The following is a 72089-nucleotide window of genomic DNA, read 5'->3' as shown; positions in this document are numbered from 1 at the left end:
GTCAGGCTAGTTGTTTGACAGTAGGTGAAACGTTTAAGAGTAGTCATTCTAGAGTTCTAGCAGGACAGTTTCAGTGATTTATTTGAAATGAAAAAATGAAACAAATATGTTATTTACACGTAGAAGTCATGATTGAAAACTTGATTTGAAACCTGTTGCATGAATACATAGTAGCAGAGTGTTAGTACTCACTGAATCAGAAACAGAATCTCATAAACTACATTTAGATGAGTGTCTGGCTTATGGGTTTATCAAGCTCTCACATTCACCTGTCTCCTCCTCATTCTTTTTTCCTTGCAAAGTAATGAGACAAGTTATAAAAAAAGTATGGAGTATAAAGGTTTCAACAGAATCATGGTAATAAGCCCTGCCCACAGATATTACTATCTAGTCTATTAAAATAAAACAGAAATGTGAAAAGTATTCAGTAAATGAAATCTTAAAGGAGCTTACAATTTAGTCAGCGACGAAGAGGGTGGTAAAGTGGAAACTGTGTTTTGCACTAGGTTTGGGTTGTTTCACAATCAGGTCATACATTCTGAACTCTGCAAAGCTACTGAGGCAGGGCTCTTGTTTAAGCCCAACGCTTTTCAACATCTACGTGGCTCCCCTGGCAAGAGTGATGCGTAAATTTGGCTTCATCCCCGTGTCATATGCTGACGACACGCAGCTCCTCTTCCCTTTTAAGACTCTTACCTCGGAATTGAGGAGATCTTTCTCTGCAGGCATGGAAGCTGTAGCAAGTTGGATGTCCACCAACTACTTACAGTGTAACGTTAGTAAAACGGAGGTCATGCTGTTCGGTGAAGCGAAAATACTCTGGACTCCAGACTGGTGGCCTCCTGGTCTAGGCGTAGCTCCTGAGCCCAAACAGATAGTTAAAAACTTGGGGATTCGCCTTGACCAGGATTTGTCACTAAAACAACATACGAATTATGTCGCAGGCGTATGTTTCCATACTATTAGCCTGCTACGTAAAGTCTTTCCATTGCTGCCTGACCAATTCAGGAAGACACTGGTGCAAGCCCTTGTTATGAGTCGGATCGACTACTGCAATGGTCTCCTGCTCTCGGCAAATGAGGGAGTATTGAATAGACTTCAGGTAATACAAAATACTGCGGCTCGCCTTGTTCTCAATGCTCCTCCTAGAACAGCATCAAAGCCACTTTTAGAAGAACTGCACTGGCTCTCTATCCGTCAAAGGATACAATTTAAAACTTGCTGCCTAATACACAAGAGCCTAAATAGACAAGGTCCACTATATCTGGAAAATAAATTTATTCCATATATTCCAGCCAGAATGCTCAGATCCAGTAATGGGCACTTACTGGTAGTGCCGCGTGCCAAGAAGGCTAGGCACGGAAGTAAAGCACTATCAGTGTTGGGACCTAAATTGTGGAACTGTCTCCCTGTAGCTATTCGTTCCTGCTCCGAACACCTGATGTTTAGGAAACAACTTAAAACCTTGTTGTTCACAAATGCTATCTAGTGACTTCTGCATCTTCCACTCTTGATAAAGGACTATCCCGTCAGCAGCGCAGAGATACTCCAGCTGGAGTCGATTCTAGCGCTATAAAAACCTGCAAATAAATAAATAAATAAATAAATAAATAAATAGTTAATTTACAAAGTGATGAGAGAATGTATGGATGTTTTCTATATAGTTAATTTGGAGCATTTTTTGAGTTATTGGTAATCTGTATGCACACATGCAATACTTAAAGGTAGTTTTACAAAGGCTGATATATCATCATTTTTTTGTTAAAATGTTTAATTGGGTTAATTCTGCTGTAGAATTTTTGGATTTCATAATTACTGACAGGGTAGTCAGATGAATAAATATAATATTTAAGTAGCCCACGCCAATTACAGTTAGTGCTACAGTGTATGAAATTTCTAGTCTTTTTTAATGAAATGATATCGAAGTTTTTAAACATTTATATGTATCAAACAGACTTATATTGTGGCAGGTGATCGGGCACATACATGGACTAGAGAGCACTCAATCATTGCAGCAAGTTAGTGACGGAAGTTACACATCTCCATTGACAGCAATTATGAGAACATAGAAATACACAGTGTAACATCAGCATAGTTTGTTATGCGTATACGGCTTTCAAGGGGATCTATTATCTGGAGGGTGGATCAGGGTGTGTGACAGCGCTTTCCACAGGTCAAGGTTCTTGCAGTTTGCTGTTGGTTTTAGTGAGCTCGATTTTTATTTCTTCTGCTGGCATCCATTCCACCACATCGTGAATCCATTGTTGAATCTCTGGTGAGCTTGTGCTCAGAGATCACATGACTACTCATCTTTTCGCCAGCAAGAGAGCAAGCTGTACACAATTTCTCTTAATTTTGTGCTTTGTTGTTATGACATCAATACCTTTTAAACAAGTTTGCGGAGTCAATTGCACCTTGAGTGACATATATGTTGAGTATTGGCCCACCACCTCCCTCCCGTATGCTGCTACTCTAGGGCAGACCCATATCAGGTGATAGTATGTGACCTCCAGATCTCTTAATTTGGGGAAATGCCTCAGGTTATGTTTATGTAGTGCAACATTGCGGGTGTCATATATGTCCTGTGGACATAATAAAGTGTAGCAGTCTGAATCTGGTATTACTATTGACTTATTTAATTAACAATAGTGTTTGTTTCCATGGTTTATCTGTAAAACTCTATGATTACACTCAGTCTCCCGTTTTTTAAGGGTGTGCAGTTGAGATTTGCATGTGTCATCCATAATAGCAACATATAGCCTAGTTATCCTGTCCCAGCCACTGACTGCTTGCAGTAGCAGTTAGAGCATTGTGGATCTCTTGGGTGGGTGCCCGCATCTTACCCCACAATTTGCACATCACCTCTTTTATGGTGCAGTAATGTAAATACTATCCTGCATCAATGCCATACTGAATTTGTGTCGCCTTGAAGGAGGACGTCACACCCGTCTCCCATTTGTCAGATAGTGTGTTGCAGTCCCTCTTTGGCAGCCTGTAATGTTCATGCTGCGCTCCAGGTGGGCAAACTGCGGTAGGTACCAGAACTGCAAGGCCGCAGCATATGGGGTCTGTTTACCCCTTTGTCTATACTATCGACTTAAGAGCCGTGCTATGTCCTGCAGAATGTGTGGACTACCAGCCATGGGTTGTGGCACCTCGAATAGTTTTATGGGTATGTGTACATCCTCCAAGTGCCCCTTTAATAACAACGTGTCTATATTAGAATCTGTGTCAAAACAGATGGCCACAAATTGCAATTGCATTGCTAGATAGAAGGCCTCCATGTCTGGGACCCTTAGACAGCCCTCTTTTTATGTGCAGGTGAGGGTGTCCTTCTTTACACTATCTCTCTTCTCTTTTACCAGTGAATTTACCAGAGATGTAGTTGTTAATTGTATTTCGGGGGATCTTTGTATAGGCTACATTGAAAGAGGTACAAAGACATATGCAGTCTCAGTGTTTCCTAATTAATCACACTCTATCCAAGCTGGCTCCACTATCGCTGGGCATCTCCCAAGGGTCTATCCTCTCCCCATCATTATTCAACCTCTACTTGGAGCCCCTAACCGATATCCTTAAAGGCTCCCACATCTCCGAACATAGGTTAGCAGACAACACCCAACTGTACATGAGAATAACCTCCTCATGGGAAATGTATACCCTAAATTGCAACCCAGCAATAACACAATAGTGGCTAACTTTCAACCACCTCAAACTCAATGCCCTTAAAACTGAATTCTTACTGATTGCTCCACCAACTACCACCTCTAATGCAAAATAATGGCTCCCCCTTCTATCTGCCCTGAACTGCACCCCACACATTGTTGACTCTGCTAAATCCTTGGTATTACTCTACACAAAGACCTCTCCATGCAAAAACACAGCATCACCATCACTAGAGGAGCTAACCATCAGCTGCACATACTTAGGAAACTAAAACCTTAGCTCCCCACAGCTGACCTTATAGCTGAGCTGCGACTCTTGCACCTGTGCTTTCGAGACTAGACTATGGTAGCACTACCGTAGTGGGCCTCCGGCAAACCTCATTTGCTCATCTTAAGGCTACACTTAATACAGCAGCCAGGCTCATCATGGGTTCTAAAAAATGTGATCACATCATCCCTGATATTCGAAATTTGTAATGGCTACCATTCAAAGCCAGGATGCATTTGAAAATTGCTTGCATGACCCATAAAGTGCTACACCACAGCACCCCTTACTACCTACCCAAGAAACTGACCCTTTTGGGTGGAACCAGATCCTTCAGAAGTACAAGAAATGTACTACTCAAGCGAGAAAAATTAAAGAATGCTAGTTTGGTAGCTTTGAAGAACCAGAACCTTTTGGGCCTGGCGGCGCAGGGTACTCCTTAATCTCCTGGATTCTCCTGCTCAGCTACACAGAGACACGGGACACTCTGTTAGGCGTTAGAAGATCAGATTTATTAGCTGCAGCTAGTACAGTTATCCCAGAAGTACACAAGATAGGTACTCAGGAGACTGCCACTTCACTCTGTGGCGCACAATCTTATATAGCATATAGGTAACATATACATTAACCAAATATACACCCAGAACATACAAGAAAGAGCCAATAAGGAAAGTTGGAAAACAGGACAGAACCAATAGGAGAGATTTGAAAACAAAAGTGTCAGATGACTCGAAGAAACCTCTCCTCCAACTATGTTTGTCACCCCTCCCTCAAACTAATTCATTAACGGATTCGTAACTAACTTGCAGGTGGCCAGATACGTTTGTGTGTGCTGGAGGACAGTTGTGAAATGAGAGAATGTTAGTAGAAGACAGTGAAGGCCAGATGATAATATAAAGTCAGAGAAGAATAGGCTGAACTAACAGATAGTTGAGACGGGGATTAGGAAAACCAGACAGGGATTAGTGTACTCGGCTAAATCTAACACCAGCTTTGCAAATAGAGGCAGAAGGCTAATTGTTGACACGAAGCTGCAGAAAAAGCAGAATAGACTTTGTTCGCCGTGCTGCCGGAGTGATGGCAACACAAAATGGCGGCGGAGCACAAAATGGCGGGTCGATTCGATCACGATCGGAAATCGAAGTTCCTCAGACCCTCCTTTTGCCAGAACTCAGGCAAGATAGACTCATGTTAATCTGAGTCAATGTTGATAGCCATGAGGTCATCGAGCTGTTGCTGTAACATCATTCTTATGTTTTCTGTTCTTGGTGATTTGGGTTTAGGGATGCACATAGTAGCACATAGGTCACAGATGGCGGGACGACAGTGCATACAAAGGCAACAGGAGAAAATAATGGTCAAAATTATTCCAAGAAATGTCAACGCTTTCCAACCCCATTTGCACAGTAGTCCCCAAAACCACTCCGTAAATGACCAATCTCCTTCGTCCTGATGAATCGACTCAGAGATTATATGCAACTTGGAGATAGCTTGGTATACTGTTGGAGCGTCATTAGGTATGAAAATACAGCAACTTGACCCAATCAATTTGCACACTCCACCACGATCTGCAAGAACAAAATCTAAGGCAACTCGATTTTGTAAGGTCATAAGACGGTCCGCCTGTAGTTCTGCCGTGATATTACTTAAGGCTCCTACAGTGATGTCTATTGTGGTCTCTACGACACGGACCAGTTGCCTTATATTTCTGCTATTGGCCATTGGACCCCAAAAAGGAAGAAATCCTTTAAGGAAATCTCCTCCCTCTTGTCCTGCTATGTCTTTCGAATCAATAATCCCTCTGCCATATCTGTTTCGATGATAGTTTGCAGATGCGGTGTATGTAGGGGGAAGAAGGAAAGCTATATAGCAGGTACCAGAAAAACCTGTTTGCAACCACGTGTACGCCCTGTTGTGGCAGATAAAATACGTGCCTTGAGATGGTACTAGAGGAGGCGAGTTCTGAGAAGAATAAACTTATGTGTGGGAACAGTTATTTCTTTGTATGGTGTCAGAAGAGCGATCATTAATTTGCAGACAGAAATTTCCCTGATGAGGAATCATCCAAATTGGTGGAGATTTTGTTTGTTTGACCTTATCACTAAGGCTAGTGGCATAATGGGTGACGTTCCAGTTTGTATACGCTTTCCTTTCATCAAAGGAATTCTTACTATTTTCCATGATTTTAGCCATAACTACCATTCCCTTAATTAATGAGCTATGACTAAAATCTGGACCACCAATATATGAATTAATGGATCGTTTGAACTTGCTTTGGTAGGCATTGGAGAAAATGACAATATAAGCCCAAGCAGAACCCTCATAAGAAAACGGGAGAACTAAATATGGCATTCCTTTTTCTGCGGTATGTGGCATAAGTCCACACACCCAACAATCAGTTGTGTTGACCACTAACTGGTGTTGATGTAATAACTGGACAAAGGAATTGTTATAATATTCAGTTCTTCTAATGAGTTCATGTTGAGGAAGGGTATGAAAGAGATGTGGAGAAACAGTAGAAGAAGACGAAGAGGAAGAAGGAGAGACAACTTTTTGCTGCAGAGCATAAATAATCCAACCTATAAACGCCAAAAGGATACACAATAATATAATGATACATAAAGTTATATTAAAACGACTGTACATTAATTTACAGGATTCTTTCTTCATGGCATCCTTCCTCTCTCTTTTGCCTAGTGTAGTTTCCATCTTTCTAATGGATGCTCACGGCAATCTTCCTCGATCACTTAATCACGATTGTCTGCCGTCCTATGACACTGCAAGTCCTGCAGGCCTATTGCCACTACTCAGGTCGCAATTAAGACTCCTAAAGTGACCTTGCAACCGGGACAGAATACTACATAGAAGAGAGAAATCTTAAGAGTTCTTTAGTCTAGGTCTCAAATGATAATGTTCTTTTCCAGGTGTGGTTTGATCTTGGAACAATGTTCGTGGATTGGTCGTATTCAAGCGACGATGTGATGGTATTGCTTCTTGAAGAATGTCGTCGTCCTCTTTCTCAGACAATGTCCCATTTAGGCGTGCATCACTAAAAGGCACGAATCGTGGAACCTTCTCACTCTCAGAGTCACCAATGCCCCTGCGTACCCATTGATCGTAGGGTAAAGTCAAAGGCACCTTCTTACAATGCACGCCGTGAATCCAATTTTTCTTTCCTTCGACTTTGACTGCTGTTCTTGTGGTCAATAGTATCAACCGAGGCTCCCTCCACCTGGGCTCCAAATTTCTTGTCCTTTGGAAATTCTTGGTGCAGACCCAGTCACCTGGTCGGATGGAATGACCTGGGTCTGTGGAAGCCTCCGGTAAAGCACTCTGAACCTTTTGATGGAGAATACGTAATTTAGTCGTAAGATCATGCAAGTAGTCAATTAACATTGGATATGGCAAGTCTGAGTATTTCGTAGGGTGAGGGACTCCCCATACATTAGCCGGGCGTCCAAAAACCACTTTGTAAGGGCTAAGTCCCAAACGAGAGTGTACTGCAGTTCTGGTGGACAGCAAAGCCAATGGTAAAGCATCGGGCCAATTGAGTCCTGTACTAGCCTGAACTTTTGCTAGTTTTAACTTTAATGTACCGTTGTAGCATTCTACTAAACCCACTGACTGTGGATGATTTGCCGCATGGAACTTTTGCTTGATACCAAGACCCGCACACATTTTTTGCATGACTTGGCCAACAAATTCGCTCCCATTGTCACTCCAGACAATGCGCGGCAAACCAAACCTGGGGAAGAATTCTTTTCGTAAAGCTTTAGCGGTGGATAAGGCTGTATTGTCTTTTAGAGGGTATGCTTTTATCCATCTTGAAAAGGCGCATACTACCACCAGAATGTATTTGAGGTTGTTACATCGCTCCATATGAATATAATCGATCTGCAACATCTCAAATGGATATGTTGGAGGAGCAAAGTGACCTGTTGGAGTTGGGGTTCCATTTCCCGGGTTATACATTAAACAAACAATACAATGTTTCACTATATTGTCTGCACATTTTGGGATTTGTTCATTCTGCCATACTGGAGCCAGAAGTTTGCATATACCTTTTGCACTTAAGTGGGCTGGACCATGCGCCATAGTAACCACTGGGAGTACATAGGCATCCGGTAACAGCCAACGTTGGTGTTCAGATAATTCCACCCAACAACCCATCTCATCCAACATTCCTGTACTTTCTATCCACTTGCTCAACTCTTTCTCTGAAGCCTCCTTCTGAATCGCTCTTATACTTTCCACTGTATCCTCATACATTCCTCTCTCTCTGACCCAATTCGCAGGACCCGCCACATACATTCGACTTGTAACATCTCTCGCTGTCTTTTTCGCTATTTCATCTGCAAATGCATTTCCTCGGCCAACATCATCTGTAATCTTTTTGTGTGCACTACACTTCACAATCGCTATTTGGGTGGGTAAGGCAAGTGATTCAAGAAGATCAGTCACTAACTGACCATGTTGTATTTTGGTGCCATGTGAAGTAAAGAAACCCCTTTCCTTCCAAAGACGCCCAAAATTAAACGCTACACCAAAGGCACACTGACTGTCGGTATATACGTTCACTCTTTTTCCTTTTGACAATACACATGCTCTTGCTAAAGCTATCAATTCTGCTGCTTGGGCTGAATTATGTCTGATACGTGCAGTTTCCACAATTGTACGCAAAGTAGTTACAGCATAGGCTGAAACTGTATCTCCATTAGGCATTTTAAAACAAGAACCATCTACCCATAGAATTCCATCCGGATTCTTTAGCGGTGTGTCTTTCAAGTCAATTCTTCCTTTTGTCTCTTCCTCAGTACGAAAGAAACAATCATGTTGCTCCTCAACACTTTTCTCATCTGGAAGAGGCAACAGAGTGGCTGGATTTAGGGTATTACATCGTTTGATGTGTACATGACTAGACAAAAGCGTCAGCTCGTATCCAGTTAGACGAGCAATCGTAAGATGCTGCGTTTTCGTTCTGTTTAGTAAGGTATCTACTGCATGTGGTACCATGACAATGAGAGTGTTATCCAACACTATTCCAGCAGACTGTCGAATAGAAATTGCTGCTGCTGTCGCTTTGAGACAACTAGGCAACGCTTTAGCTACAGGATCTAATGTAGCCGAAAATTATGCACATTGTTGCTGTTTGTCTCCAAATCGCTGTGTTAAAACTGACAACGCACAACCTTCTCTCTCGTGAACATAGAGCGTAAAAGGCTTACTGTAATCAGGAGTACCCAGTACAGGAGCAGAACACAGAGCGGTACGTAAGTCAGTAAAACTCTTTTGGCACTCATCAATCCAGGGAAGGGGCTGAGGCGTATCTTTTAAAGTGAGTGCCAACAAAGGCTTGGCCATCAGAGAGAAGTTAGGGATCCACTGCCTACAGTAGGAAGTAATACCCAGAAAGGCACATACCTCCCTTTGTGTGGATGGCACAGACATTTGCATAATCGTCTGAATTCGTTCTGGTGTTAATCGTCGTCCCTCCTTTGATAGGAGATGACCCAAATAGGTAACCTCTCGACGGACATATTGTAATTTGGAGTGTGAAACCTTATGATTCAGATTAAACAAATGGCATAGCAATTCAACAGTGACATTTTTGCAAATATCTTCTAAATCAGCAGCGACTAACAAGTCGTCCATGTACTGGATAAGAGCAGCACCAGACGACAAATGAAAAGTATCAAGATCACATTTTAAAGCTTGGCTGTAAATAGAGGGACTTTCACAATAGCCCTAAGGTGCGCGCTTAAACCGGAAGCTTCGGCCTCCAAGAGAGAAGCCAAAAATGTCCCTACTCTCTTCGGCAATGGGAATACTAAAGAAGGCATTCTTTAGATCGATAACAGAAAACTAAGTTGCTGTGGAAGGTATCATTGTCAACAGAGCAGTGATATCTGGAACAACAGGAAATTGTGGTACAACTATTTTGTTTACCTCCCGCAGATCAATTACGAAACGATATACAAGTGGCTGAGAAGGATCAGTGCGTTTAAGAACAGGAAGAATAGGACTATTGCATATGTTTCCTCTTGTTTCTTCAACCACCCCCTTCTGAATCAAATCATGAAGGATTTCCAAAAGCGCTTTTTCACCTTCAGTAGAAATTCTATACTGCGGGATGCGCGGTAATTCAACATTGGGCTTAAGAGTAACAACATAAGCTGGAATCTCAAGACAGCCCACATCATTCGGACTCGTGGCCCAAAGCGTTTCTGGAAGAGAAAGCAATTCAGGTGGAAACTGATCTTTGGACAAATACATTGGAGAAATCAATTTCTGTCCTAAAGTAAGATATACACCAGAAGGAGAACAATATATCGTAGCATGCATTCTTTTCAATAGGTCCAAACCCAACAGATTGTCACCACAACTATTTGTCAACAGAAGTGGAGCTTCCAAATCATAAGGGCCAACTGAAATAGGCAAAGGGCAAGAAACTGGATTACGAACAGGGGCGCCAGAAAATCCTACAGAAACATTTGTTAAGCCAGACAAAGGTGCCCCAGGGAGTTTAGAATGAATGATAGAACTTCTCATCGCCCCAGTATCTAGAAAAAATGGCTCTAAAACACCCATTGTAGTGACGTTAACATAAGGTCCATTCTGGTCTACTGGAACCGACACAACTCCCTTACTTTGTCCATGGCTGTCCTAGTTATCATGAAGACTTTCATTTCCATTTTCAATATAATGTTCTTTATTGTAGTACTGAGTAGACCGAACGTTTTGCTGATCAAAGTAGTTCATGGAATTGGGAGAAGGAAGGGCACGCTGTTCTTGAGTCAACACACCTCGACCTCTACCTCTGTTTGCTGACTGGAGGCCAGCACGACCTCGTGGAGCAGATAATGCTCCATTGCGCTGCAATAAAACCGGACAATTATTCTTAAAATGACCTTCCTCTCTACAATAGGCACATTGATTAGGTCCTAACAAAGATCGCGGAATATATGGTTCAGGTTTTTGATACAACCTCTGAAACTGCGGAGGCTGTTGAAATTGAGGCTGAGCATGACGAGGAGGATAAGCTTGTTGCAAGAGAACCTTCGTTTTTAATTCTTTCGTCTTTTTCTCTTGCTTTTCCTTTTCTTCTTTATCTCTGTTTTCATAATATTGTGCAGTAGCCAATATCTGAGCAGAAGAAGAAACAGCCCATAAACTTTCAGAATCTTTCAATTTGTGTGACAGCTCTGGAAGCAAATTAAATACGAATTTGTCCACAAATAATCGCTGTCCACCCTCTGTAGCCATATCTTGACCACTGTGATCAATAAATGTCTCCTCGAAACGAGTGAAGAGATAAGAGACACTTTCATCTTTCTTTTGTTTGCATGCTGCTAATTTATCCCAATTAACTCTCAATGCAGGCATCATAGTTTTCATTAATGTAATAATCCTACCAGAGAGTTCTGAAATCAATGCTTCAGGCTTTGCACCACCCACTTGGTCTCTATCTGTGGCAATTATAACATCCCAAGTGGCACCTAATTCTTGTGCGTGATTCTCCTTACGAATCTTAGCCCATATTGTCTGTGGTACTACATTTCCCATCAACATATCGATATCAGCTAGGTTCATGATGCAAGCATCAACTGTCTGTGATAATTCTTTATAATAACCCGCAGGGTTTTTACTAGGATCCCGTATAGTTTGCTTAAGGGCCAAAACTTCCGATCTCTTCCAAGGGACATGTACCCATATTTGCTGAAAATGAGCGGGAATAAGTGGATTAGCACCTACTGCTGCAACCTCTTCCTTCCATACCGGAGGAACCTCTCTCATGGGATAATATTTCAGTGTCAATTTAACCGACGGATCAGAATCAAGGAAAGTCTGAGAGAACAATAAGGATCTATAAGAAATAAGTGTCCTTACAGCTTTCTCAACCTTAGAACCCACAACAAGTCCTTTATCAAAATCAGTCTGAACATCTAACAGATCTTGTGGGATCGGACTCGAATTAACATCTTCCCATTCTTTAATGAGAGTATCGCACATTGCATTAAAAACATATCTTTGCATAGGCGCATTCCATTGCAAAAAAGTAGACATAATATCGGGTATTGAGGACCCTTTTTGATCCATTTACGTGCCAGAGAGTCCAACCTTTCTCGTTCTTCAAAATCTGGGAACTGACTACGAGACTGTCTTCGAGCAAAAGCCGGAGACACATTTAAAGCTCCAAAGAAAGGAGATAAAATACCAGTGACAGTGTCTGTGAGACGCTTACGCACAGACGGAGAATTAGACATAAGAATTGGAGACAAAGTATTAGGAGAACTGACAGGAGGAGAACCGATAATTGCAGGAGGAGCAGAAGGCAAAGGAGATCTAAGATCAGGAGATGAGGGCAAAGAAGTTGAAGTTAACGGTAAAACTGGCAGAGGCGGTAACACTGGAGGAGGCAAATGCGGAAGAGCCGGAACAGGCGGAGGTACCGCTGGCGGCTGAACAGGCTGTAACAATTGGGGTGCATTGGCACTTTGTACAAAGGGCGGAGGCAACCTCAATAAATGGGACATTAGGGGATCTTCTTCTATATCTTTCTTATTATCGGAAGGGGAAACAGGCAACACCGGATAGCATTTATCTATCGCCATACGATGCTGTCTCTCTAAAATTTCTGTTGCATTATCAATTTCATCGTCTTTAAATTGCTGGGCAGCCTGTATAATTGTCATGCCCTGTGCTTTTCTATCTCGTTTTGCTTGCTTAATTTCTTTCTGTTTGGCTTCCTTACGCCAAAGGCGGAAAGAGTCAAACATTGCCGGCCGGGCTTTTCTTTTGAACAAGACTGTTTCTAAATTATCTAGCACATCGGGATCAAAGCTACCATTTTCTGGCCATTTTAGAACACCATCTTTCTCCGTGTATCGGGTCCATGCCTCGTTAAAAGAAATGGGGCCAATACCATGTTTTGAATAGAGCTCATATGTGGGAGTTCCAACTGAAGGAATCGGACAAGGGTCCTCAAGCCGGGAATCCCTATTACAACCAACGCAACAAATTCTTCCAAACTTAGTCAGACCAGGCATCTCGTGATTTCACCGGACTGTTCACAAACTTCAAGGGGGTAAAACTCAGTTTACGCAGCACAAATGGAAAACAAAAGTGTCAGATGACTCGAAGAAACCTCTCCTCCAACTATGTTTGTCACCCCTCCCTCAAACTAATTCATGAACGGATTCGTAACTAACTTGCAGGTGGCGAGATACGTTTGTGTGTGCTGGAGGACAGTTGTGAAACGAGAGAATGCTAGTAGAAGACAGTGAAGGCCAGACGATAAGATAAAGTCAGAGAAGAATAGGGTGAACTAACAGATAGATGAGACGGGGATTAGGAAAACCAGACAGTGATTAGTGTACTCGGCTAAACCTAACACCAGCTTTGCAAATAGTGGCAGAAGGCTAATTTTTGACACGAAGCTACAGAAAAAGCAGAATAGACTTTGTTCGCCGTGCTGCCGGAGTGATGGCAACACAAAATGGCGGCGGGCAGGATCAGCAACTAAATCAGCATTTGTTGTCTCTGATACTCCAGTGCCTTTGTCACAGGGATAGCTTTGCTTCCTCCCAGAGGTGGGATACGGAGTATGAAAGCATTACATCTGTATTTCTTGTTTCTTGTGCAGGGCTAAGAATCACAGGGATAGTTACATTTTGCTGCCCTTGTGAGCTCCCCGCTCCCAGGAAAGTTCTTTCCTCTGATGGGGTTTTTTGGGGGTAAAAACTGATCTGAGGTGTTCAGATTTCCAGAGCTGGCACTTTATGGATTTCAGTGGGTAGCCCTGCAAAGCTAGTAGTGCTAGAATTTGGACTGCTGTCCCTTTTAGAACCTAGTTGGTGCTTGGACCATCCTGATTGTTTTCCACTTCTGTAGCTTTGAAGCTATTTTCCATTGATAGATTCTGGTGGGCTTTGGCAATTCTAGCTAGTCTTGGTTTGGCTAGAGTATGCCCTCTCCCCTCTGTCTCCTGCGATGTGAGCTGCTTCATTGACTCAAATACACCTGGAGGGGATGTGGTTGATTACACTGTCTCAGGGGGGTGGGTCTCCCTTGCTTGCACCCTGGCAGAAGAACAATATCTTTAAACTGCTGATTCTCTATGCCTAATTTGGTCTTTCTTTACAGCAAAATCTGTAGTGCAGCCTTAACGCAGGAGTGCCGGGTGTCTGTGAGATACACCTGTACCTAAGAGGGCCACTTCTGCAGTAACAAAGCTTACGGCCCTCTGAGGGGGCACCTAACATAGCCACAATAAGGAGGGATCCTCCACCCCCTTGCCCACACTGGTTCATCATTCTCTTTCCACTTGCTAAGCTGCGAGCTCCTCACCTCCTCAGCAGCACCACAAAATTGTTACACACCGCTAGTGCCTCAATCGACGTGGGCACTCATTGCAGGGGAACTTCACAATGACAAAGTGAAAAATAATCCATTTACGATAAAAATAAATTAACCATTAAAGTGAATTACATTTCTAATTCCATTGAATATGTCCTTGGGTGTCCTGACATCCTACCTATTTCTATAATTCACAGGTGTTTGCTGTCTATTTAAGAACCAGGTGTAGATATACCCCACTCCCCTTAATATAAATGCCCAAATTCAGGGTCCATTAAGATGACAAAAAATGTACTTCAAGGCAAAAATTAGTCATGCCGTCCCGCCTTCCTCCCCGATGTCATTAACTAGCCCAATAGTGACTCCACTCACTTGCTCAATATCTCCGTGTTGTTTTCCACCCGGTGTAGGGTTACACTATCATTCCAAAATTCATCAAGGTTATGGTCTTGTACCATTAGACAGCGTGTTGTATACCAACATATCAATAACAAAAGAATTAGGTTCAGTGTCCTCTTAAACAAACAAAAAGACACTTATATACAAACATTGAAAATGAAATAGGTCTCGCCCTCGCTTAAGTTAAAGCAATTCGGTTTGTAATTAGGTGGCTTTTTAGCTTTGCTTTTATTAGTGTTTTTCAAACTTTCATGTACATAACATGCACTGGCCAACTATCAAGTGAAACCGAGTCTGACCTAAGCGAAGGGGAGCAGAGACCAGCAGCCTCACGCAAATTCACTTTTTTAGAGGAGATGAAGCTGCTCTATCAGGAGCAGCAAGCACCCAAGAACAAACCAAGAGGACGTGGTGCTATACAATCTGAGAAATCGTACTTCAACGAGAAAATAAAAACAACATCTCACAGAAACAAAAAATCACCAGACTTGGTCATTAATCTTTCAAGGTATACCCTCACCAAATTGGAACATGATGTCCTTAATAAAGGCTTGTCATTTTGTCCGGAAATTCACCAAGATCCAATTGAAACCAAAATAGACTTATATAAATATATAAGAAAACTGAAATTAAAGAAATTCTTTGCTAGACAATCACCTCAAAACAAGGACACACAACCACATGTATCAGATATGGAAGATCTTCAACCGTATCGAACTGAAGAAATACCTCAGTTGCGTGTCGCATATGAACTAGCAAATGAGATACAAACAACTCAAATCCTGGTGGAAATGAACATCAAAACGGACAAACGAGTACCAACAAATTTTAAAAAGAAGTCCAAATTTTGCCAAATTTTGCCCAGTCCTATACCCGGGCAATAAGATTGACACCTTCTATGAACTCGTCCTTGGAGACCTAGAATCAATAAAGAATGTTCCCAACAACAAGAACCGTGAAAATCTAACACAAAAAGAACGCAGAGCCCTATACAAACTTAAAAACAACAATTTAATCGTAATCAAACCGGCTGACAAGGGCAGGAATATCGTCATCCAAGACAAGCAACAATACACGGAAGAAGCCATGCGCCAACTGCTTGATACAAGGAGCTACCAGTGTCTGGAAAAGAATCCTATCAACAACCTAATTCGTGAAATGAACGACAGGCTCAATGAATGGCACAATAAAGGTCTTTTAACGGAAGAAGAGAAAAACTTTATAATGGTGGAGGATCCAATAATACCCACCATATATTTCCTTCCAAAAGTACACAAGACTCTTAACAAACCACCTGGGCATCCAATCATCTCCAGTTGTGGGAGTCTGTATGAAAACATGTCTCTATATGTGGACAACTTTCTAGCACCCATTGTACCAACACTCAGCTCATATATAAAGGACACTGGCGACTTCTTACGTATCATAATGGACACTCAATGGAATTCCAACTATCTCTTAATAACAATCGATGCAGTATCACTATACACTTCAATCCAACACAACCACGGCCTACATGCAATTCAATACTTTCTTAAGCAGAGACCCATCAGTCAACTAGCACATTCCGAAATGCTACTTGAAATGATCTCTATCTGTTTGAACAACAATATCTTTTTGTTTGACAAAAAAATATATGTACAGCGCTGTGGTACTGCGATGGGAGTTTCCTTCTCTCCTAGCTATGCGAATCTCATGATGGGATGGTGGGAGAGGAACATAGCTTGGAGAGAGGAGAACAACCACCACATGATGAACGTAGCCCTCTGGCTCCGCTTCATAGATGACTTATTCGTGTTGTGGAAAGGAACTGCAAAAGAATTTGAGAATTTCTTCATGGAACTCAATAACAATAATGTGGGACTCAGCTTCACATACAATCTGAGCCCAAAGGAAATTGATTTTCTAGACACTAAGGTCTACATCAAAAATGGGCGTTTACAAACAACGGTACACAGGAAAAAAACAGCGACTAACAGTCTCCTGCATGGCGAAAGTTTTCATCCACGCTCATTAAGGAAAAGCATACCTTATGGAGAGTTACTACGCATGAAGAGAAACTGTTCAGAAGAACAAGAGATGGTGAAGAAATGTGAGGAAACAAACATCAGATTTTTACAACGAGGATACAGTCATGCTGATATTGCACGAGGGGAATTGAAAATGAAGAACAAAAGCAGAATGGAGTTATTAACGAACTGTGATAAACCAAATGTGACAAAAGGATCAATAGAAGACAACCAAACACGTTTGATACTTACCTACAGTAAGGAAACTTGTAAGATCAGGAAAATATTGAATAAATACTGGAGCATACTACAAAAAGATCCTGACATTGGTATGTCTATAGGAGAACATCCACAGATATCATACAAGAGAGCGCCCAATCTCTCGGATCACTTGGTACGGAGTCATTTTGTAGCCACAAAACCTGAAACTTGGCTACAATCAAGATCTAAGGGCTTCACCAAATGTTTGTCCTGTAAAGCCTGTAAGATTGGGAAAAATCTTAAAAACATCAAAGATCCGACTGGCAAAAGTTTCCAGATAAGAGAGACCATCACATGTGAATCAACTTTTGTAGTCTACCTACTCCAATGCTTTTGTGGAAAACAGTACATTGGCAGCACAACGTGCCCTCTCAAAAAACGCATATTAGAACATGTGCGTGCCATTCAGAATCAAGACACGACATATGCAATAGCCAGACATATGTCACTGCATGTTGGAAAATCATGGCTGGACATAAAATACTCTGGACTGATCACAGTGCCCCCAAGTGAACGAGGCGGAAACCGCACCCAAAAATTACGCAGACTTGAGTCGCACCTAATAATGAGGTTCAAAACGAAACAGCCGCTGGGCCTGAATGGGGACGAAGAACTTTATGTGCACCAATAGACCTTCTCAAACATTATTGTTATGTAACAATACAGCACATGGTTCCAACAATTGTAACATCTGGCTACAACTGTATCAGGAAATAACCTCGTTGTATCTCTACATATATATGACACAATTTTTCCATGAAATTGCATGCAAATTTGTATTAGAGTTTTGCTTTGAATCCATACAGACACACACAAATGCAGACCCCACTGCACTCACAGGCACTTAGCCTTAACTTCCTTTATTTAGTATGATGTATAGTTTGCATACAAACAATCAACCCTGTGCTCTTAGGTGCCTTGCACTCAGCAATCAATGTTGTATATACTCAGAAAGGTATTGAATTAATAATATCTCCTTTCTTTGTAAAAAGTATCATCATTTTGAAAGGAATGATGTTAATTCCGTATATTTTGCATTTTGTTTAACTACAATACCCATAATGCAATAATAATGGCACCTTGAAGTAATTGTATAAAGCCAAGAAATGGAAAAAGGACCAATGTAACAGTCTACCGTGACCAGGAACTACGGTTCGAAACGCGTAGGGAGGGTTACTATCTGAGATTAAACTAACATCTTAATCGTCGAGAGGAGTGCCGCGTTATTTTTCACTTGTGTTTGATAAAATACCGAGATCGTGTCCTGATCTCGACGTGTGCACCGGCTGGTAAGGTGCTCCTTCCGTGCAGGACAATTGTGTGTAAAAAAAAAAAAAAAAAATATGTATGCATGCATTTATATTTGAATTTATATAGATATGCAGATGTATATATGTTTATGTATGTATGTAAATATATACACATACATATATATAAATGCATATGCATATATATATGCATATATATACACACACATATATATATATATAGATATATTATCTACTGGCGGTCGCCAGTAGATAGTTATAGTTAGGACCGAGTTCCCATAGTAAATCTGAAAATTCTATTTTGAATAACTTTGGCGCCGGTTGACTTATCTTCGTGAAATTTTCAAAACTAATGGGGCGCTCCGCTCAGCTCCTACCCTGAAAGTCTCGGGGTGATTCGTCAAGCGGGGGCTGAGAAAAAAGGGGGGTCCCAAAACACGTTTTCCCCATGCATTTTCCCATAGGACCTTTAGTCGAAGGTACAGCCCGAAGTGCTGAACGGAATTACACCAAATTTGGCAAAGAGGTAGTCCTCAGTTCAGACTCGTGCCTTTTGCTTAAATGGTGTGAATCCGTTCAGTAGTTCCTGAGAAAATCAAAAGTAAAATCACATAAATATCTGGGCGGAGCCTAACCACACATCTCATCGTGAGATCTGATTGGCTGTCAGCACTTCATCCAAGAAGTGTTGGCAGCCATCTTGGGATCAATATACATGATAGCACCTCATTAAAAAGCATTGCAGTTAATAGAAGGTTTTAAGACTTTAGTTACCTTATAAATCATTTGTTGGTGGTACCATACTCATTTTAGGAACTGTGGTGTGTTCTAAGGTGATTTTACCATGTGAAAAAGCCTTCTGCTGTGATATCATGAATCATATTTGAGAGAAAACTATTTTTTCATGCTTTTCCCAAAGAGGTTTGGAAGGTGATCTATAAGCTAAACTGAGAGCATATTTTCTGTAAATTCACATTATCTTTCTCAGTCATGTGAGAATGAAGTCTGACATTCTCAGTAAAACATGTACATCCAACAAAGGCAGAGACTGTCAATTGATTCCTTTGTGTTCTACTGCAGCTTCCCAGAGTGTTCTAAAGAACAACTAGAGCACTAACAGTCCTACTTATGACAAACGTATGGCACACCTGAAGCCATCTTGGTTGGAATATAGTGGTAACTCTTAAAACATTTCATTTAAAAAGGAACAAAATGAGCGGGTTCATTTTGCCATAGAAAGTATGATCAGTGCTGCAGAAAGAAAAATTAGGGCACATTTTGAGTGACTTCTCAAGTCCTCTTCTATTTCATTAAAAAATTCTGACATGCAGACTGAAACATGCACTTTCAATACCAGCAGCAGATTTCCCTGGTGAGCAGTAGCTTTACTAAAGTGATCTAATAAGCAACTAGAGTGCTAACATTCTGAATTTATGGCAAATGTGTGATACATCTGAATGCCTTCTTGATGGAATCAAAGTAAAAAACTGAAAGTATTTCCTACTGAGGAGACTGTAGTAAATGAGGAAATTAGGAAACATCATAACAAATAAGTCTCCCAAAATGGCCACCAGAGACAAAAGAGCCCAAATGTAGCCCAAATATCACCCAGATGTAGCCCAAGTATAGCCCAATGCCAGAATGTCCCAGAGTGTTCTAAAGAACAACTAGAGTGCTAACAGTCTTACTTATGACAAAAGTATGGCACACCTGAAGCCATCTTGATTGGAATAAAGTGGTAACACTTAAAACATTTAATTTACAAAGGAACAAAATGAGGGGGTTCATGTTGCCATAGAAATATGATTAGTGCTGCAGAAAGAAAAATTAGGGCACATTTTGACTTCTCAAATCCTCTTCTATTTCATAAAAAAATTCTGACATGCAGACTGAAAATGCACTTTGAATACCAGCAGCAGACTTACCTGGTGAGCAGTAGCTTTACTTCAGTGATCTAATGAGCAACTCGAGTGCTAACATTCAGAATTTATGGCAAATGTGTGACACATCTGAATGCCTTCTTGATGGAACCAAAGTAAAAAACTGAAAGTATTTCCTACTGAGGAGACTGCAGTAAATGAGGAAATTAGGAAACTTCATAACAAATAAATCTCCCAAGATGGCCACCAGAGACAAAAGAGCCCAAATGTAGCCCAAATATCACCCAGATGTAGCCCATGTATAGCCCAATGACAGAAGTGTGCAAATCACTTATTTTGTGTGTATTTGCAGTTTTATATAGTGCAGACTAGTCAGGTATTGGAGTGCTTTACATGAGCATTGGTTACATCACACAAGATCAAATTCATTTTTAGTTGTAGCCATGGGGAGATTAAGTGATTTGACCAGAATCACAGAATGTTGAGCTGAAGCAGAAATTCCAACCTGGTTCCCCAGTTGCAAAGTCTGCAGCTCTGCAAGTAACACCACATCCTCTCCCCTAGGTGCAACATTTAATCAAGTGGTCAACTGGATAAAAAACATAAAGATTACAAATAATTTAAAAGTTCTTTGTCGCTATTTGAAAACTCAGAAAATATGTCCTCATTTTAGTTTTTTAGAGCACTAACCATAATTTTGATGCAAATAAGACCCTCTCATATATGTAATTTTTAAAAGAAATACTCTAGGTATTACGGTTTTGATTACATCAAGATGACGTCAGGCGTTCCACACTTTTGTAATAAATATAGATTGTTAGCAATCTAGTTGTTCATTGGGATACTGTTGAGAGGCAGAGGCCAGGGGCACGGAGTCTGAAAATTGAAGGCAGGTAGGAGAGTGCAGATGCAACAATTTGACCACACTGGGCAGGCAGGAAGGGCAGTGGCAGCACAACAGACTATGGAGGGCAGTGGAAATGGGGGCAGGGGCAACAAACCAACAATACAGGACTGGCAAGAGAGGTTGTGGCAATATAATAGTCCATTGTGGGCAGAAGGAAGAGGCAGTGGTAGTACAACCATACATGCCAACAGACCCGTTTCAGCCGGGAAACGTCCAATGTTTTTAAGCTCAAATGGGCTTTATTTGATCTGTCTCCTGTCTACAATCGCCTCTTTTTCAATGTAACTCAAAGGGGAAAATCAATACCCCAGTTTTTTTTCAAAATCTCCCTCTTACCATGTTCAAAATGTTCGCAAGTATGGTACATTGGATCATGGTAGGCAGGAGGAATTGGGGTAGGGACATAGACTGGGATAACAGAGGACAGAAGGGACATGGAGAGGTGCACCAAACTGACCCTACAGGGCAGGCATCAGGGTTTGCAGCAGCACAATACACCACACAGCGCATGCGGGACGTGAGTGCAGCACAACAATCCATAGCAATAGGGAGGGGACAGGACCATGCACATGGACAACAGAGAACAGAGGGGAAAGAGGCAATGGTAGCTAGCTGACCATAATGGACAGACAGGAGAGAAAGCTGCAGCATAACAGACCATAAAGGGCAGGAGGGACGGATCAGGGGCATTACAATGGAACAGACAAGCCAGGAGGGAGGGAATAGGGGTCTGCACATGGAAACAGAGGGCTGGGGGCAAGGGGGCAGGGCAGGAGCAGCAAGATGACCATGGAGGTCAGGCAGGATGGGCACTAGAAACAAGACACACCATGGAGAGCAACAGTGAGACTATGATGGCATACACACAGATAATGGAGGGAAGGTGGGAGGGGGTCAGGGGCAGCTAGCTGACCACACAGGGAAGGTGGGAGGGGCCATGGTAGCACAGAAGACCATGCATGGCAAGCGAGAGAGTTAGTGGCAGCACAATGGCTTTGATGTGCAAGAAGGAGGGTGCAGGGGCATGCACAAAGGACCATGGAGGATAGAAGGGAGGGTCATGACCTGGGCACAGACAAGAGAGTTCAGGGGAAGGGGCCTCACAACAGACCACGTGGGGCAGGCAGGAGGAGCAGTTGCAGCACAACAGACCAGGGAGGGCAGAAGGGTGTGGCAGTAAAATGGACCATGGAGGACAGGAGGAAGGGGATAGGGGCATGGCATGTGGACAGGCAGGGTGGAGGTGGCAGGGACAGGTTACAGTCATCTGACAATGCTAGGCAGGTGGGAGGGGAGTGGCAGCTCAACAGAACACTCAGAGTAGATAGGAGTGGCAGGGCCATGGAACATGGTGGTCAAAAAGGATGGAGCAGGGGCATGCACAAAGGCATCGGAGGGCAGGGGGAAGGAGAATAGGGGCAGCAATCTAAGCACAGAGGCTAAGCAGGAGGTCAATGATGGGCGATAAAATTGGGCAATGGAGGGCAGGAGGAGTGGACTGGTACATCATGCTAAATGGAGGGCAGTGGCAGCACATCAAACCATGCATGGCAGGAGGGAGGAGGCTAGTCCATGGATTCAGACAACAGAGGATAGGGGGAGGTGGATGGGGCAGCAAGCTAACTGTTCAGAGAAGATGGGTGTTAGGAACTTTATTGTTTTTAAAATGTGTGTCTGTGCGAACTACTTAAAATATGAACAAGTATGCAGCATAATCTCACTTTTATTCAGGAAGAAGAGGATGTTTGTGACTGTGACTCCGGGCTCACTTGGCAGAAACACCCCTGACCCTCCACCCCCATCGCAAAATGTAATTCCCGTGAAAAGGGTAGGTGGATGCAGTGTTATATAGAACATAGTCCTGAGAGCACGATTGAAAATGAAAATTAGATATGGTATATTGTATAAACTATGCACGAAAAAGTGTGATATAAGATGAACCGGGGCGTGAAATATACTATGCAATACATTGTGCGCAATGACAGATTCATTGGAGAGCGCGAGATAGCACAGGCACTAGTGTGTGCTATGCGATATGCGCCTTGGAGTGTAATATGCACAGGGCAGTGTTGTGTAACCTAACTAGTCTCTAAAGTTGTAATATGAAATATATGTGCTGGGGAGTGTAACGTTGCATGGATCCCAGATTGTAATATGTATGGCATAGTGCTGTGCATTATAATATAGGCATCGAGGAAGGCACGGTAGATGGGGCAATATAACCCGTGCGAAGGCAAGTGTGGCATGATATATTCACGGGGTGGTGTTACAGTGCACATGGGCTAGAGAGTGTCATAGAATACGCACTAGCTGGTGGAATACAACACAGAGGTGTGAGGCACTCGGCGGGCACTGGTGGGTGTAACACAGCATTGGGCTCAGCCAGGAGCATGCTGTGACTCTCAAGTGAGGTTTGTCTCCTTTCCAGAGAGTAAAATAAAAAGTATTACGCATCCGGCGGTGGATGTGTGTTTTATTAACCGTGAGGGAGGTTTCTTGCATAGTTTGGTCGAATTTTTGTCGAGTCCCCTTTGAATGGCTTGGTGTGCGTGTATATTAAATGTGCCCGTCAATAGCTACCCATGTTGGTATAAATAAACGACAAGGGTGTCTACTTGGAGAGTACCCACCGGCGGGGGCGCCGGGATAAGGCACGGTAGGGCGTCAGACACGTCAGAGCTTCACTAGCGGTGTAAATACATTCCATGTGGATTCATTCTATGCATAGTCGCCTTTTAATGAATATCACGCAAATCGTCATGGTGATAGGTACATATGGTTTGTCCAGCATGTCCTAGGTGTTTCTCTAAATACATATTTTTTTAAAATAATAAAAAGAAAGGCCGGCCCCAGGGGATGGGGTCCCCGGGGCCATAAGTGGCCTGAGGAGGGGGGCAACGCAGCCCCCTCCTAAAGAATTAAAAAACAAAAAAAGGCCATGACCCGAGGGTTTTGATCCCCGGGCCGATTAAGGCCTTGGGAGGGCCAAATATATTTTTTTCGACAAAAAAAATTAGTGTGCAGGTCCTGGGGGATGGGGTCCCCAGGGCCAGTAAATTAGAAAAAGAAGGGGGGCCATAAATAAAAGACCGGCATCGCGCCGGAGGCCATGCCCCCTCCTTGCAGCACTCTGCAAACGCGCCCCCTGGCCAGTTGTAAGTTGGGGAATTAATTCCCCTTTAATACTGAGGGTCCCTGAGGGCCAACTAGCCGAACAGGTATCTCCAGTATGCGCCAGGGAGCTGCGTTGCAGACAGGTGTTCTGAGGCCACACCCCTTTTTACACCTCTATGCAACGCAGCTCTGTGGCGCTTACTGGAGGTACCTAGTGGGCTAGTTTGACCCTAGGGCCCCTTAGGATTCAAGGAGACTTAACCTCTCAATTTAGAACGGCCACAGGGCGCGTTTACACAGTGGTGAAGGGAGGGGACTGGGCCTGAGCTGACGTGTGCAAACACGCCCTGTGGCGCGTTTTAAGTTGGGGAAATAATTCCCTTTCAATCCTGAGGGACCCTGGGGGCCGACTAGCCCACCAGGTGCTTCCAGTAAGCGCCACTGCTCTGCGTTGCAGAGAGGTGGTGCAGGCCGTGCCCCTTTTTACACCTCTCTGCAATGGCGCTTACTGGACGTACCTAGTGGGCTATTTTGCCCCTAGGGATCCTCAGGATTCAAGGGGACTTAATCTCCCAACTTAAAAAATGGCCACAGGGCGTGTTTACACAGTGGGGAAGGGAGGGGACCGGCTTGAGGTGACATGTGCAAACACGCCCTATGGCGCATTTTAAGTTGGGGAAATAATTCCCCTTCAATCCTGAGGGCACCTGGGGGCAAACTAGCCCACCAGGTGCTTCCAGTAAGTGCCACTGAGCTGTGTTGCAGAGAGGTGGTCCAGGCCGTGCCACTTTTTACACCTCTCTGCAATGCAGCTCTGTGGCGCTTACTGGAGGTACCTAGTGGGCTAGTTGGACCCTAGGGACCCTCAGGATTCAAACGAACTTAATCTCCCAACTAAAAATGGCCACAGGGCGTGTTTACACAGTGGTGAAGGGAGGGTATGGGGCCTGAGTTAACGTGTGCAAACAAGCCCTGTGGCACGTTTTAAGTTGGGGAAATAATTCCCCTTCAATCCTGAGGGACCCTGGGGGCCAACTAGCCCACTAGGTGCTTCCAGTAAGCGCCACTGAGCTGCGTTGCAGAGAGGTGGTCTAGGCCGTGCCCCTTTTTACATCTCTCTGCAACGCAGCTCTGTGGCGCTTACTGAAGGTACCTAGTGGTCTAGTTGGACCCTAGGTACCCTCAGGATTCAAGGGGACTTAATCTCCCAACTTAAAATGGCCACAGGGCGTGTTTACACAGTGAGGAAGTGAGGGGATGGGGCCTGAGGTGACGTGTGCAAACACGTCTTGTGGCGCGTTTTGAGAGGTAGTTTTAATCCCCTGCCCTATTATATACTAGGGGCTTACAGAGGAGGTCATGCTGATCACAGGGGGACCCCAACGCATAGTGTTCCATAGTGTATGTAGGCGTTTTCACTGTATTCTGAGTGTCTTTTAACATAGCACTGGCTCTAGGACTGGTTAGTCAGACTCAGTTACCACCAGTATCCGTCTGAAAAAGTTGAGGGTACAGGATGATTTTGCAACAAGGCTTCTTTCTGCTCCTCTGTTTGTTCTTTCTGCAAGTTATCCTTCTTCCTGCACTTTTCTTCGTCTTTGAGGACTTCTGTTGCTTCTTTCTGCATTTCTTTTTTTTCTTTCTGTGCGTTTTTTCTTCTTTCTTCACATGTCCTATCTCTGTAGGCATAGTTAGAAATTAGCATTTAAAAAACCTTGAAATTTACTGAAAAACACCAGAGGTTTCAAGAACATTATATTTAGGAATTAGCATTTAAAAAACCTTAGAAATTCACTGAAAAAAACATAGTTTTCAGGGGCGTTATAGTTAGCTGGACTTTTCACTCGTACAAAACCATTGAAATTCCCCCGTTATAGTTAGTTCAGCTAACTATAACTCGCGCGCCCGCAATGCACTGCTGATGACGTCACATATTACATCACTCATGACATGGTCAGTGACATCACTGATGACATCACTGATGACATCTCAAATGACATAATTGATGACATCATCCTTGTGATAGTGTGGCAGACCTCCTCTCCCCCTAATATAACCTTTGAGACACACATTCAAAAATAGAAACTACAATTTTCAAACAATGGACATACCAATATCAGTTATAACAACCTATCCAGTAATTCTAAGATCCACATACACATCCACTCAATCACCAACAGTCCTATACAGTCACTCATACATGTACTCACTCATCATATGTACTCATACACCTATACATCCTGTTATACAACACCACTCATCCATAGAGTTACTCACACACATAGTCACTCATGCTAATAAGGAATCAAACATCCATTTACTTGCATATACAGTTATACACACACCACCACACTTACTTCTACAGAAACTTACACATACGTAGTCTTTTAAACAATCACTTATAGAAACACATATTTATTCATACAGGAACTCTTTCAATCTCTCACTCTCACATATACTCACTTATATACACCAATAGTCACATATACTAGTTTAAAACATATGTAGTTACTCATAAAGACACTATTGAGACAGTCATTCACTCACTAACACACCCATGCACACACTCATCCACCCATACAGTCTTCAACACATACAAACAGTGAGTCACTCATTCATGCACCTATGCACTACGTAATACCCCCCACCGAACCATAGAGGCACTCATACTGATACTCAAAAAACCAACTAATAACCTATATAGACACTCATGTAGCTACTCACCAACCCATGAAGCCACTTATACACAAAGTGAGAGACTGATACAGATATTTACATATTTAAACATTACTCACTAAGCCATGTATTCCCTAAGATACACTTAATCAGTCAGTTATACAATCAATTTTTCAAAAACAAATCATCCATTTAGATACTTATATACCCATTTATTCTTCCATCGACCTTGAGATATACATATATAAAACATATGTAGTTTTCAGAAAAACACACATTCAATGGATGATGTCATCAGTGATGTCATTTGAGATGTCATCAGTGATGTCATGAGTGATGTCACTGACCATGTCATGAGTGATGTAATATGTGACGTCATCAGCAGTGCATTGCGGGCGCGCGAGTTATAGTTAGCTGAACTAACTATAACGGGGGAATTTCAATGGTTTTGTACGAGTGAAAAGTCCAGCTAACTATAACGCCCCTGAAACCTATGGTTTTTTCAGTGAATATATATACTGTGGGCTTTTTTTAATATAAAGACAATGCTGCATGAATTATTAATGTGAAAGACGGAACCCACTGAGGGTAATTAATGTATTCCTGGACCACAAGTCCCTGCATGCACCACAATTTCACCGGAATAGGAGTGGCCCACTGGGGGCAGTATAAAATAGTGCAAGCAATGAGGAAGCCCGTTTCACGTTTTTGCAGTTGCCTGAGAAGAAGAGGCTGTTGCCTTGAAACGCGTCGGCATAAGTAATAAAGGATTTCCTAGTATGCAGAGGCTGGTTTCTCTATGTTAATGCCGGAAGGTAACGTTGGCTGGAAGTGCGAGCTCGAATGCTTTTGGGCCTTTGTTGAACTATTAATTTGCACGGCGCCCTGCCGTGGAGCTTGCACCATCTCGGAAAGGAGAGCGGCTGCGCAATAACGAACTCAGTCACATTGCGATCAGCGCAGCTAATGAGGACTAATTCAACCAGCAAAGCATCGTGGGGCCCACTGTGGGCTTTTTATAATATAAAGACAATGCTGCATGAATTATTAATGTGAAAGACGGAACCCACTGAGGGTAATTAATGTATTCCTGGACCACAAGTCCCTGCATGCACCACAATTTCACCGGAATAGGAGTGGCCCACTGGGGGCAGTATAAAATAGTGCAAGCAATGAGGAAGCCCGTTTCACGTTTTTGCAGTTGCCTAAGAAGAAGAGGCTGTTGCCTTGAAACGCGTCGGCATAAGTAATAAAGGATTTCCTAGTATGCAGAGGCTGGTTTCTCTATGTTAATGCCGGAAGGTAACGTTGGCTGGGAGTGCGAGCTCGAATGCTTTTGGGCCTTTGTTGAACTATTAATTTGCACGGTGCCCTGCCGTGGAGCTTGCACCATCTCGGAAAGGAGAGAGGCTGCGCAATAACGAACTGAGTCACATTGCGATCAGCGCAGCTAATGAGGACTAATTCAACCAGCAAAGCATTGTGGGGCCCACTGTGGGCTTTTTTTAATATAAAGACAATGCTGCATGAATTATGAATGTGAAAGACGGAACCCACTGAGGGTAATTAATGTATTCCTGGACCACAAGTCCCTGCATGCACCACAATTTCACCGGAATAGGAGTGGCCCACTGGGGGCAGTATAAAATAGTGCAAGCAATGATGAAGCCCGTTTCACGTTTTTGCAGTTGCCTGAGAAGAAGAGGCCGTTGCCTTGAAACGCGTCGGCATAAGTAATAAAGGATTTCCTAGTATGCAGAGGCTGGTTTCTCTATGTTAATGCCGGAAGGTAACGTTGGCTGGGAGTGCGAGCTCGAATGCTTTTGGGCCTTTGTTGAACTATATATACATATATATATGCATATGTGTGCGGGTAGAGAGGTAGAGAGGTAGAGAGTGGTAGAGAGTAGAGAGTGGTGGAGAGTAGAGAGTAGTAGAGAGAGAGGCAGAGAGGCAGAGAGGTAGAGAGCAGAGAGTGAGTAGTAGAGAGTAGAGAGTGAGTAGTAGAGAGTGAGTAGTAGAGAGTGAGTAGTAGAGCGTAGTAGAGAGAGTAGTAGAGAGTGAGTAGTAGTGAGTAGTAGAGAGTGAGTAGTAGATAGTGAGTAGTACATAGAAGTAGAGAGTGAGTAGTAGACAGTAGAGAGAGTAGTAGAGAGTGAGTAGTAGAGAGTAGAGAGAGTAGTAGAGAGAGTAGAGAGTGAGGAGTAGAGAGTAGTAGAGAGTGAGTAGTAGAGAGTAGAGAGAGTAGTAGAGAGTAGTAGAGAGTGAGGAGTAGAGAGTAGTAGAGAGTGAGTAGTAGAGAGAGTAGTAGAGAGTAGTAGAGAGTGAGTTACAGAGAGTAGTAGAGAGAGAGAGTAGTAGATAGTAGTAGAGAGAGTAGTAGAGAGTGAGTAGTAGAGAGTAGTAGAGAGTTAGTAGAGAGTAGTAGAGAGCTGTAGAGAGTGAGTAGTAGAGAGTAGTAGAGAGTGAGTAGTAGATAGTAGAGAGAGTAGTAGAGAGTGAGTAGTAGAGAGTAGTAGAGAGTGAGTAGTAGAGTAGTAGAGAGTGAGTAATAGAGTAGTAGAGAGTGAGTAGTAGAGCGTGAGTAGCAAGCTTACATTAAAGATCCTCAGCAGGGGGAGTTACTGCAATATTTTGGTATTTATGTAGATGTTTAAAACAATGCTACATAGACACGCAGAGTCCACATTGGCCTGCCATCCATACACCTTAATACATACATTTACCTAATTTTGAAACCATTTTGGGGCATATGCATCAACATTAGCATTTGCGATTCCTTATTAGCGAAAAATAAGGATTCGCTAATAAGGAATAGCAAAAGGCTATGCATGTAGGAATCGCTATTCAAATAGCGATTCCTTAACTTTCCTTAATTGCTACTAGCAAATAGCGAGTAGCAATTAAGGAATGCCGTCCCAATCATTCCTATGGGCCTCCAGGCCCATAGGAATGAATCGGAGATTGCATGAGCAAATAGCGAGTACCAGTAGGTTCTCGCTAATTGCTCATGCAATTTCAAGGGTGCAAGGGTGTCAAAATGACACCCTATAGCACCCCTGAAAATGATATGTGCACATATGTTGCACACACACATGCTCTAAGGGCATGTGTGTGCGCAACATGAAACTTTGGAAAATGCACAAAAGTGCATTTTTCAAAGTTTTTGCAAATTACCATGCAGTTCATCTTCATGGTAATTTGCTCCCCCTATTAGCGAAATCGCTAATTTTTTAACTTTGATGCATTGCATTTAAGGAATCTCACTTTGGGATTCCTTAAATGCAATCGCTATTTAAGGAATCGGTATTTAAGGAATCCCTATTTAAGGAATCGGTATTTAAGGAATCCCTATTTAAGGAATCGCTATTTAAGGATTCCTTAAATAGCGATTTCTGCTTTTGGGTTGATGCATTGGGATTGGGTATTTTTAACTTAATACCGGGAGCTATTAGCGAATCGGTATTTTACCGACTGGATTTTGGGTTGATGCATGAGGCTGTTTGTGTTTAGTCTGCATCAGTGCGAATGGTAATGTTGGCCAAAGCATGGAAATAACACAATCTCTTGCTGAAGTGCTGCACAGGTCAGGCCAACAGCACGAATGAAAACAGAACAAGGCACGCACATCAATCACTAGACTGTAAAACATGGCTTAAATAAAAAAAGCACCCCCATAAAAAAAATAATTTTAAAGACAAAAACGACAATCATCCTGGGGCAAACAATGGCGTCGAGAGACTTTCAGTATTTGCCCTGCAGTGAAATGTCTGCAAATCAGTTATACACATAAGGTACTGAATTGTGACACATACGCACATTGAAAAGAGGGAAATGTCACACATAAGCAAAGCAAACACTTGTCATGGCGCTTCTTGGCTACATGGACAATGACCTGCAGGCAGGTTTGTAAAATATATATTTTTTTAAGTGATGGCTTCACCAAAAGCCATTCGGTTCCATACAAATGATAGCAAACGCTATGCTTTTTCCATATAACGTAACTTCAAGAAGCCTCCATCTTGTCGGTAAATGTGGACACAGCAATGTGATGACTTAAGCCGAAGAACTAATGTTGGAAGAGATTACAACAACACTGATACCAAATCTCTGACCGCAATAAATGTATCAGCTATACATTTTAGTATGCTGTCGTAATGTAATATGTATAACTCCCATTGCCCACGGAGTAGTGTATTGCATCGGCGCCTGAGCTCCAATGACCCTTCATGCTGGGATGCTGCCAGTGAAGCCCTTGTCTGCTGACCATGAACTTCTGAGCCCCGATCTGCACGCCGCGTGCAAGTGTTTTATGATGTTGCGTGGCCTGCCATCCTTACACCATAATACATACATTTGCCTAATTTTGAAACCATTTTGTGTTTAGTCTGCATCAGTGCGAATGGTAATGTTGGCCAAAGCATGGAAATAACACAATCTCCTGCTGAAGCGCTGCACAGGTCAGGCCAACAGCACGAATGAAAACAGAACAAGGCACGCACATCAATCACTAGAACGTAAAATATGGCTTAAATAAACAAGCAACATGACCGCTGACCGAGTTCAGCAATGGCCAAGGAGTACTAATAGATGAGAGTGTTTGGCGGGCCAGAAGTACTGTGTAAGTGTATGTTTTAAAATGAATTAATCATTCCAGGGAAGACCGCCAATGTAGCAGCATAGACACCGTCGCGGGTTGCCGGGCAACAGGGAGGATGGGACCCGGGGGGACCGCGGCGTGAGCCGGGTGTCCCCCTGGGAAGGTTCGCGCGATGGTACAGACCACGCAGCGAATCACGAGTTAGGTAGGGGGCGGGGCTTAGGTTTTTCACCCGGGAGAGGCGGTTAGGCGGGAAACGAGCGCTGAGGCAGAGAGACGGTCGTTTTTTGTGCCGTTTTTTGCCTCATTATTTATTTAATTTGTTATTTAACTAAAGAAGCTGGTCATGGCTGATGACCCAGCTGTTCAGAATGCACTCCGTGTTCTGTATGAGGCAGGCTGGGTGGACTTACTGGCCCCTGGTGTTCCTGACTTAATGTCTTCAGCTGTGAGGCGCCCGAAGAGAGTGGCAGCGAAAGGTGTGAGCGACGCAGTGGCAGCTTGTCTTCCTGTCAAAGGACGCGTGCAGGAGATGGCCACCAGAGGTGAACTCGCTCCTTTTTCAGCTAAGGATCCACGCGGCAGGCCTGCTCGTTTGAGCTCCCATTCCCGGCTCCTGACAGCGCGCTGCGCCTCTGCACCAGCAGTCACGGTGAGGGAGTCCGGGGAGGTCTCTGTGACTCGGGTGGGACGAGCTCGTCGTCGAGTCAGCGCCAGGGGAGGCGCGGTTTCTAGAAGCCTGCCTGCATCATCACGCAGAGGTATAGGTGGGAAGGGGAGGGGAATGTCTAGTGATGGTGCTGACATTATGTTTATTGAGTCCCCTTCTCCTGCAAAACGGGCGTCTTTGAGGGGCGCAGAGTATTTTTTGAACAGACCCGGTTACATTTCTGGGCATAATATTGACATTGCTCCTCCTGTTTTGTCATTGGGACGCTCTGCAGCTTTGGTGGACTATCCTAGCGATAGTGGTGGGGAGGAGGAGGTTTGTCAAGACAGGTCATCTTTTTCTATGCCTTCTGAGGCTTGTGGGGGACGCCTAGTGAAGGGAACTTATTTCGGTAAGCGTTTTTCAGTTTCTGGGGTGTCCCCTTTACCTAGGGGCCCCCCTGGGTCCAAAAGTGTGTATGCTCTTACATCAGCAGTTGGCTTGGGGCAAGTTACTCCTTCTTGTCTCCCTTTGGGTGAAGATGTGTCAGAGAATGTGGCTACGGTGGTACAGAGGTCATCGGAAGATGCTGGGCCTTTGCAAGAAGATACTGTTATTAACTCTTCAGACATTGTCTCCATTTTCCCGGCTTCTCGCCCCCCTCCTTGTCACCCGCAGGTGGATTTTGATTCTCCTTTTGGTCCTCAACGTGGTCAATGGATTTGGGTTGAGCATGCTGTTCCTGACTCATCGGAGGCGGATGCTTGTAATCATGTCTCTGGTCATGGTAAGTTATCGCATTCTGGCACGAGCGGCAAGGAGGCGGTAGGTTATTCAGTCCAGCAGGCAGCTCAAGTTTTTCCTCGAAAAGCAATTCAGAAACAGGTTTCGCCTTTTGGTAACGTGTCATTTTCATCAAGCGGATCAGGTGCGGATCTTAATATAGCGGCCGGGCTCTCTAATCGGAGGCCTGTGACCAATTGGGAGTTTTACGATGGTGGGGTGGGTGATGGCGAAATGCCAAGTACAAGCAAGGATTTTTTGGAATCTTCAGAGGTGCAGGGTATTCAAGGTCTGGGTTATTTTGATGGTACTGAAGATGTTTTTCCAGAAAAGGATCGTGGGGGTAATGGTTGTTGTTCCGAACATGTTCCTTTCGTGCCTTCAACGGGTGCGGGGGCAACCAATTCTGCTAGTGTCTTACAGAAGTCAAGTGCGGATTTCACGTCGGACCAAGAACGGCATCGCGATTATCAGCGTCGTGATGATCCTCGGGAATTTCAGAAGCGTGCTGCACAACTAACGTCAGGTAAGCCTCATTGGTGGGCTGCTTGGTCACAACCTTTTGTAGGCAAAATTTTGCCGGGCTCGGTGGGGGTGGACGAGTCAAATACATCTAAGGTGTTGGGGGTTGGTTTTGGTGGGGATACAAGGGACAAGGCTTTTCGCACATCTATTTCAGGTAATGCGGATAGTTCCACCAAATGGTCTTCTTTGGGTAGTGGGGTTGCTGAGGTTGGTCCTGCTGGTTCAAGTCAGGTGAAGGCTACTGCTGGGACTCGGCAGAAGCTTCCTTATATGGGTCTTGCCATGCCATTAGGCATACATCTGTCAGTTAACACCAAGAATAAGATTTGGCTGCATGAATTTGTCGATATTTTTAAACTCCTTCATAGGGATATTCAAGCCAGAGAGGGGTCCAAGGAGGAGGAGTGGGAACTTTCTAGGCGGCCCAGGGTCCCAAAGTCTATAGAAAATTGGACTGCAGCTTTTTTGATATATGCTAGCGTGTATTGTGAGAGGTATCCGGACAGGGCTATTTCATTGTTTAAATATATGGACACCATTCGTAAGGCACATTTGCAGTTTGGGGGCTATGCATGGCTTAATTACGATGAAGAATTTAGGGCGCGGATCAGTATGTTTAAAGATAAACCGTGGGGTGAAGTAGATCAAGAGCTTTGGCTGCAGTGGATGTCCTCTGCTCAGCCGGTTGCGTCAACGCACACTGCAAGTGGTCTGCCGATTATATATCGCCCCTTTCTGCCTCGCCCCGCTCCAGTTGGGGCAGGGGTTACAGGAAGGGGTCACTTGCCGATGCCAGGGGCCTGCTGGAATTTTAACCGGGGCTCATGCACTAGGCAATTCTGTAGGTTCAAACACGAGTGCTCTCAATGTGGCGGTAGACATGCCATCACCCAATGCTTCGCTAAACAGCCTCAAGGGGGTTCAGGGAGTTTTCCAAGGGGTGGTGGGGGATTCCCTCAACTTATGTCAAAGGGCTCATACCCCAATTAATCTGATGCGTTTGCTGCCTTGGTTGGAAGTTGATCCTGATTATGAAGCTGCGTCCAAACTGTTTTGGGGTTTTAAAGAAGGTTTTCGCATTGGCTACCAAGGGCCTCGTGATCACCGTTGGACTGACAATCTAAAATCTGCTAAGGAACTGCCTCACGTGGTGCAACGGAAATTGGAGGCTGAAATTCAAGCTGGTCGTGTAGCTGGGCCTTTTATTCAATGCCCCTTGGAGAATTTGATAATATCTCCGTTGGGGGTAGTCCCTAAAAAGCGGGTTGGTGAGTTCAGAATGATTTTACACCTGTCATGGCCGGAAGGCCAATCTATTAACGATTTCATTTCCCCTGAGGATTCCAATGTCTCTTATGCGTCCGTGGATGACGCTTTGAGATTGGTACGGGAGGTAGGGGTTGGTGCAGAATTAGCAAAATGTGATATTCAATCGGCCTTCCGTTTACTTCCTATCCATCCATCAGATTTTGAATTGCTAGGTATGTTTTTTAATGGAGCTTTTTACGTTGACAAAGTACTTCCTATGGGGTGCTCAGTGTCTTGTGCCTTGTTTGAAACGTTTAGCACGTTCCTACAATGGTGTTTTTCGGTGAGGAGTGGCCACACACATGTCTGTCATTACTTGGACGATTTTATGTTCATTGGCGATGCACAACTAAAACAATGTCTTAAAGGTCTCGAATTCTTTCAGGACTTGGCTGAGGAGTTTGGTGTTCCGCTGGCTCCTGAAAAAACGGAAGGTCCTTGCACTAAGCTCGTATTTTTGGGCATAGAGATAGACACGGTAACTATGATGGCTAGTTTGCCAACTGCAAAGGTAGAAGAGATCAGGTCTTTTCTTTTGGAGGTTCTTGGTAAGGATAAGATTGAGCTTCGGCAAGTCCAACGGCTTTTGGGCTATATGAATTTTGCTTGTCGGGTTGTTAGGGCAGGCAGGACTTTTTGCAGAAGGTTGGGTTTTGCGATGTCCGGAGCCTATCTTCCTCACCACAGAATTCGTCTTACCAAAGCCATCAAGGAAGATCTTCGGGTGTGGTTAACCTTTTTGTCAGAGTTCAATGGAGTTTCTTTATATTTTCTTGGTGACAATACTATTTGGCAGATACAGATTTTTTCGGATGCCTCTGGGGCACATGGTTTTGGTCTTTTTTGGGAGGGTCGTTGGTGTGCGGAGGCATGGCCACGCCATTGGTTATCACAAGGGCGCAGTATTGCTTTCCTTGAGTTGTTTCAACTAATTGTGGCCCTGATGGTTTGGGGTGTGGAATTCAGTAACAGATGTGTAATGTTCCACATTGATAACATGGCTGTGGTTCAGCTCATAAATAATCAGAAGGCCAAAGATCTAAGGGTGTTGAGGCTTTTGCGTTTTTTCATGTTACTCAGTTTAAAATGCAATATTGTTTTTCGTGCAAGGCACATTCCAGGTGTCAATAATTCAATTGCGGACGCCTTGTCTCGTTCTAATTGGCAGAAATTCCGCAACTTGGCGCCTGGTGCAGACACCTACAAAACTCCAATCCCGCAAGACATCTGGGTGCTGGGGGAATGAGAATCATTGATTTGGTCGAGAAATCGATAGCCCCTGCTACTAGACGCACTTATCTACAGGCTTGGTCTGAATTTTTAACTTTTATGAGATCACACTGTTTTGAAGGTCCTTTATTGGATTCCAAGTTCTGTATGTTACAGTTTGTTTTATCTTTAGTCAATAAAGGTTTATCACACACAACCATTTCTGGCAAATTGGCTGGGATTTCTTTTTATGGTCAGCTATGGTGGGGTCAAGATTTAGTTGGGGATGTTTTGTTGCGGCGGATGCTCAAAGGTTTGAGCAGGGAGCGGATACAGTCCGGGCCTTTACGAGAACCTATTACTTTTGGATTGTTACAGCAGTTACTAGTTCAATTGCCGTTTTGTTGTTATGACCTTTGGGAAGTGTCGCGCTTTCGTCTATGTATGATTTGGTTGTTTTTTGGTGCCTTTCGGGTTTCAGAATTATTGGGGTTGCGAGGACAAATGGGGATTCGGTCCAGTGAAATTGATTTTCAACGTGGGGTGTCAATCAAGTTATTTTTGAAAAAGTCTAAAACTGACCAGTTGGGTAAAGGTGTTTGGGTTAAGTTGAGTGGGAGTGGGGTTCAAGGATGTTGTCCTATTTGGGAATGGGATTCATTTGTAGGTTCCCCTGATTTCATACATGGGCCCATATTTTTGCATCAAGATGGGTCAAAAATTACTGATGCTCATTTATTGGCTGTTTTACGCAAATCCTTGAAGAGGATTGGGAGGGACCCCTTACTTTTTGGGACTCACTCATTTAGGATCGGGGCAGCTACGGAAGCGGCTAAATTGGGCTGGGACTGGGAGGACATTAAGAGGATTGGTAGGTGGAAGTCTGCATGTTGTTCTCGTTATGTCAGACTATGATGGCTTATCCGTTTGCTATGATACAGGCTAATTTTTACTTTTCTACCTAGTTCGTGCCATCAATTCTTTTTCCTCAAAAATGCGTACTTGGATCATCGGTCATTCCTTCGTCAAGTGGTCTGCTGTTTTTGCAGAACGTCAGATCTACGGCAGGTCGCTCGGACTTCCTAGCAAAGGCCACGAAGTTCTATGGAAGGGTAACGGTGGGATGAGGTGGAGCAAGTTGTTTTCTACGCTATCTGAATTATCAGCTGACAGAGGTTTTCCAGACTTGTTAATAATACATTTAGGTGAGAATGATCTTGTACCTTTATCTGGGTTATCGCTCTTGAAACAAATGCAATTGGATCTAGCAGTCATCAAGAACAATTGGGTGGGTACGTCTCTGGTGTGGACCGAATTTATTTATAGACAACAGTGGAGGGGGCCCACAATCATTCAGCCATGGAAAAAGCTCGCAAAAAATTAAACCGTGCGATGAAGATTTTTTGCAATGCAATGGGTATTCAGGTTTTGTCTCATGATAACATTACCAGTGTCGAGTATCATCTTTTTCAGGAGGATGGGGTTCATTTATCCCAGTTAGGTCAAGCCTACTATATGATGGAATTACGGGACTTGCTGGCGGGTTTTTGGAATGAGAATCTTTGGTGTGATCATCTTTTAAAGTAGAGTATGTTGTTTTTGAGCAATTTTCTTTTGGGGGTGGGCCAGGAAAACTCTTTGGGTTTTCCTGGGTGGCGGTTTTTTGAGGGTTTGGATAGTCTGGAGCGGGCTTATCCTTCCCTCTGGGGCGGGGGGATGGTGGAAGAAAAGCTGGACAGGTAAACCAAAATGGTCAAAAAGGAAATGATGCCATTGGGGCAGTACATGGGGTAATTTATGGTAAATTTTGGTTGGGGTATTTTTGGAATTGTTTGTGGCAAAATGTTTGGGAAGCATTTTTATAATATTTATATTGTCTCAATAAGTGGTTCTTAGTTACCTGTCCTAATAAAGTGACCTTTTTTGCTAAGTCAAAATTTGGTGTGGTCTGTCTTATTGCGCGATGGGACCCGGGGGGACCGCGGCGCGAGCCGGGTGTACCCCTGGGAAGGTTCGCGCGATGGTACAGACCACGCAGCGAATCACGAGTTAGGTAGGGGGCGGGGCTTAGGTTTTTCACCCGGGAGAGGCGGTTAGGCGGGAAACGAGCGCTGAGGCAGAGAGACGGTCGTTTTTTGTGACCCTCCCTCCCACCCTCTTTTTCTGTAAAAAAATAAATAAATAAAATAATAATAATAATAATAAAACATAAAAAAAAATATTAATAATAAAACATTAAAAAAAAATATATATATATATATATATATATATATATATATTAATGAATTTTTTGATCTTAAGTCACGTTTAGGACAGGTGACATTTTGTTTCATTTCATGTGTGTTTCTTTCATGCGGTTTTTTGAGGGTTTGGATAGTCTGGAGCGGGCTTATCCTTCCCTCTGGGGCGGGGGGAGGGTGGAAGAAAAGCTGGACAGGTAAACCAAAATGGTCAAAAAGGAAATGATGCCATTGGGGCAGTACATGGGGTAATTTATGGTAAATTTTGGTTGGGGTATTTTTGGAATTGTTTGTGGCAAAATGTTTGGGAAGCAATTTGATAATATTTATATTGTCTCAATAAGTGGTTCTTAGTTACCTGTCCTAATAAAGTGACCTTTTTTGCTAAGTCAAAATTTGGTGTGGTCTGTCTTATTGCGCGAAGCAGCTTTGAGTACCGAGGAAGCGCCTGGTACCTTCTAACGACCGGGGCTTCCCTATTCCTGCAAAGAAGATCAGAGTGCGCCCAGGACAGAAGAGCGCCGCCGGAAAGGAAGCTGCTTCGCTGAAGGAGTGTGGACATTCAACGCCATCTTTGTGCCTCCATGTGCGTGAAAGCCACCATGCGCGCGCGTGTGGACATCATACGCGAAGATTTGCCATGACAATGGCAAGCTTACCACAAGATGGTGTTGGACTGTCCACAGTCCGTAGGGGCACGGGCATGCTGTCTGCATTGGACAGATGGCAAGAGCAGTCATCTTTGTCCATGCAGGCGTGTGCATGAGCCCACGGCGGAGAATCGATTCCTAAAGGTCTCTCTGACGAGAGCAGCGCATGTTTCTTTTCTTTTTTTGGATAATGACGTTTACTAGCCAGGTTGTTTCACAGGCTGAGGTTGATTAAACAGAAGCCGGAATAGACTGTAAGGGCTTTCCATGTAGAATTGGCGGTGCGGTTATTGATCAGGGATGTGAATATAGCATGCAATCCGAAATGGTTTAAAAACCCTTCAGGTGACGGAATGCTAGGCGCATGAAGCCCAACAGAATAGAAAGATCTTTCCTCATTGATTTGGCAGTCTGATGATTGGCCGGGAGAACATGCACATTACATGAGCCAGAATTAGCGGAGTTAGCATGTCGGTTCAAATGACCGGATATCAAGCGTAGGCCACCAAAACGGAATGTTATAGTCACAGATACTGGCATCTGATTAAAGCGCAACGGGCCCCACATGAGCACATGGGTTTCCTCGCTGGTCTGGCATTGCTGTGATTGGCTAGTCTGAGTGTTATTCATTCTTTTTTTGTAGGGTTGATGGAGGCAGGGCTCAAACGTCACTTGATGTCTTCTTTCTGGTCCAGCCTCTTTGCGATTAGTCCAAGGGAATCTGGACTTCATGTTAGGTTGAGATAAATGAGCTTTGATTTGAGTGCGTACACTTAGGATTTCATGTTAACATTTCTTCTTGATTAAAGAGATTCCCTCAAGAGATCCAGAGTGAATCACTTAGTGTTTTTGCCTGTCATTTTTATGGAGTGTTTCCTTGCAGTGATTAGAGGAAGGGTGTTGATGCTCACTAATTTCTGCATGGATTACGGCTTAGAGGAAACTAATGATTTGATTGGTTCATTGATCAGAGGACCAGAGAGAAAACCAATATTTGCATGGCAGGTTGTGATTGGCTGACAACCGGTTATAAATAATGGGACATAGAGGCCTGCAAATTGAGGCGTGGCTACGATGGACATTTGGACCACGGAACAGAATTGAGGAATGTGAGGAATGTGAGCGTATTGATTGAACTCCTGGGATAAGGAAATCGTAGCGGTGTTTATATTTAAGGTTTTGGTAAATGGATGATATAATCATACTTGAGGCATCGGTGCACAGTGGATTTTTGTCCCCTGCCCTTACTTTCTTTTTATCTTGAAAGTATTGATAACCATTGATTGATAGAATAAAGGACGTAATGGTTTTTCTGGCTACAGGCCAGCTGGAAAGGGGAGGTTGGTCTTTTATAATATTGGACAAAAGTTTCTTTTCAGGTGTTAAAGAGTACACTGAACCTAATCGTTTTGTTGTAGATATGTTGGTAATAGGACACGCCATCTAGTTGTACGAGACTGTAACCTTGATGAATTTTGAAACGATAGTGGGACCCTACACTGGATGGAATACAACACGGAGATATTGCCCTAGTGAGTGGAGTCACTATTAGGCTAGTTAATTACATTGGGGTGGAAAGAGGGACGTTATGACTCCTTTTTCCCTTAAAATACATTTTTGCCATCTTTGTGGACCCTGAATTTGGGCATTTCCATTAAGGGGAGTATATCTACACCTGATTTTTAAATGGACCACAAACGCCCATGAATTATGGAAATAGGTGGGATGTCAGGATACCCACGTAAATATTCAATGGAATTAGAAATGTAAATCACTTTAAGGTTTAATTTATTATGTTTGAAAATGGATTATGTGTCACTTTGTCATTGTGAAGTTACGCTGTGAATAGATTATAGTAGAATGTATATAGGTAGGGAGTCTTTGTGGGGTATATGTGGTTGGTTGCCTTTCTGTTAATATTCAATGGATCATTTGTAGATTATGTTTATACAAAACACCATTGGTCATATGTATGTTTAAATTTCAGCCCTGATGAAGTCCCAATGGGCCAAAATGCATTGACTGGGCTGAATGAACTGTTCCTGTCAAGTTTACACGTGTTGAAGGCTTCTTCTGTCAAAATGACATTTGTTGAATAAAAGTGAACTCCCAAGACTCCTGAATGACTACATCATTGACCTAATATTGGAGAAATAGATAATTATCTGTGAACTTTGGAACAGATTATTGTTTATATATTTAACCATGTTTGCTACCACATAGTGTATACTTCTGTACTTTAATTCTGGGGAGAACTGTTTCACCAAATTAAAAATGTGCATTCATTTCAATCATTGTCTAATTGTTTAAATTATTACATTGCTTATACAGTAGGGAGCTGGAAAAAGAGAACCCAGTTTGCTATTCCAATGAATGGTTGAGAACTGTAAATGCCTTTGTAGATCACAAAAACAAAGATTTTGTAATAGTATAACTTATACAGTAGTAGAAGATAAAATGTACATAGCTGTTCTGTACGATGACATTTAAATTTGTATTGGATTGCAAATGTAAAATTATAAACACTGTTTGTGAAAATAAAATGAAGGGAAATAAAATGATAACCGAACGGTCAAAATCCAGTCACTAGAGCTGGAGATACTCAATTTCAAAGTCTTGCATAAAAATAGCATCAAAAACCACAGAGGGCCAAGTGTGCGCCAGCTGGGTTTATCTGGTAACGCCAGACCTGGAAAAAGTCACAAGTTCAGACTAATTGCGATGAAGCATGGGCCCAATACAGGGGAAATTTCAGCCCAGTGGAAAATGTACTTGGTTGTACTTTTACTGAGATATTAGGATCTGCATTGTGCTCCTTTCATTTACGCCACACTGTGTTGGTTCTGATGAGGCTGCAGATCAGGAGCTGCCAGGAGTTAGGCTTATCTAGTAGCACCGGACCTGGACAAACTCACAAGTTTATGCTGGCCAAGATGCAGCATGGGCTGGGCACAGGACCGATTTCAGCCTGATAGAAAGTGTACATGGTTGTACTTGTGCTGACGATCTGTGTTGTGCTGCTTGAAGTTGTGTTGCACTGCGTTGGTACCAATAAGGCCGCTGATCAGGAGGTGCAAGGTGCTGAGATGCAAGGTCCTGTTTGAGGTGCTGTAATTCAAGACCTGCGTCAAGTTACATCATGGTGCATCAATCTCGATGAGGTCGCCAATCAGGAGCTGTGAGGGGCTGTGATATGAGGTCCTGTGTCAAGCTGCAACATGCTGCATCACTTTTGAGGGAAACCTCAGTTAGACAAGGAGGAGTACACTCTAATATGAGTCAAGGGCCCAGGACCTTGAAGGGCACCTCTTGTGGATCAGCACTAACTTCATCAGAGGTCAGAAGAGGGACACAGTTAGGTTCAGGTGGGTCAATCAGCTGGCCAGAGGTAGGACACATCTCTGGAGCTTCATATGTCCCTGTAGCTCAGGCAGGAGGCAAGCCAGCAAGTCCTTGGAGCCACGTCTGTGGTTCTGGGTTCAAGGAACAGGTCCAGGCATCTTTCCTCAGGCAGCAGGGCAGTCCTTCCAGCAGCAGGCCACCCTTCCAGCAGCAGGGCAGCAAAGCAGTCGTTCTTCTGAGACTTCCTCAGGTCCAGAATTGATCTGCTGAATGCCCTAGGAGATCCAACATGTGTAGCTCGTGCCAGCCTTTGAAGGTGGGGGCCTCCCTGTGCTACTCCTACATCTGGTTCTGGAACGTTTGCCCCTTCCCTTGTCAAGGCTCGAATGTAGTCTTCGGTGACAAAAGACTTGTCAGATTCTTTTGCGCATGGGCTGGAGGCAGCCCTTTGAAAGTGGAACAGGGAACACATTCGCCACAACTATCATGTCAGTATGGCCCATCCTACCAAGACCTAGTCCCCGTTTGTCTCACTGTCTGGCAAAAATCCACAAAGGGCTGCTGCCATGCAATTCACAGTCATGTGACCCAGGACAAAGGCAGCAGGCACCAACTGGTTAGAACAGGAAAATGTTAACTTTCTAAATGAGCCATTTGTAGAATTGTGACTTAAAATCTGACTTTACCATTAAAGAGGATTTTAATTTATTTGAGTGTAAACATAATTTTCGTATCGGCTCCCAAACTTAAGTTATCACTTATGTAGTGTAATAATGTAAACAAATGTTATCTTAAGGGGGTCATAGGCCTTGCAATAGTTCAAAATGACTTTAGGAGTTTTTCACTACCAGGACATGTAAAAATGTCTTATTCTTTATATGCAATGCACTCTGCGCTATGAACCGTTAGAGCCTCCTTTACGGGTGACTTAAATGTATTAAAAAGGAAGGTTTAGGCCCGGAAAAAGTTGTTTTTGTTTCCAGGTTGCAATAGCAGTATAGAACTGCATCCCTGGCTGCAATGGCAGACATGAGACATGTTTTAAAAGTCTACTTTAGTGGGTGGCACAAAGAATGCTGCAGGCCCACTAGTATCATTTAATTTGCAGGCATGGGTACCATGAAGTACTATTTACAAGGTACTTTCAAGTACATTAAATGTGCCAATTAGATGTTGCCCAATTGTACAATGTTTTCAGAGAGCGCACACAAGCACTTTAGCACTAAAGTTCACAGAGTCGTAAAGCCAACAAAAGAGAATTCAGCAAAAACAGAAAGGATGAAAGTAACATATGTGGGTACCTACCACCACCCAAGCGTGTCACGTTTAACAATTACTTAGGCGTCTGGACGTGTTACGTGTGTCTGCATACTACAGTTGCTCGTTAAGAGTCAGTTGGTGGTGACATTGAATTCCTAACACAATCATAATAAAACATCTATGAATAAGAACCTACTGCTATTCTTTTACTACTAGTCATGTCAAGCCTCTGAATCATCAAATCCAAATGTTGTTGATATATAAAAAAAATCAGGTATATTTGGTATGCAGCTCATCAACTGTATAATTTCATGGAAACGATTATTGCTATTATGGGGCTAGGCCATGCCAAATGTAATCGTCATTGACAAGTATCAAAACAGAGTAAAATGTTTTCATGTTTTATAGCATGACCTGTAACCCACAGTAGTTTGTTACTTGGGTATGAGGCCAAATTAGGAAGAAGTTAGCCTGTAACAGTTTGTGACTAGATTTAGAGCAAATCTGAGTTCAGAGTTGACCTCACTCAATATTATTATTGAGTCCTATTTTATGAGTTCCAAATTGAAATATCCACCCCTGTTGAAACTTGTAAAGGGTATGGTTATTGGATTTTGAAACCTTTACAATGATTCTCCAGTGTAACTGATATTGTGTTTGCTTCCTTTGCTGGTAGTGGGTTAACCTTCTTATTCTGATATTACTCCGATGTATGATAATTCAAGTCATAATTTTGCTGATTGTCTTCCCAATGTATTGTAGATTACAGAAACATGTGATCTTATAGAGCACAGAACCAGTTTTAGAATTTGTATGGGATTTTTCTTTATCCAAGGGTACCTTAGTCATAAGGCTAACTCAGTACAAGATGTTGTATATTTACAATTGCTGCAACCACCTTCCCACCTGCAACAGGGAGCAAAGCGTTCCCTGTCTTTTATGTTTTGCATCCTAGCTGATCACCTATGAATTAGTAGATCACATAAAGGTCTGCTTCTATTTTAGGTGAATAAGGGTTTCTATAGTTCTGGGCCTGTTTAGTTGAGCATATTCTAGTTTTTATTTTCTTAAGTCTATTAGACATAGGTGAGAAGGTTGCAACATGAGCTAATTTTTCATAGGGCTCTGTTGTATCCTGCTCAAGGAGTGTGGCATTTCTGTTATTATTGCCTGCTGTCTTTCATGAGTCTATTAACAGTTTGGGATGATAATTTCTTGACCTCAGTATTTTCTGAGAGTGCCTCTGTGCAACTACCATGGGTTCTTAGTAGTTGTCCAAACAGTAAATTCTCTTTGAGTTCTTTTTATTGGTGACTTTCAAAGAACAGCAGAACATTTTAACCTGTAGGCTTGCTGTGAGTTCAATCTTCAGGTTCCCATCATCTACACTAATTAGCCAATCAAAAAAAGATATTGATGTATGGCTAATCTGTTTTATAATCCAGGGGTGTGGAGCTAGCTAGTTGAACCATAGAACATCCTCTTCAGCTGGTTCCCTTTCACGCGGCAGGATGATAAAAATGTCATCAATAGCTTCTCCACACATTTAGGTTATTTTTTTAATTAACTGTTCTCACTATAGTTGCAGATCAATTCAAAATTGTATATGTGAAGACAGTCCAGACTCAGCACAAAAAGTTATTTCCATTGATGCACCACCACTTTGGTGCTTTAGGGTGTCTTCAAATTGAAATAAAGATCTATCTCTGTTATGGCTCTGAATAGTAAAGTAGATGTGTATTATCACTAAGCTTGATTTGGAAGAGCGTTAACAATTCTCAAGATTGCTTCTAGAAGACAATTTGCATAGAGAGATTCTACATTCTGTGTGATAAGTAACTTGTTATCTGAATAAAAGGTCATATCCTTTAACATGACAAGAACACATTTTTTAATTCTGGTCTCCAAAAGTGGTCAAATAATTGTGATGGGGTTCCAGAATTGATCCAATGATGGAAACAATGTGTTTCTCAGAAGGTGCTAAGATATTTTTATGTATTTTAAGTAAATAGTAAAATTACGTGATTCTAGGGATTTTTGCTAATAACAATTCATTTTCTTCTCTAGAGAACAAATTAACTGGTACTGCCTCTGTGACCAAATTCTCAATTTAATATTTTATTTGTGGGATTGTTTTTCAGGACCCTATTATCTTTATTACAATGTAACCAGAGACAATTATTCCTATAGGCTCCTTTGTCCATGAGGACAATGTCTCCCCATCTGCCTGCTTCTTTTATCACAATACCGTGGCAGCTTTTAGTAAATCTAATTCATTTATTTCTTCTTTCAACATATTATGGAGGAAATAAGTGTCCTAGTGCTCTAGAATTTTTAAATCGTGCAGCACTGCTAGTTGGTGGTGGTGGTGGTGTTACAAATTGGGATTTGTATCTTCAAGCCCATGTCTGTCTTCTCCTTTTTCTTCAAGCGGTTGTCTGAGAATTATTGTTTTAGTTTTATCATCCAAAAGAGCTCATAAAGTTCATATTGAAGTGGGAAAGAATAGTGTTTTGTAATTAGTAGAAAGCATGGACCTTTATTTGAAATTGTTCTTACCATCTCTGTCTTCTCTGATCTTGTTTAAGTTTACAACAAGGTCATCATTTTCTAGTTCCACTGTTGAGCTGTGCTCTGCTTATGGTGACCATTGTGGGTATATCTTGTCCCTAAGTCACTGTGTTTTCACCTCTTGTTTTTATCTTTCCTCATCTATTTCCTCTGTTTTACCCTAAAAAGGCAGGCCATTCCCCAGAACCAGGGTTAACCATAGGGCAAAAAAGATTTGTCTCCTAAAATAGGATTTATTAAAGGACCATGTCTGCTCCACTTTACTGCCACTATCACCCGAGCTGACAGTCCTATTCCATGGATTAGCCCATCATTTTTTAAAGTTTTTGTTTTTTGGTGGTGGGGACTGAGTATAGTACTCATCTTTTGCACAGGGATAGGTAACCTTGTTTGAGAAATGTTCCATATCCTTTCTCAATTTTGTAACTTTTAAGTTGATCAAACCATCTTTAAGCTGATTAAGTTTCTTTCATTTTTTTTTTATGTGATCAGGATTATCATGGTCCCTTACTTTTCAGCTATTTAAATTAACATGACATCGGAAAGACCTTTAGCCCTGCTAATAATCAGAAATGAGCCAGTAACTAGTGCATCCCATGCAGTTAGGAGCCAGTCTCTACTAAAGGTCAGTTCATACAAGAATATCTGGGGTTCATTTGTTACTATCAGCCCTGTCTGGGCTGTTTTTGCTGTCAGGTATTCAGTAATAATAACCCGTGCACAGCTGAGTTCACCTGATTTTGTTTTAAATTGAATAGTGCATGCCGGTAATCTGTGGGACTAAGGGCCTTTCTTTTGCTGCGATCACCTATAAATGAACGTGATATGAGAACTTCAACTACCATCTCATCTGTGTATGCCATACTCAATTCCTCCAGATTAATTGTAGGCAGATCAGCAGTTGTTTGCATGTTGATTTGTTGAATTTTCTACTAAATGATTAAGTCTATTTGACACTGAAGGTCCTATGTATTACAGAGCCTTCACTTTCAGAAACACCACCTTCACAACTGAATATTAAAAGTTCTCATGTTATCTTTAGATACACATTTGAAACAGCAGGCATCAGTGCGCAGCAGGTTGATGAGTCAGAGTGGTGATATCCAGTGTCTCCGTTTTCTCTGTTATCACATTCACCATTCCATATTCCTCATTTTTACTATCAGTCAACATACTCTCATTGGGTGTGACTGATTGTGGATGAGGGAAGGACCGAAGTGTGTATTGCTTCCATGGGATCCAGAGTACAAGGTCATTGCTTTCTGACAGTAACACTCTTCCCCGTGTATCAGAACAATATTACCCTACTTACATTTTATCAGTTTTATTCAAAACACATCAGTTAAGTCGACCACTTTAAGACTGGATGACAGAATAGCTTGTGGTAAGGGATAAAATATATTCAGTTAACGCTATCCATTTACTCACATCAACTCTTCTGGGAAATGCAAAGTAATTTCTGGAGTCAATTAATTTTCCAGCAAGAAAATAACATTCTTTTTGAGCAGTGTGAATGTAGTATTTACCCGATAAATCTGTGGATGGTGCTTATCAAACCATTTAATTAGTGGATTCATGTTCTATGCTGCTTTAGGTTGTTACAGGGTTTCCATGCTAGTGTCTTAAGAAGTTTTTAGCGTTGAGGATTTCCATCTATTCAGTGAAAAAAATCCTTTCCGGTGATTTTAAAAATGAAGTGCACAAAGGCTCAGTGTGCCATGCTTTTACAGGTCATTAATTTATCAGACTAATCTTACTGATAAAATGAAACTGATGTGGAGGGGAAATAGTACTAGAATGAGCTTCCGTTTGTATGGGTGCTTTAGTTTTAAATGAGGAAAACAAAAAAGTGATGGGTGGATTACTTGAATTATTCCCAGTCACTGCTAATTGCCCTGGGCCACAATCCAGTCTTGGTTGGACTGTTTCTGGACGGTGGATTTCATAGTTCTACATAGCCTAGGTGAAGGTCTCCACCTAAGTGATGTATGGCTACATTTGAGAGATTTAAACCTAAACGCATGTGCTGGCCTATTCTGACTCAGGTGTGTCCTCACCCCTCCCTAGAAGAGGTTGGGGGCATGTACTCCTACTATTAGGCATACATTTCTGCAATTGCATCTAGGTGGAGATTAACGCCCAGGCATTTGTGTAAATCTGCATGCACAGAGATCTCTTCTGATAAATATATCCTTGTGAACTGGATGAAATACTATAAAATATTTTAAGATTCACAATATGGAATACAAATGATAAGTGGATCCAGTCGTACTAGGCAAGGATGCCCCCTTTCCCCTTTGCTATTTGTCCTTTGCTTAGAACCATTTCTTGAATGCATACGATTAGCTCCATTATTTCTGGCTTCAAAAAGGGCTCATAGGAGATACAATTATCTGCCTATGCAGATCACATTCTGATCTATATGTCTAATCCTTTGACTTGCCTGGAAACTTTTTCCCAAGACATTTCTTTATACTCTAGCATTTCTGGTTATGTTATGTTATGTTATGTTATGTTATTGAATTTTGTATAGCGCGACAAATACCCGGAGGTGTCCTGGCGCTGTCATGAAAACCTGAGAGGATTTAGGTTGGGAACATCAATAGCGGATGACAGGGATTATTCATTACGGAGCAGCCAGGTCTTAAGTTCCCTTCTGAATGACAGGAGATCCGTCGCGGTCCTAAGATACGGAGGAAGTTCGTTCCAGGCTTTAGCAGCCCCGTAGACAAAGCTCCTGCCTCCCCAGCGCGCTTTCCTAATGCGTGGGACATGTGCCAGGTTGGCTGCTTTTGAACGAAGGCATCTCCCTGGCACATACCAGTGTAATCTGTTTTTCAGAAATTCTGGGCCTAAACCGTGCAGAGCCTTAAAGGTCATGGTCAAGGCCTTAAACCGAATTCGGCTCTTGACTGGGAGCCAGTGCAATGTTTTTCTTCCCTGGGATGCAGAGGCAAATCTGGAGTTGCCCCTAAGAAGGCGGACTGCGGCATTCTGTAAGATCTGAAGTTTACTCAATGCCCTGCATTGAGCATTTAGAAAAAGTCCATGACAATAGTCCAGTCTAGCAAGTACCAAACCCCTGACCACAATGTGTCTGCTGTCTTGAGGCAGCAGGGGTAGCACTTTACTCAGCATCCTAATGGTGTACATGGTTTTGGATGTAACCTCCTTAATGTGGTAATCCAAAGCCAGTCTATCATCCAGGATTATGCCGAGGTTTTTTGCTTTTGCGACCGGAGTTGTAAGCTTACCCAGAGAATCTGGCCAGCAGGCTGGTGTCCAGAAATTCAAGATGTTACCGAAGAGAAGGACCTCTGTTTTATCTGAATTTAATTTGAGGCAGTTCTCAGCCATCCAACTCCCAACCGCTAACATACACTCCCGCAGACGCTCTTCGGTGTTAGTCTCCCCCCCTGGGGTCAAAGAGACCACGATTTGAGTGTTGTCTGCGTACGACGTGATCCCGTATCCATAGGCGCTAATAACAGGTGCTAAAGTACTCACATAAATGTTAAAAAGGGTGGGGCTGAGTGAGGACCCCTGAGGGACACCACAGGGTGTGGAGAAGGGCTTAGATTGAAATTCCCCTAAGGTAACCACTTGTCTCCTATCTGCGAGAAAGGATTTAATGAGGTCCCAAGCTTTTCCGCCAATACCGCATGTTTTTAGACGGTGCAGGAGTAAGGAATGGTGGACCGTATCGAACGCCGCCGACAGGTCGAGCAGGATCAGTGCTGCTTTCCCTCCCCGATCCACTGCTTCTCTGATTTCTTCCGTGGCCTTAATCAAGGTGGACTCCGTGCTATGACCTGGCCTAAAGCCGTATTGCGTGGGGTCAAATGCTTGGGTGTCGGCCAAAAAGAGAGTGAGTTGCCTATTCATAAATTTTTCGACCAATTTGGCCGGAAGGGGAAGTCTGGCGATCAGGCCAAAGCTATTGGGATCGTCAGATGGCAAATTGGCCTTTTTTAGAAGTGGTAGGATCGAAGCAAGTTTCCACTGTCTAGGGAAAAGACCAGATGTGAACATAAGATTGAATATGCTCGTGAGCCTAGTCCCTATCGGGCCAAAAGCCAGTTTGGCAACCCTGCATGGGCAGGGATCGAAAGAAGAGCCTGAGTTAGCTTCCCTCAGGCCATTTTGTGTGTCTAGGATAGAGATGGACCGAAATTGATCGAAGGTAAGGCCGGTGGCATCCTCTGACCTTGGGCCTTCCCTCCACACCTCTAGAGAACTGGAGCATCCCTTACTAAAAACCTCAAAAATACGTTCTACCTTGGACAGGAAGAAATTGGCCAGATCTTCACAAAGCTGTTGACTTGGTTGAATCGGACTTGGTTAAGGGGATGCCAACATAGTTACTGTCTTGAACAATTCCTTTAACGTATCTTTGGATTCTAAGATCTGGGCTGCAAAATAGGTTTGTTTTGCTAGTGTAATGACCTGTTTATAAGTTTGTAGGCTAGCTTTATAGGCTAAGCGCTCAGCCTCATTATAACTGCTCCTCCATGCGCATTCAAGTTTCTTACAATAGCTCTTATGAGTTCTAAGTTCCTCCGAGTACCATGGGGCGGAAGGCTGTGCTCTCTTAGGTCTTAGTAGTTTAGTCTGAGCTAGGTTGTCACAAGCCCGCTGCAGCCAATTAGTATATTGTAGACAAGCGCTTTCCGCATTTTCCGCCATACTGTCTTTAGGAGAGGATAGGATCTTATTAAGGGAGCCAGCCTCCACCTTGTTCCAAGCTCGGATTTTTATGTTGTGCTTTCTGTTATCCCTTTCTTTAGTAAGAAGGTCAAGCCGTATCTTGAACTGGACTGCCTTATGATCGGACCAGGCCAATGGGAGGAGACCCTGGAAAAGGAGATTACTAAAGTTAGAAAAAATCCCATCCAAGGTATGCCCTCCCCTATGGGTAGGCCCTTTAACCCGTTGCCTAAGGTCCGCTGACATCATGAGATCGTGCAGAGCAATGGTATCCCCATCTTCGGTTGCTTCGAGGTGGAAATTAAAATCTCCCAGTACTGTAAAGGCCTGGGAGAGCAGTCCCTCCTCCAATAAGTGTAGAGATGAGGTGGTCTAGTAGCTGCGTGGGCGGAGCAGAGTGGGTGGAGTAAGGGGAGGACTGCGGGGACAGGAAGGGGCGGAGAAGGGGAACAGCTAGGCAGTTGAGGGTAGGACCATGCTGGTGTAAGGACGAGAAATAAAGTGTCCTAAAGAGAACCCTTCGTGTCTGTCATTATTGGCGCCGTGAAGACACGACAGCTGGCGACGAGGGTGGGATAGAGCTAACTGCTCTCCCAGAACACCAGCACGCTGACGAGACCGGCGAAGGGCTGGTCACGAAGAAACCAGCAGAAGCGCCGCCACTCGCGACACACACCCGGAGCGTGTGAGAGCCCCGCAGCTGAAGGAGCGAGATCGCGAGATGCGCCCTGCATGAGGAAAGGGCCGGCACCGTGAAAGGCAGGAAGGGTAGCGACGACGCTGACACGCGCATCCCCCAGGCCAGGTCAGAGCAGCGAGCGCAAAGACTCCCCACCCGCCTACCTGCCGCAGAGCTGTGAGTGAAGCGGACGATGAGAGGGGCCGCCTGAGCAGCGCGCAGTCCTGGAATGAATGAATTGAGAGCCCGGCACCACGTGTGTTGTCTACGCACGTTATCCAGCCGGCGGCCATCTTGAAGTCAGGCGGATTTCCAGACGCCCCATGCAAATAGACCCGGGCGGCCATCTTGAAGTCAGGCAACGCTAAAATTTAAACAAGCACAAGCACATACAAAAAAAAAAAAAAAAAAAGAAGGAAGGAAGGGAAACTACCTGGAACGGCGCACAAGATTCCCGTAGGGTTCCCAGGGCCTGTACTGTGCTGAAGCTGCGCGCATTTCACGTGCAACACGATGTCGAACCATGGGTCCCCAGCCCAGTCTCCCACTCGCCAGGAAGCGAAGCCGATCATCATGGGACTATCGCACCTGCGCCCCCCAGAACCTTTGGCGCTCGTGGTCGGGAGCAGCATGGGCCCTCGCTGGGAAGAGTGGATTGAAGACTTTGAGGACTATATCAAGGGCTCAAAAGTGACAGGGGACGAGGATCAACTGATCGCACTTCGAAACCTCGAGGGCAAGGACGTCAGCAAGATGATAAAGGAACTCCCCGCCGCAGACGCGGGGACGTATGCGAGAGTGCGTGCAGCCCTGGATAGGAAGTTCGTGCACAAGAAGAACGTAGATTATGAACGGTACGTGTTTCAAAGAGCGCGACAAGAAAAGGATGAGGTCATGGGCTCATACATCACACGATTGCGGCGACTGGCGCGCCATTGCGAGTTCGACGAGTTCTCGACGGACGACGCCATACGACTGCGTGTGATCGACGGCTGTCAGTCGGAGACACTACGCAGAAAATTACTAAAAAAAAGTCACACCTTGGATGAAATAGAAGAGATAACGAGGCTCCACGATCAGACTGAAGAACAAGCCAAGACAATGGAGGCGGGACGCGTGGATCGCAAGGAGTTGGTCTGTCAAGTACGCACCGACCGCCCCCGCCGGGGGTCGAGAGAGCGGGAACGGCATGCCCGGCCGCCATCGAGACACCGCTGTCCTGGCCATCGACGGCCTGATTCGGGGAAGAGAAGCAGGCGTCATGATCATGGGAAGAAGGCGCCACTGAGAAGGTGTTACCGATGCGGGTACGATTTCCCACACATCGGAGCGTGCCCGGCTCTGGGACAGCAATGCCACAAGTGTGGCCGCAACAACCACTTTGAGACCATGTGCGGGGACTACCGCCGGGAGAAAGAAAAAGACTCCACGAGGTTGCCAAGAGGCGAGACGCGCCGCCATCACGCGCGAGCGGTACGTGACCGCCGGAAGTCCTCCTCCAAGTCCTCCCAGTCCAGCAGGGAGTCACGGTCTTCAAGGTGGTCTAGAAGATCACCGTCAAGAGACTCTGAATCACCATCAAGTGAACATGAATATTCTGTAGAATATGCCAACATGATTGCCGATCCAGACCAGCTTAAAAAATACCCTCGACTGGACATCAGCGTTGGCACGCATCCCACGAAGTTTGTGATGGACAGCGGGGCATCCCTCAACTACATCCCAGTGACAGAGTATAAGAAGATGGACCCTCGGCCTTGGCTCAATCCCGCACACGTGCGTGTCTACACCTGGATGTCCAGGAAGCCGCTCCCATGTCTTGGGAAGTTCTCGACGACACTGAGGCATCAAACCACATCTATTCCAGCCGTGATTCACGTCATCGAGGGGCCGGAAGCAGACTGTCTCCTCAGCCTACCAACAGCTGAACGGTTGAAGCTGGTAGAGATCCTGTACCGCGTCAACAGTGACAATGACACCATACACAAGTTCCCGAAGCTGTTCTCCGGACTCGGCAAAATGAACAGAGGACAGATTCGCCTCCACATAAATGACCAGGTCCGCCCGGTTGCCCAACACCCGCGGAAGGTACCGTTCCACCTCCAGCAAGCGGTTGAGGATGAGCTGCAAGATCTGCTGGAGGCTGACATCATCGAACGGACAGAGGGCGCCACACCGTGGGTATCTCCGGTCGTGATAGTACCGAAGAAAGGAACACCAGGGAAGGTCCGACTCTGTGTGGACATGAGAATGCCCAACACCGCCATTGAGAGAGAACGTCATCCAGGACCTCACTTAAGTGACATGATCGCCGCCCTCAATGGGGCGAGGGTGTTTTCTAAATTGGACCTAAACAAAGGCTACCATCAGTTGGAACTACACGAGAGCTCCCGATACATCACGACATTTGCAACGCACCTAGGGTTGTTCAGATACAAGAGACTAAACTTCGGCATCTCATCAGCCGCAGAGATATTTCAAGAAGCCATCCGACAAACAATACATCACATCCCAAACACGCTGAACTACAGCGATGACATTCTAGTCTACGGGGCAAACATCCAAGCCCACGACACGGCTCTAGACAGGGTTTGCCATGCCCTCCTGGAGGCCAACCTCACGCTCAACAGAGAGAAGTGCGAGTTTCACCAGTCGCAACTGAAATTCTTTGGCCACATCTTTTCAGGAGCCGGAATGCAACCAGACCCTGACAAAGTGAGTACTCTGAACAGCACCAAGAGTCCACTTGACGTCAGTGATGTGCGGTCCTTCCTCGGCATGGCGAGCTACTGTTCGAGATATATTAAGGACTATGCCACAATCAGTCACCCTCTTCGCACTCTCACCAAACAGGGACAAGTGTTTGAGTGGACATCCGAATGCGAGCAGGCATTCCAAGACATAAAGAAGGCCGTGGGCACGGTGGAGAGCCTGGCGTATTTCAGCCCGGATCGTAAGACCGAAATAACAGTGGACGCAAGCCCCGTCGGGCTGGGTGCCATCCTGGCTCAATACGACAAGGACGCGGACCAACGACATATTGTGGCTCACGCCAGCCGGAGCCTTTCCGACACGGAGAAGGCCTACTCCCAACCGGAGAAGGAAAGCCTTGCGGTGGTGTGGGCGTGTGAACACTTCCACGTGTTCATCTACGGGAAGCATTTCACCATGGTAACGGACCACCAAGCGCTCGTCACCATCTATGGCAATCCCCGGTCCAAAATGCCGCCCCGCATCGAACGGTGGGGACTCCGCCTGCAGGAATACACGTTCACCATCGTGCACAAGCCGGGGAAGGCAGCCAACCCGGCCGACTACATGTCGCGCCACCCGGAAGACTCACAGCGTCACACACCGTCCATGGCAGACGAATACATCCATTTTGTGGTGGATCAAGCGCGGCCACCAGCGGTCCCCCTAGAGGCCATCCTGGACGCCACCCAGCAAGATACCATGCTGCAACAGGTGATCCGAAGAGTTCGAACGAACCGGTGGCGACACGAAGAGTCGGAGGACGAGAGGGGTGACACTACAAAGCGCCAGGAGTGGCAAGCATTCCGGAATGTGTGTGAAGAACTATCTGTTACACCGGATGGCCTACTGCTGCGAGACAACCGAATTGTAATCCCTCAGCAACTGAGACAAGGAGTCGTCAACCTGGCACACGAAAGTCATCGAGGAGTGGTCACGACGAAAAGGGCACTTCGTGAACGTGTCTGGTTCCCTTTCCTAGACAAAATGGTCGAGCACACTCTGAAAGACTGTCTGCAGTGTCAAGTGGTAAGGCAAGGAGACCCGCCAGCTCCACTCCAGATGACGCCCCTACCGCCAGGAGTATGGCAAGAGCTAGCAATGGATTTCTATGGCCCCATGCCGTCGGGCAAGTATGTATTGGTCATAATAGATGAATACTCGCGATTCCCCATCGCCCGGTTCGTACCATCCACCAACGCGGCCGCCACGCTCACCATCCTGGATGAAGTCTTTGCAGCTTGGGGTATACCCACAGAGGTGAAAACAGACAATGGGCCCCCTTTCAATGGCCGGGAATTCAGTGACTTCCTGACACTCATGAATGTGCGACACCGACGGATAACACCACTATGGCCGCAGGCCAACGGCACAGCGGAAAGATTCATGGCCACTCTCAAAAAGACATTCCAGCAGGCTGCTCTGGATAAGAGAGACCCGCAAGCGGCACTCAATGATGTACTCCGAGCATATCGGACGACACCGCATGCCACCACAGGCAAGTGCCCGGCCACACTCATGCTGGGACGCCCAGTCAGGACCCGGATACCCACCTGGGAGGGAGCACTACGACCCATTTCCCCCAGCCGTGTTCATCGGGAAGTGGAAGCCACCGACAAAGCTCGCAAAGAAAGCATGAAGGCGTACGCGGATGGCAGAAGACGTGCTCGTTCCCTCTCATTCCACGAAGGAGATTGCGTGGTCGTTAAGCAGGAGCAATGTAAGAAGACGGATAGCAAATTCAGAGCGGAACCTCTAACGGTCACTCGACAGAAAGGCACCATGCTGACAGCGGAGTCAGACAACAGGCGCGTAACCAGAAATGTGTCCCACTTTCAGAAGTGCAGCCCAGTTCTACAAGAGACGCTTGAGTCGCGAATGACACCTTCAAGAACTCGACAGTTCGAAGCACAGAGCGACGGTGACAGCCACCCGGGACAGATACCCGGCGCCGGCATCACTGCAGTGCCTGAAGGCCGCACACTCAGACCACGACAAACAATCCGCCAGCCCAAGCGGCTGATTGAAGAGATGTAACTCTTGGTGACTCATTCCTTTTGCTAACAAAGGGGGAGATGTAGAGATGAGGTGGTCTAGTAGCTGCGTGGGCGGAGCAGAGTGGGTGGAGTAAGGGGAGGACTGCGGGGACAGGAAGGGGCGGAGAAGGGGAACAGCCAGGCAGTTGAGGGTAGGACCATGCTGGTGTAAGGACGAGAAATAAAGTGTCCTAAAGAGAACCCTTCGTGTCTGTCATTATTGGCGCCGTGAAGACACGACAATAAGGTCCCTACGGACGCCAGGAACGAATTACGAACCCCCGGAGGTCTATACACTAGACAACCTTTGAACGATTGATGGTGAGTAAGTGAGAAGTTAAAAAATAATGCTTCACAGGTATCGATAGTGACGGGTTGGAAGGATGCTTTGATGGAATGGTGATATATTATTGCCAAACCTCCTCCTCTCCTCAAAGGCCTATCCATATTATAGGAGAGGAAGTCTGGGGGGGTAGCCTTCACCATATCTGGCCCTGCAGAAGGATCCGTCCAGGATTCCGTTATGAAGGCTATTTTAATCTCCGAATCTTCCAGAAGTCTAGCACACTCGAGGCTATGTTTAACTAGCGACCTAGCATTTAGAAAAATGCAGGCTAGAGAGCTATCCTTCTTCCTCGCAGCCTCACCCATCGTCCTGTTTATGCTATCGATGGGGGAATTAAAGATCTCCGGAATGTCAGTAGTACAACCTGAACAATAATTAGGAGGGGATAAGGGTAGTTATAAACCTAATTTTTCTAAATTTGAACTATTACCACTGAATTCATCTTGCTCTCAATATATGTTTACCAATGCTAACTTTACATGGCGTCCCTATAAATGTAAATATCTAGGTGTTTGGTTTTGCCCTACCATATTAGACACAATTTGATACAACTTCACCAAGCTAAAATTTTAACTATGAACATTATTTCTAACTTGATCCCATTTTGTGCTAATATGTCCTATGCATCATCTCTGTGTTGCCTTTTAAAATCCCTCACTATTATTTTAAGGAAATCGATTCTCTTTGTACAAAATTCCTTTGGAATAGTAAGAATTTCCATATTGACGATATAAACTCAACTCAAGCGCCCAACATAAGAAGGTGGTGTACAATTTCCAGACCTTAAATGATACCACTCCTCTTTTTTGAGTTGACAATTTTATGTTATGATTAGCAAAATTCAGGCTCACCCTATTCCATGTTTGATTACTTTTGAATGATATTCATTAAATGACTTTTGTTTTAACAATATTGTTTATATGTCTAGCTGTACTTTCATATCCCAAAACCCCATTTTGAAAAATGCAGAGCATTTACTCTATACAATATTTTCCGCTAACCTTACTTCTCAAAAATGTTTTTGGAACTCTTTACTATGGTATAATGAGTTTCCTAAGATCCGTAATAGATTTTTTTATTTTAAGCATTGGAAAGAGAAGGGCATCATATTTGTCCATCAACTTATGTAACTTAACTCTATTGTATCTTTTGAATACTTACAACTACACTACCAATGACTCCTTTTTGAAGGAATGTAGGATGATTTCCTCGTCTCTCCATTGTTTTTTGTCCACAAATCCAATTAACCTTGATCAACTTATACCTGTTTCCATGACACCTTTAGATACAGTTTTACTTTAAACTATTCCCAAAGCAGCTGTTATATATACAATATAACTTACTTCTAGAAATATCAGAACCAAAAGTCCTCCTGAGTTGTAGTGGGAAGCTGAAGATTCCACTCGGCACCCGGAGTATACTATCAGCACTCAGAATGGCGTAGATTCTGGCCCAACTCTAGATGTAAAGTTACTACTTGTAACGCGACTATTGATCTAAGCTTACCTTTGTGAATACTGAAAGTTGTGAAATTATACTTTTGGTTTACGTTAACCTTTAGTGAATCGGGCACTGAGTACTAGCTTGACCTCCAGCCAGTTTGATCTCCTTAATATATCTTGTTTTGAGTACTTAGACCTCCAGTTCAAACACTCTTCTTACCAGATACCTTGAAGCATTAATGTCATAAGTGCAACTTTTTGTTTGCTTAAGTATCTAATATCTTCGAATCTGCCAAATGCATCTTTAACCACACACGTTTAGATTTAACTTTAGAAGTCAGTATCAGTGTACAGTAACCTTTCCTAGTAAGGCGGAATAGTCAATTACTGTATGCAAATGGTCATGAAAAACAGCCTGCCGACAGCAAAAAGAAAAAAAGGCCAAATTGCTGTTAAGGGATTGCATCCTAGAATGATAGATATGTTTTCCCCCTCTGCTGAGATCTCTTTTCCCCACAACATGCTTCATGAACTCCTTGACTGCAGAAACCTGTAGGGTATGGCCTGATTTCTGTCACAGGCACATTTGGAGCAGCATTTTCTCTTTGGTTGGACGCTGAAGTAAAAGGTCCACCACATTGCCTGTAAAAAACACAAAAGTACATGTTACAATGGTACGTCTTGGAAGCGGTGTGCCCTGACTCAAGAGGAGGGATCTCGCAAGTACTATTGGCAACTCGAGAATGCTGACAAATGGATCGCCTAAACTGCACGTGGAAGGCACTTATATATGTGAATTATGAGGGAGAGCATCCACAATACTATATCATTCTGCAGAATTGCCCCATTCCGTTGGGTCTTTCACACAATTTCAGTAGTGATATAGGCACCATTCATGGTGAACTACTTGGTTAATACACAATGTATAGCCAAATATAGATTTAATTCATGGGATGATGAATATATAAAGTCTTGTAATAGGATGAGTGCACAACCATTACGACACATACACTTTGCTACAGTAACATAGATACTGTCTAGATATGAGGAATATGACTACCTGGTAACATAACATGTAGTTCAGCATACAAGTGTAGTGAAGTTGGCAGTATGAGATATGGACACTGGACATGAAGCACGCAATTGCTTATGCTTCCTGATCGTATCGGAGTCAATATGTATGCCCTGCGATCACTCCAAGATGGGCTCTCTTCTCCAGGTGTCGCAATCCTTGACCTTTTTCTCCTTTTATTTTTTTCGCATTTCTTTCCCCTATTCTTCCCACCCCTCTGTTTATAGTTTTCTACCCTTTTCTGCCTCCATTCGTCTCCATCTCATTTTTCTTCGCTTTTCAACAGGTTGTCATCATTTGCCTTTCCCTTCTTTTCTATTCTCTTCCCTTTTCCTCCCTTCTCTTTCTCTGTTTTGCTGCCCTTTTGTGCCAATATTCCTCTCCATTGCATGTTTCTCTCCTTTTCACTGTGGTTTAATCCCCTTCTTTTCCTTTCTCTGCGTTTTTCTTTCTTTTCTCTCTTCTTGACTCATTCTATCTGGCGTTAAGAAACAGAGGAATTGATACAGACACGATGACCACCTCAGTGAGCGGTCTAGTGTTCAGAGATGAACCGCGGGAGCAAAGAAAAGGCTGCTCCCTGCGTGTCCTTTCTGACTTCACAGCTTTTAACTGAAGACGCGCTGAGCATGACACATGGATTGTATTAGGAATTCATTTCCTATATATTGACAAGGTGAGATGTTTATTTATTGAAGTCCTGCATGTTGTAGTCTGGTGAAATTGACATATAGAACATGTTTCAGCACAGAAAGGTGCTAGTGTTGACAACAATGTTGATTTACCATTCACGTTCCACATCTGGTGAAACGGCTATTTCAGAGTCTTAAAATGGCTTATTTATTCTTTGTTATTGGAGCCAAGAGGCAAACCTATTACAACCACTCCAGTACATGTACAATAGACACTGCCTGGAGGTAGGTCTCTACTTAATGAAGAATTGAATCATTAGACCCGAACTCTCTGATGTATGTACTTGAAAACCACTCCCTATATTCTGTCTCAATAGGTGTTTGTGCCCTGGGGAGTCCCTTGTAAATTATGTATAGGGTTGACATGTCTACATTTAAATGGGATTGTCTGGGATGCAATCAGTTCTGAACAATAATCAATGAACACAGATTAAGCTGTTGATTTTTATGGAATTTTAAGACATTCCATTTGTATATATGTATCACTGTAAATATTGCACATCCCTACACATCACTACACCTTTGAGCACTGTGCCATTTTCACTTATTTTGTTGACACATAATATAACTTTTGTGGATAATAAAATAGGTCAAAATGTCAAGTGAGAGTTATATTAATTGGGTAACAGAAGAGTTTGATGGAACCATTGTTGTTTGTTCCTTGCTCTTTGCCCAGGTTCTGTTATTGGGCATAAGGTTCAGGTTCTGTGTACTGCTATGTGCACAGGAGTTGGACAACTAGGATGATGCTCCTTCTTTAAACGCTCTGGCTATGAGTGGGTTGGTGATATGACACTTTGGACTAGATAATGACTCACTCCTTCTAGAATTCTCCACCTCCACTTTAAATAGCTATAAATGGAAGAATAGTTGAGAAGAAAAAGTTCAATAGAAGATGGACGAGCAGGCATCACTGATGGACCCCTATCTAAACTGTGGTGACCCATAATGGTTTTGTACTGCTGAGAAAGATTTGGCATTCTAACTCCCTGCTGCTTCTCAAGAACAGCCCTTCAGGGGGGCCTAACAGAAGAGGGTCCTTCTGGACGTCAGTAGACTGGTCCCTATTGTGGGAGATGTATGGGTGGCCTATGAGTGGCTACCACAGGCAATGGCTGCTTACACAAATGCTTTGAGGTAATAGAATTATTTGGGTGCTTCATGAATGCAGGCTGAGAGAGTGATCTGTTTTGAGAACTAAAACAGCAAAGGTGGCTACTGCAAAAAGGCACCAGGTCAAAAGACTACCACAGACTGCATGGCTGGGCAAGTTCAGACTCTTACAGGCAACTGTTGGTCAAGGAGAGGAAGCTTAAATCAGCATGAAGAAATTCATATAAAAATGTGGAGGCCAAGAAACCCCACCAGAGCCCAACTGGCTGGAGGATGACACCAGGTTGAAGAAAACCTCTGTGTGGCCACTTGTCATATCCAGGGAGCCTGTGATGAGTTGGGTGAGGACCTTCCACACTGCTCAAAATCTTTATTTAGAGGTGGAAGATACACTACTTAGCCCAGGAGACATGAGACTCTGCCTGAAGTCATAAGAGGTATCGTCAGGCATTCCCTTCCTCCTTCCCACCTGTGCTGCAGTAGAAGGGTGCAGGCAGGTGGGAGCAAGGGGAAATCAGGGTTTCCTGTCTGTCGCCAACCTAGACAGTGTCAAGTCGAGGAAGGAGTCGATCAAGACTGTAGATCACAGAAAAACCATTGGATTTCCGAGGACTGTGTGATGGCATTCCAGAAAAAAGGCAAGGTCACCCCCCTTTGGAGCACAATACTGGAAGGTTCATTAAAGCTTAAGTTAAATATATACTGGCCTTGTGTGTGACTGCATCAAATGGTACCCAAAACAATAAATCCCGACAAGTGGGGTTTGAAAGTGTACAGACTTCTCTGATAGTGCTTCCTGAGGAGGGGAAGCATCAATAGCATTCCAAAAAGTGGTTGTTGTTCTTTGGCATGGTTCTAGGAATAATGCAGACCTCACACAAAAGTCCCATAAGGTTTGGAAAAAGTGACACTCTATGCCTGCAGGGTTTAAATTAGAGACCCTCAAGAAGCTTTTTCCTGATTTAAGTGTACATTGGGCTGACCTTTTGGTGTGCATTAGACACATTGAGATTAGGGTCCAAAAGGTTGCTAGGCTGCCTGGTTTAGCCACAGAAATACAGGGCAGAATTCACAAATATTCTGCTGTGACTTACTCTTGAAGTACTCCTGAAATTCAGGAGTAAACTAGGAGTAAGCAATATAAGTGCTCCTAGCTTACTCTTCAAATTCATGAGTAGACCAGAGGAACTACAAGAGTAAGTCACACTTACCGATACAGAAATATTTGTCAATTGGGTCTCAAGCATGTCAGTGAATTGTTAGCTGTTTTGAAAAGTGTACTTTGGAAAGGCATGGCTTTTTCAATAGTAGTTGGCAAAATTCGTTCGCATTTAAGAAACAGCACTGAAATGTTTGTGTGCAGTGAAGTTTTCTGAACTCCCTGCGACAACTGAATAGGCGTCACTTTTTGTAATTGCAGTCCACTTGATTTGCTGTGAGCATATATATATAATGAGTGTTTTGGATTAAGGGTTTAATGCCTGCTGGTGCACAAACTGCCAATGAGCCCTAAATCTTGGGACTAATCTGCAAGCCTCTGATTGCACTTGGGTCCCCAAATCCAGATTTCTCACAGATCATTTGTGTTCAATGATGGTAACCTTTTAGGGTTAGTCTTGTGGGTCACAAATCAGAAACAACTACTTGGTAATATTTTTTTGCGCCATAGTTAAAATCTTCTGCCAAGAAAAACCTCTCTCATATCACACTTCAAGTGCTCAAAACTCAGCTAGCACTTATGCCATATGCTCTAGTCAAGTAATTTTAATTATTTTTTGTATGGAAATACCTCTTTTTGCATGTTTACTCCCAAAACCTTTGACTAATGCTGCTGGTTTATCACCTCTGATAGTGCACTGCCATCTGCTAACCAGACCTCAGAGTGAGTGTTCTAACCCCATATAAAATACATGTTGAATTAGATACACCCAATTGACAGGTACTTATTTACTTATAAATCTCTAGAATATGATGCCCAGGGTACCCAGTGTTCACTCAGGGCTGCAGCACTGGTTGTGTCTCCCTGAGTGTGACAAAGGACACAATGCACCCGAGCCTGCCACTGCAGACTGAAAGGGCAGTGTTCACACTGCTAGTTCGACTTTGCCTTTCAAACTCCTGGCAAAGCCCCCACTTCCCTTAATATTATATGTACATATATCTTAAGGGAGGCCTAGTGTCATGTAATTCCTACTAATCCATAGGATCTGTGCATTGTTTGGACAACATAAGCTAAGGGCTTGGGGCCTTGACTGGTTCCGGACACCCCACAGGATATATTGACATGTAGACTAGCTAGCTCACAGTGCAACTGTAAGCCCCCCTATCCTACCAGGAAGTGAACATTTTCTGGCAACCACTGAACATGGCAACCCTGATTCTTCAAGAATCTTGGAAACAGTACAGAACCTTTCGCTCAGTCACTCATGCTCACTTGTTCTCAGAGAAATTTACAGAGAATAGACACTGGGTCATTTTCAATCATTTTTATTGAAACAACATTATTCCTGCAAAAAGTACAGTATGTGTGCTGCAATGATTAGGAAACAGAAGCAAATAAAAGAGATTACAGCACCAAAAGGGTGAACAGTAGATACGCTTCTACCATGGTGCTAAAGCAACGAATATATGCAGGCATATATGCAATATGGTAATCTCACGTACTCCTACGATGCAGAGCCTACTCTTAGTGTACCTAGAGTGTGCATAGGTGTAGAGCCAAGAATACCCCAAAGAGACGATCCAATCCTATTACCTGAACGGACAGAGTGAAGGACCCCATCTTGGTCTTGAGTTGAATACCCCTCACAGAATCTCAGACCGGTGCAAGGTGATTTGTCATCATGCAGGGACCTTCGGTGTCAGAAGAAGTGCCTCCTCTACCAATCTATTGGGATGTCTATTATTTATGATAGAAAGCAACCATCACGATGTGCGATCCAGGAGAACATGGCGGCCAGTGGCTAGCAGGTCGCGGAGGCTCCAGAGGAACGGGACGGATTTCATAATGACGAACGGCTAACTGTCTGTTGCTAAAAAGTTAAAGCAGTCTACAATCTAAGGGCAAGCTGTAATTAAATTAATCTTACTGGAGGAGAGGTGTGGGAGGCTGTAAGAGGACACGATGAGAATGCTGCAAGTGCCGACTGCTTGACGGGCTGTCGTCTGGGGTGACGCCGCAGCGCGCCGGAGCATCAGAATTGTGCGAAGGCGCTTGTGTTTCGGCACTCTGTGTTTTCTCCATGGGGGGCTGCCATTTCCCGGCTGACTTCGTTGAGGAGGCGGGCGAGTTGTAGTTGCAATAATCTTACCGGAGGAGAGAGGAGCGAGGTTGCAAGAAGGCACAATGAGAGCGCTGCAAGTGCCGTCTGCTTGACGGGCTGTCAACTGGAAGGAGCCGCAATCGCCGGAGCATCAGAGATATTGAAGACGCTTGTGTGTGCATTAGAAGTCCGTAGCGGCACTTACACAGCGGCACTTACTCAGTGATATTCATCCCGAGTTTTGTTTATCTGAGACCTGGATACCCCTTGGGAGAGACACTGGCGGTGGCGGGGTTGGTCTCCCCTGGTGCGGCAACGGCCGCGAACGAGTCGGGTAGAGGAGCTAGAGAGGAGACTTGTGCAACACAAGAGGAGGGGGTCGAACAGTGGTCGATGGCAGCCTTTGAGTTCCGGCTTTGTCGCAGAGCGGTGGCCAGACTCTCCCACAGTGGGAGAGGGAGGGGCTTTACAGGACTCAATGTCCCAGAAACACCCAGAAACAGCCAAGGTTTAGAGGGAGTAGTCAATGATTTTCCTGACAAACAAAGCCAAGGGGGTAGATTCTGCCGTCAAACTTCAGCTAGAGAGAGAGGCTATAGAGAGAAATCTCTTAGTGAAGTGCAGACAAAACAGCACAGTGGATTTTATAGATTCCACAGAAGAGGCTTCTTCATCAAGATACGCTTTAAGAAGCACAATAAAAACATCCAACATCAAGGTTGATAATAAACTTAGTGGGTCTGACAGGTTATCTAAAGACTTAAAACCAGCAGCTTCTGTAAAGCGCCCCAAGTCCGTAAAATCAACAAAGTAAAAAAAAAAAAGAGTAAAAATCTGAAGGTGACTTTACCAAACTTGCCAACCCAATCATCTCTACAAATTCAACCTAAGGTAAAACCTATACCCTCGTTAAAAGACTATTTAAGGGTAGTGCCTTGCACTATCATACTGTTGCAGGGATTCTGCTTATGCACAGAACTATGCGCAGGAACCCAGGCCCTCAGTGAATTGTGGTTTACCAAAAAACTCACCTCAGAACCCAGAACCCCTTATCCGACCAGCATCAGTGTCCCATTCGTTATCCGAGGTTTAGCTCGGCGGTCCCAATGTATAGACAACCCAGAACAAGCGACTTAGTGTATATCTCAGGAATGGTGGGAATCAGAAATACCTTTTCTTAATTATTCTCATATCAGTCCACAACAGAATAAACAGAGACACGGTAAAAGTTTAAAGAGTTTATTTTATTAACCTCGTGTCCTAAGATGCAGCAGTTTGGCTAACATAAGCAGACAAACGATTAAAATCAAAACCATCAGCATAGTTACAATACCATAGAAAATAAAAGGAGTGCCTCATTGTTTTTAAAAACTGCACATTTTTTTTAAATTGAAATTGAAACTCTGCACTTCTGCACCAGATTTTGTTGTATGCTAACTTAACTCCCCGGTCCACCGCAGCAACCATCGTGCTGATTGAGTCGAGGGAGCAGTGCTGAGCAGAGGGAAAAGTAACCACTCACCCACCACTTCCTGGTGGGACATTCGTGGGCGGACATCTTGTTTGGGTGGCGCTCTACCGTTTGGGGTGATTTCAGTATTTAAACTCAGCATGGCGCAGACGCGCAGCGGACAAGGGGCCAGAAGTTAGTTGCTTCCTTAAGCTGCGCTAGCGTTCAATGCCTCATTGTTTTTAAAAACTGCACATTTGTTTTAAATTGAAATTGAAACTCTGCACTTCTGCACCAGATTTTGTTGTATGCTCACTTAACTCCCCGGTCCACCGCAGCAACCATCGTGCTGATTGAGTGGAGAAAGCAGTGCTGAGCAGAGGGAAAAGTAACCACTCACCCACCACTTCCTGGTGGGACATTCGCGGGCAGACATCTTGTTCGGGTGGCGCTCTAGCGTTTGGGGTGATTTCGGTATTTAAACTCAGCATGGCGCCGACGCGCAGCGGACGCACGCAGCGGGCGCACCTAAGGCTCGCCTAAGGCGCGCACAAGACAAGCCTGTCTGCGCCCGTCCGCGCCTCGTCGGTGCCGAGGGCCAGGAGTCCTGGCCTAAACAACCCACCTACTGCCAAAATTCCGTTAGTTTACTCCAGTGCCCAGCTTAAAAATATTGGCCACCCCACTAACACTCCCATTTGCCCTCATCTCCACTCCTGCTCGTTGGAATCCAACATACCATTCTGCTGTCCCGCATGTCCTTTCATACTGAACACCATTAACAGCCACACGACCTCAGAACATGCCCCGGTTCGACAAACTCATTTCAAACAGGATTATATACACGCGGCATTGATAAACTTGCGCTCACTTCCCAAACACAGATATGAAATAGCAGACTTTATAGTCAATCACAAACTAGACATCCTTTTCATATCTGAAACATGGGGAGACCCTTCATCTGGCCCAGATTTTTGTACCGCCTCCCCAGACGGTTTTAGCGTACTAAGACAGGACAGAAATAATAAATCAGGGGGGGGTCTGGCGATTATATACCGAGACAGATACTCAGTAAGAATTGAGACTCTCCCCAGTACGACCTGTGAAGCACTAACCTTCTCCATAAAATTTAATAACTCCTATACTTTTAGAGGAACCCTCCTGTACCGCCCCCCAGGCTCACGATCAGGATTTCTTACCTCTCTAGACAGCCTGTTGGAACCCGTAGTAGGGGAAAATGACTTCACCATTTTAGGTGATTTTAATTTTCACTTGGAAAATCTTGATGATAAAGACACAACTACCCTACTCACTGAGCTAGAGGCGATCTCCCTTCGACAATTGATCACCGGTCCTACAGATAGAGCCAGTCACACGTTAGACGGGCTCTTTACTAGCAACACTAACTTATTCATCACTAAAACATTACTCCTGATCTGGACGGATCACTGGGCAGTGTTATTTAGCATTCAGGCAAAAAAAAACGCCCCTTCATCTATCCCTAGCAGGCCTAAACAATTTAGAGCCTGGAGCCAAATAAATCAGCAGCTCCTTAATGCTCAACTATCAGCATCCAACTACGAGCCCACAGCCAATCCTACATTGGCTTCTTCCAAATACTCCAACTGGCTAATCAATGCAGTTAAAGTACTGGAACCCCTCAAAAATCTGTCAAAAAACAGAACCTCTCCTTCAGCACCTTGGTTCTCCGAGACCCTTAGACTGGAGAGGCAACGCTTCAGGAATCTTGAGAGACACTGGCGCAAGGATTATAATAGCATTGATAAAACACGCTATAAAGAGGCAATACATCAATATAAACAGCTCCTAATCACTGAGAAAAGTAAATATTATACCAATCAGATAGAAAGAGCCCAAGATTCCAATACAAATCTCTTTCAAGTAGTTCTTAAACTATCTGGATCTACAGTAAATCCCTTGCCTGCTCCTACCCAAGATCTATGCGATGCCTTAGCCAATGCATTTCAAGATAAAGTCAGCAAAATATACGACAATTTCACCACGCAAGTAAAAGACAATCACTTAATCTTTCCTGGAAATAACAATAACTCCCCTTCTTTTTCGCATTTTCATCAAGTCTCAACTGAATTAATAAAAGGTCACATCCAAACAATAAAATCAGGTTCTCCAACAGACCCGTGTCCACCTTCGGTTTTAAAACTCATCCCTGATCTACTAGCATCTAACCTTACAGACATTTGCAATGCCATGTTCAACACAGGCATCTACCCCACAGTCTGGAAAAGGGCAACCATCAAACCGCTGCTGAAGAAGCAGCATCTAGATCCACTAGATACTAAAAACTACCGACCTATCACAAACCTCCCTTTCCCAGCTAAAGTTTTTGAAAAAGTCATGAATACACAACTGGTCGACTACATTGAAGAAAACAATCTTCTAGATGAGACACAATTTGGCTTTAGAAGGGCCCATGGGACGGAAACTGCCCTGATTAAGGCAGCAGATGAAATTAGAGCCGCTAGGGATCATGGTGGATCAGCAATTCTGATATTGCTGGATTTATCAGCAGCATTTGACACGATCAACCATGCCACCTTGATCGACCGTGTCTCAAACTTAGGTGTCAATTCTAAAGCAAATGAACTTTAGGCCTCCTTCCTATCTAACCGCTCTCAGCTGGTGAGTCTCGTGATTTTAAATCTCCTCCATTTACCCTCCCGTGCGGAGTGCCACAAGGATCATCCTTGAGTCCGACACTATTTAATATCTATGTGTCGGACCTGGCCAAGGTAATTAAAACCCATGGAATTAGGCTGACAACCTACGCCGATGACACACAGCTGGTGCTGACAATTAACAACGACGGAGAAGCAATCGCAGCCAATTTCCAAACTGGCATGCTTGCCATCAGCTCCTGGATGGCTGAGAATTGCCTAAAACTGAACTCCGACAAAACGGAGGTAGTGATATTTGGCAAACTACATCCAGCTTGGTCCACTACATGGTGGCCGACCAGTTTGGGACCTCCACCTATTCCTGTACCCAAGGCTAGAAACCTTGGGGTCATATTTGATGACAAGCTATCCTTCTTAGCCCATACTAACGCCATTGTCTCTTCATCCTTTTTCACTCTCAGAATGATTAAAAAACTACTTCCGTTCCTTCCCCCAAGTGCAGGAAAAACACTGATTAGCATGCTAGTATTTTAAAAAATTGACTACTGTAATGGCCTTTTTATGAATGGCCAAAAAAAGATCATCAAGAGATTGCAGATGGTGCAGAACGCCGCCGCCAGACTGATAACAGGCACTCCTAAGCACAACTCAATCAACCCGGTGGTGCGCAATCTGCACTGGCTACCAATATCAAGCCGCATCAAGTTTAAGGCCCTCTGCGTTGCCTTTAAGGCCATTCACAACTCAGGACCAGATTTTTAAAAAAAAGCCTTTCTTGCCCATGTGCCTCATCGAACCTTACGCTCTTCAACTGCTAACTTGCTAAAGGTCCCCCGCACATATAAGGCATCATGGGGTGACAAGATGTTCACCACTGCCACTACCAAGCTATGGAATTCTCTTCCCCAACACTTAAAAACTTGCCCTACATTAGCTACTTTTAGGAAACTCATAAAAACGTGGCTTTTCAATCAATGAGCACCTCAATAACACCGTCTCCATACTGTCCGTAGCGCCGAGACACCCACGGGTATTTGCGCGCTCCATAAAATGCTTAATTAAATAAAATAAATAAATACTAAAATGACAGTGGCTCTAAGCCACCTTCCTTTCGCTAGCAAACTAATAGTATTATTATTAGACTATTAAAAGGTCTCTCGTCTTGAATGGGGAACCCCATACCGTAAAGATCAGCTCAGTGAGATCACATCACAGGATCAGCTATGCTCTGCTCCTGGGAAAGCTCTTCTTCCGAATGCAATGAAAACATGTAACACTGCAATATTAAAAGCACCCGACTTTCAGGTATTTGCAGCTGCGTGCGTGTTATGGCTAAAATAGTGGGCCGATCAACCTGAACCCAACAACATGCACCGTCTAGCGACCCAGACTGTTTCACTGTGTACAGACCAAGGTTGCAGCTCACTGTTTTGGATGTGAACAACAGACAGTTCTCATGTGAAGCTAAGTCGAGTAAGTATTTCTCAATTTAATAACATGTGACTACAGTGTCGTGTGCAAAAGCAGCAAAAGCGGCAAGATGGCTTTCTAACATCTAACGCGGTTGTGCTAACTTAGCATTGTACATATATAGATAACGATCTTCACTACACCCCCCCTTGATCGGACCACTAACCAGTAGGGGCGCACTTGCAAGAACGCAGAGTTCAAGTTTGATAGAACGGAACCAAGGGCATGAACTCTAAGTCCATATAAGGTAAGTGAAAAAATGTGAAGAAAAAAATAAAGAAAAATTTTTAAAGGAGTGAAAAAAAAACATGTTTAATGATGAAAAAACATCATTGAAGGACGTAGGACAAAATGAAAGTGCAAAAGTCAACCCATCAATGTATCAGCACAATAAGTTGCAAGAGCTTCCAAGAGGAAATCATTGGAACGTTCCGCAAAATTATCTGCCATCCAGTTCAGGACGGGAAACGAACATACATGCTCCTCAACCACCGGAGCCTCCAGCACCAGACGAGTGCCATAGTATTCAAGCATCCCGTTACGAAGATGGAGCAGCCGGGACATGTTGTCGTGTGACACAAGTTGTGCATCCATAGCGCAGGGCGCAGATCAACAAAAGTATTCCAGCTATGAGGGCGAGAAGCAAAGGGAGACCTCTGAAGCCGCTGGAAACAATAGAATGAAAAAATGCCGGAATCACACCAAAAATAGTTTGAAAGGAGGTCAAGAGGCCGGAGCCCACAATTTAAAAAAAATGAGCCATGCCACTTGTTGATGAGGCATTAAAGATAATCTGAATCAGGGTCCCAAAATGAAGTGGGAGATCAGTATTCAAAAGCGCTTGCACCTCAGTGCGGGTGTTTGCTACGTGAAGGACAAATGTTTCCCAGGATGAAGTCAACGCGACTTCTTTCTGAGACAATAGAGCCCTTATTCTGCTCATCTTGTTGAACTCTGCTTTCAAGGTTGGAATGGAAGACCATATGGATACATCGAGCCGGCCATGCGGGGGTGGGAAAAGGACGTTATTACAGCAAACTACTATCTGTGATACAGTCACTATGTAGGGAATTCCCACTAACATCCCACAGCAAGCTTCATTATTCAACAGCAAATAACTACCGTTAGCAAGCAGCGTAAAAGACGGTGTTATAACTGGCACAGGGATCCCTTTCAGGACGCAAGCTAAATTAGGGGCGTGCACATTACATGCACCATGCAATTGAATGTGTCTACACACAACAGAGTGATCCGGAGTGGAAGTGCACTCTTCACCTTTCAAGTAAACCTCCTTGCCGTCTCTCACACATCTATACGTGAATGGGAGTGACCAAACTTCGTGCAGGAAGGCAGTACCAAGTTGTTCATATCTGCCTAGAGCATAATGTTTCATGCACAAACTGAACTTAAACAGGGGGAACGGTAACGTGATCAACCCATGTATAAGCCACACAGCAGAATTCAATTCAGCAACAGAGAAAGGCAAAGGTTCTAACTTTTCAATGTGTAGTAATGAATATGTAGCATCTTTCATGGACATGAACTGTTGTTTTGCAGTTAAATTAAAAGGAAGGAACAAAGATGAAGTGTTCATGTAATCCCAAGGGACTTTCCCTGCCGTTAACGTTTGCAAGGTCCATGCAAACTGCATAATAGAAAGCAACTGATTTTGACCACGATACAATACAGACAAATCATTTTGCACAATGTCTACCACAGATGATACAATATTATCTAAGGTATACATTCTGGAAGACAGGGTGTTAATGCTATTATCTATTACAGCCAACACCTTTCCCATATTGGCTTGATCAATAGCACGTAATCTGGATGCAGCCTCAATTTGTGATAGCTTCCACACTTCGTTGTAGACAGAATACACCCATCTTTTTTGGACCTGCCAACTGCAGGACCCTTAACAAAATCATTCAAATCTATTTTGTCATTTAATCGTGCGAAATGAAGTTTAACCGATGCTAAAGTGGAATGTTGCAGCCAAGACTTACATAACTTCCCTACAGAGTAGGTAGTTACAGTGTGAGAAGATTCAAAACGGGGGTCTACACGAACCTGTGTATACCCCTGCTTTAAATCCAAAAAACGATGTTGACAGTAGTCCGAACTCGTCTGCCACACCAACCACCCTTCCGGATTCAATTCAGAAATATAGAAGGATGTGTTGGAAACATATGTCTGCAACATAGCAAAGGACAGATCTGTATGATTACCCCAATTGGGATAAGCACCCAGACCCGGAATGGAGGGAGAATAACATTTTTTAGAAGTAGCCAATCCAAAACAGGTGGTCTGAAAAATGGACGAATTTAAAAATAACTTGTGATTCGGGATAAGACAAGCACGATGCAAAGCTTCTGTTCCCTGTACTTGCCACGGTTTGGAGCCCCAAACCGATTTAAGATCGATAGTAGCTTTCCATAGATCATATCCTCCAATTGCCAACTCGTCCATAAAGG

The sequence above is a fragment of the Triturus cristatus genome, chromosome 5_2 (assembly GCF_964204655.1).
Source record: "Triturus cristatus chromosome 5_2, aTriCri1.1, whole genome shotgun sequence".
NCBI classification, from domain to species: domain Eukaryota; kingdom Metazoa; phylum Chordata; class Amphibia; order Caudata; family Salamandridae; genus Triturus; species Triturus cristatus.
This window is presented reverse-complemented; position numbering follows the sequence as displayed.